Genomic DNA, 72,089 nt, shown 5'->3' with positions numbered 1-72,089 from the left:
CCGGAGGAGACTCCAATCGAGCCAGAAAGGCGGGCGTCCGACAGCTGCAGATCCACGCGGTCGGCTGTAGCCAAGAGCGGGCAAGTGGACCGGAAATCACTTTCGGACCCGGGGACTTGGAAGGAGTAGAAGTGCCCCACGACGACGCGCTGCTCATTAAAGCGGTAATAGCAAATTACACCATTCACCGCATATTTGTTGACACAGGGAGCTCGGTCAACATCATATTCAAGAAGGCGTTCGATCAGCTGCAAATTGATCGAGCCGAGCTGCTGCCCATGACGACCCCGCTCTACGGGTTTACGGGCAACGAAGTTCAGCCGGTCGGACAGATCCGGCTAGCCACCTCGCTGGGAGAGGAGCCGCTCAGGAGGACCAGGACAATAAACTTCGTGGTGGTCGACTCTCCATCATCCTACAACGTCATTTTGGGATGACCGGCGCTCGGCGAATTTCGAGCGGTTGTCTCAACCTTCCACCAGAAGATAAAGTTCCCCGTGGAGGACAAAGTAGGAGAAGTGAGTGGAGATCAGCTAGCAGCTCGGCGGTGCTATATAGAGATGATCCGAGCAGAAGCTTGCTCTGCTCGGAAGGCGCCCCGAATTGAGGTAAATGCCATAACCGAGAAACCTCCTGCTTTAATTTATGATGAAAAGGAGGAAGTTCAGATCCATCCGACCCAACCGGAGGCCACGACTTTTATCGCCTCGGATCTGGAGGAAGAGCAGAAGGAGAAGCTGATCCAATGCCTCCAGCGAAATCATGATGTCTTTGTCTGGTCGACACATGAGTTGCCCGGAATTTCGCCAAGCCTGACGCAGCATGAGTTGCATGTCCGACCGGACGCTCGGCCAGTGAAGCAAAGAAAAAGGGACTTCAGTGCCGAACAAAATGCCATCATCCGAGCGGAAGTAGAAAAACTCCTGAAGGCCGGCCACATACGCGAGGTGCAGTTCCCGAGCTGGCTGTCCAACATAGTATTGGTCTCCAAGCCGGGCGGCAAGTGGAGGGTCTGCATCGACTTTCGAGACCTAAACAAAGCATGCCCCAAGGACTTTTATCCTCTGCCCCGGATAGATCAGCTGGTGGACTCTACGGCCGGCTGCGAATTAATTTGCATGCTAGACGCCTACCAAGATATCGTAACGGCCGACGGCACATATTGCTACAAAGTGATGCCGTTCGGATTGAAGAATGCCGGGGCCACCTATCAACGCTTGATGAACAAGGTGTTCAAGGAACAGATCGGGCGGAACCTGGAAGTTTATGTGGACGACATTCTTATCAAATCCGTCCGAGCGGCCGATCTTTTCAAGGATATGGAAGAAACCTTCCGAACACTGCGCAAATATGGAGTCAAGCTAAATCCCCAGAAGTGCCTGTTCGGAGCTAAAGGAGGGCGTTTCTTGGGGTATATAGTGACCGAGCGGGGAATCGAAGCAAATCCCAGCAAGGTGAAAGCACTGCAAGACATGCCGCCCCCAAGAAATACAAGAGAAGTGCAAAGGTTAACCGGTCGGATAATTGCTTTATCCAGATTCATCTCCAGAACAGCCGACCGGAGCCTGCCATTCTTCAAGATCCTGCGCAAGGCTACTAAGTTCCAGTGGGATGAAGAGTGTGACCGAGCATTTGAAGAGTTGAAGACATATCTAAATTCTCTGCCTGTGCTGGCCAAGCCGATCGTGGGTGAGTCACTGTATATGTATCTGTCGTCAACTGAGCATGCTGTAGGCTCAGCACTTGTGAGGGCGAGCGGCGAGGAGCAGCCGGTGTATTTTCTAAGCCACATTTTAAAAGACACTGAATCTCGTTACACTGGGCTCGAGAAGTTGGCCTTAGCTTTGGTTCTAGCCGCTCGGCGCCTTCGACCGTATTTCTTGGCTCACACCATCATTGTCCGAACGAACAGTCCACTCGGAAGGGTGCTGTTGAATCCAGAAGCGTCCGGACGGCTTATCAAGTGGACGACAGAATTAAGTGAATTTGACATCCAATATCAGCCCCGCTCGGCGATTAAAGCCCAATCCTTGGCTGATTTTGTGACCGAAGTGCAAAGACCAGAGCCGGAAGCTATGTGGAGAATATATGTGGATGGATCCTCCACTCGGCTCGGAAGTGGGATCGGAATATTACTACTCTCACCTCAGGAGGAAAAAATGCACCTATCCGTCCGACTAGATTACAAAGCGACTAACAATGAAGCCGAGTACGAGGCCCTTATAGCCGGATTGCAGGCCGCACGGCATGTGGGGGCCGGTCGGGTGACACTTTATTCGGATTCACAGTTAGCCGCTCAGCAACTTTCCGGCACCTTTGAAATCAACTGTGTTCGGCTTAAGCTCTACGCTGAGGCCTTTGAAAAACTCAAAGCTACTTTCCGAGAGGTGCTTATTCAGAAGATTCCCCGAACGGAGAACCAGGCGGCCGATGAGTTAGCCAAACTCGCGAGTTCAATAACGCCGGTCGCCATTCAGCAACCAATTGAAAAAACGCTGCTGGTGGCGCATGTCGACCGGATGCAAGGCCTCACGTTTCCAAGCGACTGGAGGACACCTATTATAGAATTCCTCCGTTCGGGCACCACACCATCCGATGAATATGCAGCCCGACTCCTCAGAAGAAGAGCCGGTTTACACTCATCGGAGATCCTTTACAAGAAAGCTTTCTCGCGTCCTTGCTGAAATGTGTAAGCTCCGGAGTACATCCTCCGTGAAGTACATCAAGGATCATGCGGAGGTCATCCGGGCGCGCTCGTTAGCCAAGAAGATCCTCTTGGCCGGATACTTTTGGCCAACTTTACAAACAGATGCCGCTCGGATAGTATCTACTTGCCTTTCATGCCGAAGTATCACAACTTCTCTCACCGACCGGCAGAGGAGATGAAGGCATCAACCATCTCATGTCCGTTCGATCAATGGGAATGGATATTGTGGGTCCATTTCCGATGGCGCCGGGCAGAGGAAATTCTTACTAGTGGCGGTAGATTACTTCTCCAAGTGGGTGGAGGCCGAGCCGCAAAGATTACTGAACAAATGGTTAAAAATTCATCCGCAACACATCATTTGTCGGTTCGGCATCCCTCGCCGACTAGTGTACGACGTTCACAGGGAAGATGTTAGAGGATTGGTGCAAGAGCTACGGCATTGAGCAACATTTCACATCCGTGGCCTATCCTCAGAGCAACGGTCAAGCTGAAGTCGCCAACCGGGAAATTCTTCGTATTCTGCGCGCTCGGCTCGACCATTTGGGAGGGAGTTGGCCGGATGAAGTGCCGAGCGTCTTGTGGGCCATCCGAACGACGCCAAAAGAAGGGACGGGAGTCACACCGTTCCATTTGGTATATGGCGGTGAGGCTGTCATACCGGTCGAAGTCGGCGTTGAGTCAGCCAGGATCCAGAGCTATGATGATGACAACGCCGAACGAAGAAACATGGAGCTGGACTTGGTAGAAGAGGAGAGGGCAAAGGCGTCCGTTCGGCTGATGGCATACCGTCAGCGGATGAAGCAAAACTACAACCGGCGCGTCATTCCCAGATCGTTCCAAGTTGGCGATCTTGTTTGGAAGAAGGTCAAGCCGGTCGGTGACGTAGGCAAGCTTGAAGCTCCATGGGCGGGTCCTTTCAAAATCATCGAAAAGCTCCGCTCGGGCGCGTATTATCTGGAGGATGAAGATGGGCGGCAACTAGATAGACCGTGGAGCGCGAACCACCTCCAGCCTTACCGGGCGGGGTGAAAGGTGTATCATTGTAAATCACCATGTGTACATTTTTCGACTGATTACTGAAAATGCAGAAATGAAAAGTCAAAGGAGCGAAAATAAGGCATTATCATCGAAAAACGAAGGCCCCGTGCCGCTCGGCCGGAGGTATATGGGTCGAGCCAATCGCTCGAAAATCGAAGGCCCCGTACCGTTTGGACGGAGGTAAATTATCTAAGCCAAAATGCTCAACGAAATAGACCATGAGCCGTTCGGCCAGGAGTACGTTCTCCGCGCTGGGTGACAGGTGCGCTAAATATAAATGTATATACTTTTTCGTCACCTATATGCTTGCGATGCAGGAAGCAAAAAGATAAAAACACATTGAGCATTCTCCGATGAACGGTTCACCGTTCGGCCGTGAGGTTCGTATCCGAGCCGGGAGCTCGAACTCGAAGACCCCAGGCCGCTCGGCCGGGCTGCGTATAGAATATAAGCACCGTTCGAACTTGAAGACCCCGAGCTGTTCGGCCGGGCTGCATACTAGGGTGGCAGAAAGAAAAACCAAAACCCTGCGCTGATCAGGGTGATAGCGGGAGGTTATTGCCTGGAGCGAAGGCCTGAGCCGTTCGGCCAGGTACATTTTAGCCGAGACTACCTCGGGGATGATTATGCACAAGCCAAGCGCTCGACGACGAAGACCGGGCCGTTCGGCCGGGTGTGTAGTCTCACTGGGAGGCCGACGAGCCCCGTCGTTAAAAATCGAGAGCCGCGTCTATAAATAATCCGAGCGGACGTACCGACGAGCCCCGTCGTTAAAAATCGAGAGCCGCGCCGATCGGCTATAAAAACCGCGCCGTCGAGCTCCGACGATAAATATCGAGAGACGAGCCGGCGTCTATAAATAATCCGAGCGGACGCGCCGACGAGCCCCGTCCAAGAGTCGCGCCGATCGGCTATAAAAACCGCGCCGTCGAGCTCCGACGATAAATATCGAGAGACGAGCCGGCGTCTATAAATAATCCGAGCGGACGCGCCGACGAGCCCCGTCGTTAAAAATCGAGAGCCGCGCCGATCGGCTATAAAAACCGCGCCGTCGAGCTCCGACGATAAATATCGAGAGACGAGCCGGCGTCTATAAATAATCCGAGCGGACGCGTCGACGAGCCCCGTCGTTAAAAATCGAGAGCCGCGCCGACCGGCTATAAATATCCGCGCCGTCGAGCTCCGACGATAAAGATCGGAAGACGAGCCGGCGTCTATAAACGTCCGAGCGGGAAGCCAGGCGAAAATCCAGCAAAAACCCCTTTGAGGCGAGGCGCGAAGTAAGAGATGGTTAATCAGAATTAAAAAAGGCGAACAAGTGAACGAGCGTCATCAGTGGTGCCGAGCGGAAGAGTTTTAAGAAACACTTAAAGTTGGGATGAGGGAAAAATTTCTCGCTAAAATAGGAAGGAACCGAAGATTGTCTAATATGCAAGCCAAAAAAGTCATTACACAGATAATCGGGGCCGAACGATGGGAATTCAAAAAGAAGTTAAACAGAAACGCTCCTCACACATCAAAATCAAAAAGAGCGTCGGGGATGGTGTCCATCACGCTCGCCAGGTCAGCTCGGCAGGCAGATGACCTTTGGTCTTCAGATAGCCCACCGCCGCCTTAATGGCCTCCTCGAACGTGAGGGATATCTTGTCGGTAAACTTCTCTCCGAAGTCTTCCGAGCGGAGGAACGCCTTCCTCACTTCGTCCGAGCGGGCCGACTCCCCCTCTTGATATTCCTTGAGCGCGGCATGGGCAGCGTCGCTAGCAGCTTGGAGATCCTTCAAGTCCCCATCGAATCTTTGGAGATCAGCCGAGCGGCTCTCTTTTTCGGTGGCCAGCAGAGCGTCGAGGTCCTTGATGCGTTGCTCCAGCCCCCGGATCTCCACCTTCATGTGGTCCATATCGTTGATGGCCTGTTGCTTCCGAGTGGTCGCCGTCCGGATCTCCTTGTCTCGTTGTTTAATCATTGCTTCGAGCCGAACGACCTTGCTCGCCAGATCAGCAGCTCGTTTTCGCTCGGCTTCTAGTGATTTCTTGGCCTTCTCCAGAGCGGCCGTCGACTGCCTTTTTGTTTCTTCAGTTCCTCCTCCAGCTCGGCCAACCGATCGCTAATGGCGATCTGCTCCATCCAGTTCTGCTAGCAAACACGAGCAGGTTAAAAACTTCAAATATGAGAGAAAGGAAGGGGAGGGGCTATACCCCAGTAGCTGATTGAAGGTTGCTGTCGCCGAGCTGTCCGGGAGTCAACTTGGCTATACGACTCCGAGCATCTATCCAAGCTTGCGCGAGAGGACCCGTCAGGGTGATCATCTGCTCAGGAAACACCGGCCGATCGGCGGCAGCCATGTACGCCTCTGAAGGGAGGCACAGAACGGTTTTAAGTAGATTCTGGCCGCTCGGCCCGCTCTGAGATGGCCCGCCAGCAGAAGAGGTGGGTAGCTCGCCTAAACGCCTGAGACGTCGTCGAGTCATCGAAGGGCCGGACGGCGGCACTTCCAAGCTGGCCCTCGGAGAATCCTGAGGGGTAGGGGTACTCTCGACGGAAACTGTTCCGGACAGCACCGGCGCATCAACACCCTGCTCAGGTTGTGGCTCATCAAGTGTAGAGGCAGGTGCGGATTCCGGTCGCCGGCGTTTCCGAGTGCGCAGCGGCACATCATCGGCCGAACGGCCCTCTACTTCAGCTTCACTCGCAGGTTCTAGATTGCCCATGGCCCTGGGACCGCTGGCGTCCCCTCACCTTCTTCGCCGGCCGGATCAGCCGGAGCAAGACCCCGTTCGGCGGCCTCCTTGCTCGTCACCGCCTCAATCCGAGCGGCCTTCAGTTTGAGCTTCTCGGTGGCTCTGGCCTTCCACATGACCTCAGCTGCAGAAGCAGAGAATAAATCAGTTAGAACAAAATAAAGGGGGAGATAGGGAAGCTTACTCATGCTACAAGGCAGATCGGCTGGTGTAGAAGACAAGCCGAATATATGCATTACTCCTGGGAGAAGCATCTTGTCAATGTGATAGCGCTGACCGACTAGCTGTTCGGCTGCGTGGAGATAGTCTGCGTCACCTCTAAACTTGCCGAGCTCCGGTTGCGCAGGCATAGCCGTCTGCCACTTGGTGCGGAAAGTGGGCCGCTCAGGAAAGCGTATATAGAAAAAATGCTCCTTCCAGTGTTTGTTGGAGCTCGGCATATTATCAAAAAGGACGAAGCCTATCCTAGATTGGAAAACAAAGGTGCCCCACTCGGCTTGCTTGGGATAGTAGAAGTAGTGGAAGATTTTTGGGGTTAAGGGAATGCCGTTCAGTTTGAACAAAACTACCACTCCGCTCAGCAATCTAATAGAATTGGGAACTACTTGGCCGAGCGGAATGCGGAAATAGTTGCAAACTTCTAAGAAAAATTTGTGAGGAGGAAAACGTAGTCCGGCCAGGAATTGATCATGGAAGAAGACAACAGTGCCGGACGGAGGATCATTAGGCCGATCGGAAGGCGTGGCTAACACTATTTCGTGGTCGGTCGGTAGGTCATATGCTCGAGTAAGGCGCATGGCGTCTTCCTCGTCGAACCGACTTTCCATGTTCGAGTACCAAAGACCCGGAACACCGCCGGTTGGCGAGGTACCGGTCATGATCGAAAGGCCGAATGCGGGATAGAAGAAAATGGTTCAAGCGACGGAGAAAACCGGTGACAAGGATGATTAATGAGAAGAGGAATGCGTCCGAGCGAAACGGATCTTACAAACGAGGGAGATGATCGGAAGTTGCCGGTGATCGTCGGAAAAGCCGAGCACGAAGTCGCGAAGGGAGGAGTGGCAGAATGGAAGCGAAGAAGGCGAAATCGCTAAACGGAGTCAAGGGTCTTATATCGCCGCCCGGAAACGATCTCCACCGTCCGATCCAGGTCGGCGATATCGAGGTTGTCATCGGATCGTCCGTTTCAAACGGCGGCTGTCCCCTTGGAAGTGACGCAACCGCCATACTCTGACAAATGCACGGTCGCCACGTGTCAGCCGGTTACTAGCCGCATTTAATGAGCTCCTCTTACCGTGCGCAGAGCACGTGATGGGTAGTGTGGGAGAACAACGGACATCGATTCCAAGAAAATACAAGGCATGGACAAAGTATTGCCGAACGGACAGATATCGCCGCTCGGATGAGCATCCTTATGCATGGCCGAGCGGCCTAAGGCAATGATCATTGTTCGACAGATCGGCGGTCCAGTCAGTCGGACTTTGCCTCCTTCGACTAGACTCGATAGGAAGGCAAGTGATCCGGCAGTAAAAATCCGGAACCCCATAAGGAGTCAACGCTGAGGGGAGGTCAAAGGGTCTAGTGGTTCGCCGGAAAAGGGCGAGCCGACCGGACTCAGAAGAAAGGGAAATCTGATAGTAAAAGGCACCCTGGTAGGGACCAGGGTTCCGACGCTCAAATAAAACAGTGCGTAATGACCGAGCGGAAGGAAGTGCCGCCCGGACGACGCAAAGAATCAAGCTCGTCCGGACGACGTTCATCGCCCGCTCGGCGGGCCGGGCGACAGTCGTCAAGTCGTATGACTATGCCATACTTCTAGTCTGACAACGGGTGGTCCTGCCGTCCCATCAAAGAACATGCTCGACTGTGGCAGCATGGTGTCAGGTAAGCTCTCTGACAAGTGCATACCGTGGTATGGGCTGCTGACACGTACGCACCTCGGTAGGCGTGCATCAGTTCCTTCTCCATCCTATATAAAAAGGCTATTACTTCGCTGAAGGTACGCATAATACAAATTTGGCAGTCACTCTCTCCACCACTTACCTGACTTGAGCGTCGGAGGGTCGTCGCCGGGAACCCTTCCCGGCTAGACTTTTGTGCTGGATCGCTGGAGCTTCGTTCGACCAGCCGAAGGTTCACTCCAACGATTGGGAGCGTGCCGCGTGCCCAGTGTCCCTTGGTTCAGCGATTCGGACAGGATCAGTTACAAAAGAAATTTTTATTATCTGTCAAGACTTTGATCGTTTGTCTATGAGATAAAGTAAGGAATATGAACGTAGCATGGAAAATCATGACTAATTTGAAGGCTGTTTATCACAAAGGTAAAGGGATGTACATTCAGCATTTCTTGAGGTAAAGCTAGGGGTTCCCTTGGCCACTTCCGACCATTGCCTTCTCTTAGAACCGGTGCCTCATCAAGAAACTGTCCAAGAGCTATGAGGATGACTAATTGTGCATGATAAAGTACAATTAAGTTTTGTTGATAATCAATAATAGTAAAGTGAACATGAGAAATCCTAAAAGAAACTAAACAAGAATCAAATATATGAATTATTTAATCCTAGTCATGCAATAATAGGCCTTATATCTCAACTACTAGAGGCCATTATGAAAAATATCGTATCTGTAAAGGATGTACGAAATATCCAGAATCACATTGGGTCTAGTGAATGCAACCTTACCTTACATTTTACAAAAGATTGTTTCCGTAACTCGAACTCATGATCTCAAGGTCAATTTTATTGTTACGCTAAGGCTCCCCTTCTATTTTAAATTGTTAACTAGATTGAAGTAAATTTATTAAACTTTATTTAATTATTAATGGTAGACTATTTGGTTTACAAATAAAATTAAAAATCCAAAATATAGTTATTCTTAGTTATCGAATAAATTGTATTTACTTGAGGTTTGTCTATATGCATGAGCATTGTTGATCTATACTTTTTTTTGATAATATATTTTTTAAAAAATATCAATTGTGAAACAAATAGTGCTGGTAATTTGCAAGTTCTATATATTCTTAAAAAAATTAGGTTTTGGGATGATCATTACATATCATTTGATCCACTTCATCCAAAATATAAATGATCCTATCCGAGAGCTGAGTCGATGGACGCTAGGGACGTGACGCTCCTGTAAGACAAGGTTAGTATGAGGCAATATATATCTTGCAAAACAAAGTGTTAGCACAGTTGATAATTTAACAAAAAGAGTATTAAATAGATTCCGTCTCTCTGCGACCGGAATCTAGTCAAGATCTCGACTTAGAGTTCCGAAATGATTCTAAGTCAGATCGGCGCCTTAGTTCCCTTCCCGGGAATGCATCCTCACAGTCACTCCCCTCCAGTGACTTACCTTTACTTACTTGCCAGACGTCCGGTCAGCCCTTCGACCCGTCTGGACTTTGTGTCAGCTATCCGGTCAGCTCGTCGACCTAGCTAGACTTCGTGCCAAACGTCCTATCAGCCCGTCGACCCGTTTGGACTTCGTGCCAGCTATTCGGTCGACCCGTTGACCTAGCTGAGCTTAGTGCCAGACATCTGGTCAGTCCGTCGACCTGTCTGGACTTCGCCTGCACTCGATCAGAGTGTTAGACAATGATAAACCTAACTTAACCAAATTTGTCATTCATCAAAACTTGAATTAGACCGTTAGTGCTAACCGCACCAACAACCATAACCAATATTCACGTTTAACTCTCGACATCCCAATGTTTCTAGCTAGTGAGAAAACAACTGCTTGCCCGAACCAAGGAGTATAACCTGTGCTATTTTACAAAATTGATGATGTCCGAATACATCAATTTGACGACTAGGAAAATTTTAATATATTCATAATTTCACATGTAGAGATAATCACTAGTTGCGATCCGATTACAAATTCTCTCATGCTATGAATTATATTACGGACATTCAGTAAATGAGTTTAAGACAATCAAATATATAATATGCACTCAAATAGTGAATCTATACTTATCAAATAAATATATAAAAAAAATTGTAAGACGATTGTCTTAGGACATCCCTCAAATTCTAACAGTATATTCTCTGAGCCAAGGGGTTCGGAAGTGCCACGATAATTCATCTTCTAGGACATAGCTCGAGAAAGGTATGCCATGCGGATTCCTCTCTTCAGCAAGTTCAAGTCGTTTACCTCTGGTTAGATTTCGAGGAAGCGTCTCTCCCTCCATCGAACCGTGTGAGTGTTTCTCGAGTGGAATCACTATCCTAGTTTGGTGATTTTCAAATACAGTGGAGGGAGGACCCACGAGATTTAGCGATACTTGGATGGGGATGGAAGGCACCTCAGTTGAGGTGGGGGTACTCCTTTAGGATTCAGATTCATCGACAGGAGCCTCTATAAAATTTCTTGCACAGTGTGATCAACTAGTCACTAGAAATCCTTTCTTGTCATGGTAATAGTCTCCTTACAAGCTCTATCGCTTGTGGCATGTTGGTTCTCGGCAATTCACCCAGTTTTCACAATTTTAGTGTCTCAGGTTAGGCAATTTCTATAGACGACACCAATTTATTCCTATATGAGATTGTTGTCGGGTGAGTCAACGAAGAGCAACTACAGTAGAAAGAAGTCCTACTATTACGGTGATGAAGAGAGCTCCTGAAATCTCTTTAACACTTTAGCAAGAGGTTAGAATGGACACCGAGGTTAGACTCGGTGTGACTACTCTGACACTCAAGTTAGCATAGGAGCTAGTGGAAGAGAAAATAGTGGAGAAGAAGAGTTCAAATGCATATGTCTGTGTACCTGCACCTGTTGTAATGGGCTTCCTTTTATACCTTTTACTAAGGGGAGGCCCGGTTGCATCGCGGGGCTACCATGTAACCCCCACTTCTTTATTTGCACCCCAATCGGTCCATGTTCGCTGCTTATTTTGGCCTCCACATTCTCCACTTGCCTCCCAAGGTATTTGCCAAAAGCCGAACTGAGGGAGCTCAGAGTGACCGAGCTATAGGGTTGAGATAGGCTGAGCAAGAGAGGTTTGGCGGCGTTGGGAGTGATCGATTGATACTGAGCTAAATGGTCGAGTAGGCTAAAGTTGTCAGGTGTAGCCGAACCATGGAAGTCGAGGTCGATCGGATTGGAGTTATCAGGACTAGCTGAGTTAAGGAAGTTGGGCTGACTAGGCTGGAGTAGTCGGGCCTCAGCTCAGGTCTATCGTGACCCAAACTGATCTTTTTTATATACATCTCAACTTGACTTTTGACTAAAAGGCTTGACTTCTTAATTGGGCTGAACCACATGGAGATCCCCCTATCCACCACATTAGTAATGTTAATATGTTATTATCTATTACACATTGATTTGTACTTTAATTTCTTGATTCTAATAATGTATGACATTGTTTCATGAGATACATAAGGAAGGAGTTTTTCACTTTTCCCCAAGCCATGACATATTTCACTTAGAAACTAGTGCAGTTACCATTCTAAACATGCAAGATAATGCTAAAAGTTTGATATGAGATTGAATAATTGGTAACAGATTCGTACTCGAGCAAAAAGGTGATTACACATTAATAGAAAGATAAATTATAAAATCGAGTATATTATATGGGAGAGTATTTTTTTTCTCCGACTTTGTCAGGAATTGACCTCCGCCAAACAATGAGAGTAAAATTTTATTACTTGAGAGGAAATTGAAGAGTAAAATCTCAATCAACCTTTTTCTTTCCTTTCTTGCTTACTTAAAATTCTCAATACGCGAGGTGTCTTTTTGATTTTTGAACCAACAATTTTCATGTCACAAGAATGTTACATTAGGATGATCATATACATAGTCATTTGCTATGTGGGATACTCTATTTAACATGAAATATGGAAATCTTGCCTAGAAGATATTGCTTGTTTTTTTCTTATCATAACTTTTGTGTCTCGTTTCAATTTTAATCAGATATATTTAATTTAATTGGAGATTTTTTTCAAAAAAAATCATGCATAATTACGTGAAATATCAATTAATTATCTAGAAAGACAATAATAATGTGTTTATGCAGATGAAAATAGGAGAAAATGTAAATAAATAACTAAACAAATAAAGTTGCAAGCCCTTTCAATATTTATTTGAAAGGAAGCTAGTAAGAACACAAAATTTAATTTTATTCTTGACCTACAACCTAAAAGAAATCTACATTCTTATCCAGACAAAAAGAAAAATACAAATCATATTAATAAAAAATTTGTCTATTATATATCATCCTAATCGTTTTTTTTGTAATTTAATAATGCGACCAATTCTTTATAAAATAAAAACTTTTTCTTATAAAATCCTTAAATATGACCGTTCTTTTTAAAAAATAGAATACCTTTTATAAAAATTTAAATAGATTAAAAAATTTGATGACTTAGTTAACTATTTATTTTCCTCGACCAAAAGATGCTAATTAAAAAATATCTTATATTGATCTTTTCTGTTTTCGTATATTCATTATATATTAATTTTTTTTATTTATTATAAAAAGAGAATCATGTCCTAACCTTATATATTAATCTAAATAAAGAAATAGCATATCCAAAGTTCTCAAGGCTTAGTTTAGAAGTCGAGGTTTAGGGGTTTGTGATTGTGGCAGAGATCAGGACGATGTCTCGAGACAATGACGGCGTGGAGGAGAAGGAAAAAGGAGACAAGGGAACATTGTTGAAGTGGGATGCCATTCTACCGGACGAACTCCTGCAGAAGGTGCTCTCCTTTTTGCCCACCGCCAACATCATCAAATTGGGCATCGTGTGCAAACGGTGGTACGAGGTGGTTCACTCCTATTGGATCTGGACGATCCCTAGAGATAGTGACGGCGAGGAGGAGGAGGAGGAGGAGGAGGAAGAAGAAGAAGAAGAAGAAGACGCCATTTTATTTCTACCGGACGAACTCCTGCAAAAGGTGCTCTCCTTTTTGCCCACCGCCAACATCATCAAATTGGGCATCATGTGCAAACGGTGGTACGAGGTGGTTCACTCCTATTGGATCTGGACGATCCCTAGAGATAGTGACGGCGAGGAAGAGGAAGAGGAAGAGGAAGAGGAAGAGGAGGAGGAGGAGGAGGAGGAGGAGGAGGAGGAGGAAGAAGAAGAAGAAGAAGAAGAAGAAGAAGAAGACGCCATTCTATATCTACCGGACGAACTCCTGCAGAAGGTGCTCTCCTTTTTGCCCACCGCCAACATCATCAAATTGGGCATCATGTGCAAACGGTGGTACGAGGTGGTTCACTCCTATTGGATCTGGACGATCCCTAGAGATAGTGACGGCGAGGAAGAGGAAGAGGAAGAGGAAGAGGAAGAGGAGGAGGAGGAGGAGGAGGAGGAGGAGGAGGAAGAAGAAGAAGAAGAAGAAGAAGAAGAAGAAGAAGAAGACGCCATTCTATATCTACCGGACGAACTCCTGCAGAAGGTGCTCTCCTTTTTGCCCACCGCCAACATCATCAAATTGGGCATCATGTGCAAACGGTGGTACGAGGTGGTTCACTCCTATTGGATCTGGACGATCCCTAGAGATAGTGACGGCGAGGAAGAGGAAGAGGAAGAGGAAGAGGAAGAGGAGGAGGAGGAGGAGGAGGAGGAGGAGGAAGAAGAAGAAGAAGAAGAAGAAGAAGAAGAAGACGCCATTCTATATCTACCGGACGAACTCCTGCAGAAGGTGCTCTCCTTTTTGCCCACCGCCAACATCATCAAATTGGGCATCATGTGCAAACGGTGGTACGAGGTGGTTCACTCCTATTGGATCTGGACGATCCCTAGACATAGTGACGGCGAGGTGGAGGAGGAGGAGGAGGAAGAAGAAGACGACATTCTATTTCTACCGGACGAACTCCTGCAGAAGGTGCTCTCCTTTTTGCCCACCGCCAACATCATCAAATTGGGCATCGTATCCAAACGGTGGTACAAGGTGGTTCACTCCAGCCCCCCGTTGTCGTGGCCGATGATGGCGCCACAGAAGCCGTTGTTCTTCAGGCGCTTCTTTAACGACGCCGGCGACTTTTCGGGCTGCGTATACGACCCTTGCTTCCTCCGGTGGTCCAACTTCGACGACTTCCTCCACTCAGACATCCAGTTCACGTCCTCCTCCTGCGGCCTGGTCTGCTTAATGAACCACGATGACAGGAACCACTTATTGGTCGGCAGTCCCATCAAGAGAGACTGGAAGCTGCTTCAAGTCCCCGGCTGCTCTGACTCCTTCAGAACGATGGCCTTGTCGTTCGACCGCAGCACGCGCGGCTACACCGTGGTCGTCGCCAAGTGCAGCCGCACCCAGCAATTGCAATGGAACTTATCGGTCCACATCTACCAATCGACGACGAAATCGTGGGCCACTCACTACGCCCAAGACCTCGACCTCTGGAAATTCAAACACAAGGCCGTCATATGCGACGGCGTGCTCTACCAATTCATCTACCATCCGTTTCTGACCCCCAACTTAATGGCGTTCGACCTCATCAAGCCGCCCTCTAGCATTCACCCTCTGATTCCTATGCCATTCCCTTGTGCCTGTGCTGGATTGATCAACCTGTCGAACAAATTGGTCATGGTCGCATTGCTCAACTGGGACTGGCCGCACGAGGGAGCGGTGATTTTAGAACTTGAGGATAAGAAATGGCGGGAGGTGGCTCAAATGCCGATCTCCATGTACAAGAAGTTAGGTGGATATTATTTAAACTCCTGCGGCGCCGGGGACTTACTCTTCATGCACTCCCCAATGTGTCCGGAGCTACTGACCTTCGACATGAAGCAGAAGGTGTGGAAATGGGTGAGCCACCCCTACACTGAGAGGTCGCTCTTCTGCTTCAAACAGGGAGCCTCAGTCTTCTGCGACCTCTGCTTCGGCTTTTGCTTCGAACCGAGACTCGACGTCTCTTCTTGATCTCTCTGCTGCTTCGTTTAATTTACAATTCAAAAAAATATTTTTTAGTTCCTTCTTGTTTTGGTTACAAAAGAAATTTTTATTATCTGCCAAGACTTTGATCGTTTGTCTATGAGATAAAGTAAGGAATCTGAACGTAGCATGGAAAATCATGACTAATTTGAAGGCTGTTTATCGCAAAGGTAAAGGGATGTGCATTCAGCATTTCACGAGGTAAAGCTAGGGGTTCCCTTGGCCACTTCCAACCATTGCGTTCTTTTAGAACCGGTGCCTCATCAAGAATCTGTCCAAGAGCTATGAGGATGACTAATTGTGCATGATAAAGTACAATTAAGTTTTGTTGATAATCAATAATAGTAAGGTGAACATAAGAAATCCTAAAAGAAACTAAACAAGAATCAAATATATGAATTGTTTAATCCTATTGATGTAATAATAGGCCTTATATCTCAACTACTAGAGACCATTATAAAAAATATCGTATCTGTAAAGGATGTACAAAAGATCCAGAATCATATTGGGTCTCTTGTATACAACCTTATTTTACATTTTACAAGACATTGTTTCCGCAACTCGAACATATGACCTCAAGGTCAACTTTATTGTTGCGCTAAGGCTCCCCTTCTACTTTAACTTGTTAACTAGATTGAAGTAAATTTATTAAACTTTATTTAATTATTAATGGTAGACTATTTGGTTTACAAATAAAATTAAAAATCCAAAATATAGTTATTCTTAGTTATCGACTAAATTGTATTTACTTGAGGTTTGTCTATATGCATGCGCGTTGTTGATCTATGCTTCTTTTTTTTTTGATAATATATTTTTTAAAAAATATTAATTGTGAAGCAAATAGTATTGGTAATTTGCAAGTTCTATATATTCTTAAAAAAATTAGGTTTTGGGATGATCATTACATATCATTTTATCCACTTCATCTAAAATATAAATGATCCTATCCGAGAGTTGAGTCGATGGACACTGGGGACGTGGTGCTCTTGTTGACTGGTCGAAGACTCCGGAGACGTAGATCCCTCGCCACCGTGAACTTGCAAACATAATGCCGAGCCGGGGAGGGGGTTCCCCGGCGATGGCCCTCCGACGCTCAAGTCAAATCTCCGGAGGAAAGAAGTAAAGCGAAGAAGAAATGAAAGGTGTCCTTATATAGGGCTAGCTACAGTAAAGATGCTAGCATACCTCTGTCGAAGCCTGAGGGTCCTTATATAGGGCTCCCCGAAGGTGCGTGCACGCTTATCAAAGCATACCTGGAATGAGTGTGTCAGGAAAGTGCACCTGTCGTCATACCTTAACAACACAAGCATATCTATGACGCGACAGTAGAAGCTTCCACCGTACGATTCTCTGTCTGACCATGCTGCTGACCCTGCCACGGACCATGCCTCCTGTCGACGACACTAGTTCCTAGGAGAATATCATCATCCACTCTTTCTGTCCTTTATCGGTCCGCACGGATGGCCCGCTCGGCTAATGCCTTTCCCGAGCCGAGCGGAAGCCGCATCAGCTACCGCCTTTCAAGCGGACACCCGCTCGGCCGGATGCTGTGTCTACTGTTCATGCTGTGTCTGCTGTTAGCCGAGTGGGATGGCCGCTCGGCTTCTGCTTCTTCCTGTCTGTCTTATGAGCGTCGGAAACTCGGCGTCAGCCGAGCTATCGAAACGTCGGGTCAACCGCTCCTCCTGCTGGTCAGGAAGATAATACGCCCGGTCGAACGTCTGCCGGGTGTTGACCACTTTGATCTCCGACTAGAGGGGCCCTCCCTTTTACCACCGGATCAATAAATAACAAGGTTATTTTATCTGTGATTCAGTTATTAATTTGGTCTCAATTTCCTTCTCGGTTTTGCTAATGATAGATAAATGGTGAAAAAGATTTCAGTTTGCACACAATAAGAACTCACAGATATTCTTGTTTTTTCGCTCCCATTTTTCATTGCAAATAAGCTGTTCTTATCTTTTTCCTTTAAATCTCTATATTTGCATGAATTGAGGGGCGCTGATAGCAAGGAATTTATACTCTTTTTTTTTTTTTCAATTTTGTTTTGTTCCTGTTTCCTATTCTGTTTCTCTTTCTGTCCACCTCGTTTCTGTTTGTTCTGGTTAATATAGAGTTGGCTTTTTCAAACTTTTTGGCCTTGAAAGGTCCAATCTGAAGTGAGATTATTACAGTTTCTTTTGCTTGCTCTTTTTACTTGTCTTGAGTTGTTGAATCCATGTGTGTACAGGTCTAGTGTCTGTGCAGGAGAGAAGAAATTATAGTTATTTATTTTGGATGATAATTTATTTTGTGCACACATCAAATCAATAGTAGTAGTGACTACGTGTTAAAAATCGAAAAGAATTTAGATATCTTCATAATAACATGATATTATCCATTTTGAGCTTAGACCCTCATGATTTTACTCTTGGGCTCTCTCCAAAAGGTCTCATACCAATGGAGATGTTTTTTCTCTTATAAACTCATGATTTTTCCCATGTGTTTCCAATATGGGACTATGTTTGCAACCTTACAACCCCAACAATCCCCTCCTCAAACAAAGGACTTCCTTGCCTAGTCGCAACTAGGACTTCCTGCCTGGTGTCTGGTCCTCTTGATCCGAATATAGGAGTTCTCACTTTCTTTGTTCGAGGTGAATATTGTACCCACATGGCTCAACCAGACCATAGCTCTTGTGCACAGTCGGCAGTTAAACCTTCTGGCAGTCCGGGTTCTGATACCAATTGTAGGATCGAAAAGAATTTAGATATCTCTAAAATAGCATGATATTGTCCACTTTGGGCTTAGACCCTCATGATTTTACTCTTGAGCTCTCCCCAAAAGGTCTCATGCCAATGGAGATATTTTTTCTCTTATAAACTCATGATCTTTCTCATGTGTTTCCAATATGAAATTATATTTGTAACCTTGTAACCCCAACAACATGTTCCTATTAAATCAAAGATTTATACCCAAGCAATCTAGCCTAAGCTATCAAATTCTTTATTGAAGAATTCAATTGTTAATCTGGATTAGAAGCAATAAAGGCTTGGCTAAAAATATCTGCATTTCAGTACCCTATATCTAATTTTATGTTTCTTCTTCTCTTGCTTTCTTATCACAGCTAAAAGATGCATCCTTCTCTTCTATGTTATAATTTGCAAGGTTAAGTAGTTGCTTTTATTGGCATAATAGATTCAGCAATTTTTATTGAATATAGTAGGTGTTCCTGTTCTAATTTATGATAGTATGTGTCCAATTGGAAGAAACTTGCATACTCTTTTTAGGTCAACTTTGATTTTCTGCTTTTATCAGCAGTTTGCTTGTATGAGTAATTGTTATACTATACCTTTAGAAGTATCAGCACTGTTGTTAAAGATCTAAACTTGACTAGAACTAATTTTCAATTGAATAATAAAATTTTAGCTTTTCTGCATGTTATATATACGTTGGAAATTGTATCTTTGCACATTTATTAGTTATTTATATGTTCAACTACACATTCTGTTAACTATATAATTTTAATTGATAAATAAACATTTAAGTAGTATATAATTGTTCAAAGCAAGGAGATATATATTGGTTTTCCCTATGTCATCTCTAACACTCAATAGAGTTATCATGCCCCATCTTGGTTGATCCATCAAAAAGTAGGCATTGCTTGAATCATGATCAAAACTAAACTATGGAGATGATATGAGATTGTTCACATCATGAAAAAGCCATTCCAATCTAGATGCCACCAATCACCAATGATTACTATAAAATACTTAACCAATTTTAAAGAGAAATGATTAGGACCAAGTTTTGAAATAATATTATACTTAACCAATTTTAAAGAGAAATGATTAGGACCAAGTTTTGAAATAATATTCAATGTTATACTTTCTATCCCATTACATTTGTAATGTTATAGTTTTGATACTATATTTTGCAAATAGGAGTTATAAAAATTTGACAAACCGCTATTTGAATTCATTTGATGTGTATTGTAGCATGCCAGAGGTGTCAAATTTTGGCATGATGTATGCTCATTAGCATCAGTATGGCCAATTGAAATAGGGTTCACCCGAATCTAATTTTCGGCCTTCTCCTCGAGTAGACTTCCGACCCGACTTCTCATCCCTCGAACACCGTGCACGTTCTTCTCGTCCACCGGTGTACTTTTCTGCAGCTCTCTCATCCTTCGGACACACCGAGTCCGTCGGCTCCCTTCCCGTGTTGTCCTTCTCACTAGCTGCGTTTTTCGCTCGACTTCCTGCGCTCCTAAGTTCCTGCACACTTAGACACAGGGATCAAATAATAAAGTAAGATCTAACTGTAGGACCATTGTGGTCGGCTAGGAGGGGGTTGTTGGATAGCCCTGTAAAATAAAAAGAAACAACCCTTCTCGAACTCTTTAAGCTAACAGTTGTAAATTAAAGTAAGCAAAGCAGTAAATAAAAACATAAAGAACGAGGCACAGGGATTTACTTGGTTACAACCGATGTAGTTGTTAATCCAAGGAAGATTAAGCATTAAAACTCCTTTAGGCGGAGAAGCCTCTTACAACGTTGAAGCGCAGAAACAGAAACTTAACTACAACTAAAACATACAAGTGTTTAGAAATAAAATACTCGTGATTGTTGAAAAGCTTCTAGACCAAAGCTATATTTATAGCCTTGGTCGGGGCGCCTGGAAGGGTTCCGGGCGCCCTGTGGAGGGGATAAAACTTTATCCCCCAACGTTCAGAACACATTAGACGCGTTCTGGTCAAACATGCTGGTCCGGGCACCCGGAGGGGTTCCGGGCGCCCCGGGTTGGTCCGGGCGCCCTAGACTGTTTCGGGCGCCCCGGACGAGTAAAGTCAACCCATGTTGACTTTTTCATCCGGGATCATTGCTCTGGTTCGGTTCACCTCGGTCCGGGTCTTCAACTCCGGACCCGTTCACATGGGTGATCTCTGCCATCCGGAAAATGGCTCACCCGAACCCAACTTTCGGTCTTCTCGAGCGTGCTTCCCTCCGGCTTCTCGTCCCTCGGAATCACCGCGTGTTTCCTTCTCGTCCGCCAGCGTACTCATCCGCAGTCTTCGTCCCTCAGTCGTCGACCTTCTCGCTAGCTGCGTCTCTTGCTCCCCGAGCAATCTTCCGCTCCGGCTTTCGTCCCTCGGAACTACCGCGCGCTTCCTTCTTGTCCGCCGGTGTACTCTTCCGCAGCGCCTCGTCCCTCGGACGCACCGCGTGTCGTCATTCTCGCTAGCTGTGTCTTCCGCTCGAGTACCTATGCTCCTAAGCTCCTGTACACTTAGACACAAGGTTAAATACACATAACCTAAGTTAACTGGTTGATTACACCAAAACAACCTTGGGGTTCCAACAATCTTTCCCTTTTTGATGTGAGCGACCCAAGTTAAGCTAGGGAAACCAACATAAATTAATAGTAATAAAAATTTACATTTAAGTGCAAAAAGATAGAAAATTTAAATTGTCTACCTCCCCCTAGACTTATACTTTCCTTATCCCCTTTGATCACATAAAAAATTGGGGTTTGTAAGAAGAAATCTAAGGGTTTAAAACTTAGAAAATTTTGAAACTGATTTCAATTTAACAGAATTTCTAAGTAAAAGACTTGTTGTTATTTTCTAAGTAATGCATCAATAAAACTTAAGTAACACAAGTTTAAGTTTTGCAAAAATTTTTCACAGAAACAATCTTAAAAAAATTCTCAGTGAAATTTTAAGAAACTTTTGAAGATTTTTTTAGTAATTTCACAGAAACAGTCTTGCAAAAAAATGATAAAATTTCTAAGTCATTTAAGCAGAAATTTCTAATTCAATAAAAAGCTTTTTAACTTAAGCAAAATGACTTTTTGAGACTTTTTCTAAATTATTTATTTATTTATTTTGTTTTTTGAAGAGCAACTATGGTAGAAAGAAGTCCTACTATTCCGATGACGAAGAGAGCTCTTGAAATCCCTTCAACACTTTAGCAAGAGGTTAGAATGGGCACCAAGGTTAGATTCGGTGTGACTACTCTGACACTCAAGTTAGCATAGGAGCCAGTGGAAGAGAAAATAGTCGCTACAAGAAAATTAGCCTATTGTAACATTATCTTAACGACATTTATTTATAAGTATCATAATAAATATCTTATAATGACATTTATCAAAAATCCAAAAAAAAAATTTAAATAACAAATTAGACCCTTTCTTATGACATTTTAAATAAATGTCATTATTGATATAGGAATAATTAGTTTAATTTATAAGTATATGTTGTGTTAACGTATATTAATTAAAATCCTGTGCCGATCTTTTCTCTATCGTATACTTTCTCCATCGTTTTCCTGTGCCGAACTTTTCTCCCATGCCGCTAGGTTTCTTTTCACACAAAGCTTCTGTTACGTGCACACGGTCAGATCAAGTCGATCGAGCTCTTTCTCACACCGCACACAAAGCTCCTCTTTTCCCTACATCGCACGCCGCAAGTCGCCAATCGCACCGACCTCTTTCTCCTGCGTCGAACTTCTTCCTCACACCGCACATGCCCAGGTTTTGCTTTTCGCACACCACCTCATTGTCCTTAGATTTCCTATTTTCCCTACGCTACACATCTCGGTCACGACGCACAAGATTTCTAGTTTTTGCAGGCAGCCAGATTTCTTTCTCACGCCGCAAGCCACCGCTCACACAAACCTCTACTGCATTTTATAGGAATACGCCGAATCTACCCTTCATCTTCTTAGGTTTGTGTATATGTGCTAATCCTCTGTTGTTTCTAGGTTTTGCAGATTTTTTTTTTATTTTGTTTTGCTTAATGTTACATTTATGTGTAAGTAGAGTAAAGATTTGAATCTTTTAGTTCTCACTTTTGACCAAGCAACAAAGAAAGACTAATTCTTTTTTAATGGACGATTTGCACGGTGGTCAATGATTCTTATATGATTATGGTCTTCAACCACCACTTGCATAGCTAATACTTATTTTTTGTCACGCCCCGAGAGTAAGGTTGTCCGACGAAAATCGGACAACACCTCCCCTATAGCAGTGACAAAAGAACTAGTATACATAGCTAACAGATAAACAGATGCAAAATATAGCTAACACGACTAGAACTAAACACAACCACGCAGATAATAAGCAGCTCACTCGGCTGGTAAATCAAACACAGCGGAAAATGAAATAACAAGTACCAAAATACCAAAAGAACTCACCGCGGGCCGGCCTGGCTTGACTCCTCGACAAAACAAAACCAATCACAGAATAACATCAAGTCCCCAAAAGGGTTATTACAACATCAAGTTCAAAAGTTCAACTCACAACCAGCAAGATAAACAAAATCGGAAATCCGTCCTCGGAAGCGACGTGGGACTGGCAGTCGGGATCCTCCTCCAAGTATACGGGCATCAGCTAACGGCTACCTGGTGAAGTTACCAATGTATAGGGTGGTGAGTATAAGGACTCAGCGGGTAAGGAAATAGACAGTGCATGAGTAAGATAGCGTGCCAGGAATACAATAGGATACAATCTCGGAATGATAAATAGTAGATACTACTGTGTAATCAAAGTACATATCCATACCTGATTCCATAACCTAGGCTAGTATAAGGTCTGAGGTAACATAAACTGCTATAGTACTGCTCACAACTATCCAGATTACATGTAAGGTATACTGTCAAAGTAATCAATGTCCAAGCATATATAACAGGTATGTGATAACAGAACTGCATAAATAAGCAAACCGCAAATATAATAATAACAGCGTATGCACGGATGGTCACCCTGCCCACCTCTCTGCACCACGACCCCTGTATGGTCGAGAGGCCGGATCGATAACATCTGTACCACCCAAAGGCCGCCACTACTCTCGAGTGACCGGATGGACAGTTGCATAGTAGCTGAATAACTACGTCTGCGACGGAGGTCCCTGCTGCCCGCGACTCCAGCTACTACTACCCATGAGTATACGAGTGGGGGCACGACAGGATAAGAGGCACGCTCCAGCTACCACTACCCATGAGTGGCCGAGCGTGCGGCCCAGACCAACGACCGTCTCAACCACAAGGGAGCTCGTGTCGTCAGCAATGCATGCAATAACATGATGCAAACAATGCAACAGTCATCATATACATATGACAAAAATCATGTATGCTTCACGAAGCCAGCATGCTCAATAAGAAACATGAATAGATAGCAGTCAAAACAAGTAAACATGGTATCTGGTATCTATCTATCAGCTATCTAATATACACTATCTGGTGTTCGGTATATGCTAAATATCATGAATAGCAACGAGAGACTGTATAGATACAGAAACGAATATCTCAAAGATTGAGTGGATAAAGTATCAAGCACCAGAAATAAGACGAGTGGAGTCAAGATAAACTCTACTTAATCCGAACTACTCATGCACCAAGAACAATAACTACAGAAATAAGTCAAGAAGTACCCGCCTCTAAATGTAGGCTGAATCTGACGTCAACTTCGTCACGACACTCGCCTCGATCAAAGTCCTGTGTCAACGTATCAATGTTAACTAAATACATATGAAACAGAATAACTGAACTAGTGTACAAGGCAGGCGAATTTAATCCGAGTTCCATTCATTATCCAAATAAAACCCAAAACCTAATTTAAGCCCTTAACTACCACAATTCCTAACAAAACTTACAGCTCCCACTCTTTTGGAAGTCAGTTCAACATATTGCCACCATCAATTCCAAACTTCCTAATTTTCTAACAGGGTCAACATAATTCGTTACCTAAAGATAACATACCTTAACCTTACCTCAGATTGACTGTCCGGAGATGTTATTTCCGGCTCAAGCATAGTGCTCCTTGCTGCCACAGATTCACGAAACAGAGTTATGAACAAACACAATCCCCAATCAACACATGATCAGTATCAAATTCAATCTGAAACCAACATTTAGGTTTACAAACCTATCCTTTGTAGTGGTAGAATCCTTACCTAATGGTTCCCAAACATAGAACAGCTAATGGGAATTGTGGCCGAGCCCCTCACAGCAAGCCACTGCCAAAACCAAACTACAATCCGTTCATCCTCTCATCTAGCCACACATCATAGCTTCCATAGCTAAAAGGAAACCCGAATCAAACAATCCACATCTCATTTACCTTCGCGACAGCCTCCTCTCAAGTGACGAAGAGCATCCAACAGAGGTAGCTTGGCGTTAGGGCTAGGAAACGTCGTGACCACCGTCTGGAATGCACCCTCAGCTGAGATCGAGCTTAGGGTTCTGATGATTCGACCCTCAGCGTCTCCGGTCTTCAGCTCTGCTCCTCCTGCCCAACGGTCCTCGCACGAAGCAACAAATCCGAAGAGAGGGGCCTCCGGTGACGCTGTAGCTAAGGGGTAGAGGACTGGAAGGCTTCGGCGAACTCCGGGTCGCCGTGAGCTCGGGTGCGAAGTGTCGTGGAGGCGTTGGGTCGGCGGAATCTGGCGAAGGGGAGCATAGGAGGGGGAGACGTCGTTTTTAGGGCTTTAAGCACTGTTGCTTCTAAATGTATAGGTAGGATTATTAATTAAGTCGCTTCCAATCAACTCCTCACCTGGCTAATGGTGATTTCCATTACCACCTCATACCTAACCATTATCCCCTTAAACTCCACCATAGGACCTCCAAATAAATCCAGAAAAATATCTAAAAATTCCTGGAAAAATCCTACTAGGTTATTATTCTAATAACCCATATTATTAAATGGTCGGATTTTACATTTTTAGTCAAAAGACGCAAGAATGAACTGCATACCATTAAACAATTGACATAAAAAGAACAAAGTGAAAGACCAACCTGTTAGTCCCTTGGTGGCAGATGAAGTGCACTACTTTAGGATGGATTATGTTTCTTACTACTTCCTTTGTGCATTCTCCTGTTCTGGTAAACATGTTCAATGACTTGGTCTCCTATTTTTCATTTGTTTTAGGAGAATTCTAAATCTACCACCATAATGTTATTATCTTCTGAATTTGGTTCCAACTAACCTACATTCGTGCATATAAACATCTTGATTTAGTTGTATTTTGTTTTTCTTTAATGCACTGATCTGTGTTGGTTTTGACGTTTTGCCTACTATCTCTATGAATGGTATCTTCCTATGTCTATGACAATAATTTCTTTTGTTGTGTTTCAGATATCTTTGTTACCCAATCGGAAGTCAAATTTGTGTTTTTTGTTTGAATCTGTTTGCTATATTTAGATCATTATTCTGTTCTCTTGTTCTTGGCTATTGAGCATTATGTATATCAAGGACAAATTATATGGATCCTTTGATGAAATCATTAATTGATTTATTACTGATCCTCTCTTGTTTCTCCCTCTCTTTCTAACAATTAGGATACGAATTCTTTGATAGAGTTTTAGGTTTTCTATATATTATTTTTTTTGTTTTGCTTATACCATTAAATAGCAAAATATCACTTTAATAATGTGCTTGAGTAATATCAGTGATCAAGTTGGCTTAATATGTTTAATTTTGATTCATTTGGTCGTGGTAATTATATTAGGAAATGTAATATATTTTTTAAAATTTATGGTTCTTTAATTTTACTTCACCTTTCTATTGAGCATCACAGGATATACTATTCCCTAATAATATACTTTTGCTTTATAAAATATTTCCAGAGCACATTTTGAAATAAAGATTATATACATGCATTTCACTTGCATTACCTCTATCATGATAAAATTATTTCAATTTATATATAATGTTAAACTTATTTGAATAATTTTTTTTTAGAATCGTTATGGATAAGAGTTGGATGGTTTTACCGAGACAAACTGAGGAGTATAGAAATGGAGTTGAGTGTTTCTTACAATTTGCATTTTCTAATTCTAACATAAATGGAATGATTTTATGCCCTTGTGTGCGGTGTAAGATTGGTATATTTGTTTCAAGAGAGGTTGCTTATGATCATTTGATGGTTGATGGATTTATCAAAGGATATACTCACTGGGTAGCTCATGGAGAAATAGCATATAGTGCATCTACAAACTCTGATTTTGTCCAATCTCGAAAGGATGCAGATGATATGCAAGGATTAGTTTACGAGGCATTTGGGATTCCAGAGCATAATACTAGTAGCACTACGCAAAACTTTATCTAAATCTGTTCAGATTCCTTTGATTAGATTAAGCAGATGTTTTCAAGAGTTATGTTGTAAAGTAATTTCTCCTACAAATTTGGTTCGTTTAAAGAGAGATATTGCAGTGATCCTATGTGAATTGGAAAAGATTTTTTCTCCATCATTTTTTGACATAATGGTTCATCTAACTATTCATTTGGCAACTGAAGTACAACTTGCTGGGCCAGTTCACTATCGTTGGATGTATCCAATTGAAAGGTATTATACAAATCTTATTGATATTTTTTAAAAAATAGTTTGTTAGATAAATAATACAAATTTTGTGTTTTGACACAAGGTACTTGGGAACATTAAAGTCTTATGTTCGAAATAGAAGTAGACCAGAAGGATCTATTGCTGAAGGGTATTTAGCTGTGGAATGTTTGACATGCTACTCTCTATATTTAGCAGATTATGTAGAGACAAGATTAAATCAATCATCAAGAAATGATGATATAAATATTGACTCTACATTTGCATTAGATGTGTTCAACTACTCAGGTTATGCACTTGGAAAGACCATTGCAACTAAGTTTGTTATTGAGATATTAAAGAATGTACATTAATATGTATTATTCAATCGTCATCACGTCCAATCTTATATAGAGTATGTTTTTATTTTATAAATCATTTGTTTAAATATATAACTATTTAAGAATCTTTATTAATAAATTTATTATTTTTTTTTGTAGTGAACATTAAAGAATTCTGAATCAAAGTCATTCTCATATTCCACCACACCAAAATAAGCATTTACATAGTGAAACATTTTTCTCATGGTTTGCCAGTCATGTAAGTTGTGTTGTAATAATTATTAAAACTATATGTTATAATTATTTTCAATATGATTGATTAAGTACTTATTGTATGATAGATTGAAGATACAAATCTTCCAGCAGATGATCCAGTGTCAAATGATTTGAGATTAATTGCCAAAGGCCCGGATGCCATTGGCATACGATATGAAAAATTTATTTCAAATGGATTTAGGTTTCATACAAAGGAAGTGGAACGTAAGAGAAAAACTCAAAATTGTGGTATAACTGTTAGGGCAACTACTTCAAGTTATTCAAGTATAAGAGATCATAATCCAGTATTAAGTGAATTTGATTACTATGGGATTTTACAAAATGTGATTGAGTTAAACTATGGAGGAGGTCGAAAAGTTGTGTTATTTGAGTGTGAGTGGGTCTCCAAAGGCAAACAGCTAAAATTGGATGAGGATGGTTTTGTGTTAGCAAATTTTAAAAATGTTAGACATCATAATGAACCTTATATTTTAGCATCTCAGGCTATGCAAGTATTTTATGTGGAAGATCCAATTGATTGTGATTGACATGTCATTATCACCACTGATGCACGAGCAAAGCATAAAATGTAGCCTATGACAGATGTTGATACATATATTCAAAGTAATATTCGTAATTCTGAAGACTACAATGAACATGAAGAAGTGGTTTGGATTCGTGATGATGTTGCAGGAGTGGAAATTGATATCGATTTGTGATGAAAATTTATCTGGTTCATGCATTTATATTTATTTCATTATCATTGTAACAACAGTATATATGGATTTTTATATGATGATTGAATGATATATGGTGTTATGCACTTCTTTTTTCATGTTTAACTTTTGTGCACAGATAGTGATGATGTACTTTGTAATACTAATAGGAAAAAAAAGAGGTCCTACATTTATATTTGATATTAGAAGGTTTATGATTCTGTATTATCTATAATTTGTAACTAACTGTTATTTGTAGTAGGAATGACTCCTAAGCGTCGAACTAAAAGGAAATCTCGCTTTAAACTTCAAACTGAGATTGATATGCAACCATCAGCTATGTGTACAAATCACACAAATAAGCATTCAATTGAACAAGGTATTATCTAAAATTATGCATATAAAATTCTTATTTGCATTTTTTTTACTTGAATCAATACTTTTATATATGGTGAAAATATGCAAGGTACCTTGAATAACCAAAGAGATACAACTTCAAATCAATTCCATAATGATATACAAGATCATATCCCATATGTTGAAAATAATTCTGTAGTTCCAGACCAAAATGAAGATACGAACGAAAAAATCTAATGAAGGTAACATATATGACAATTCTAATAATTTATTTTATTATTTATATTCTGTCTTAAATATCTTTTTTATATGTGCACAGATAGTGATGATGTACTTCGGAATACTAATAGGAAAAAAAGAGGTCCTACATTTATATTTGATATTAGAAGGTTTATGATTATGTATTATCTATAATTTGTAGCTAACTGTTATTTGTAGTAGGAATGACTCCTAAGTATCGAACTAAAAGGAAATCTCGCTTTAAACTTCAAACTGAGATTGATATGCAACCATCAGCTATGTGTACAAATCACACAGATCCACATTCAATTGAATAAGGTATTATCTAAAATTATGCATATAAAATTCTTATTTGCATTTTTTTTACTTGAATCAATACTTTTATATATGGTGAAAATATGCAAGGTACCTTAAATAACCAAAGAGATGCATTTTCAAATCAATTCTATGTTGATGTACAAGATCATATCCCACATGTTGAAAATAATTCTTTAGTTCCAGACCAAAATGATGATATGAACGAAAAATCTAATGAAGGTAACATATATGAAAATTATAATAATTTATTTTATTATTTATATTCTGTCTTAAATATCTTTTTTATATGTGCACAGATAGTGATGATGTACTTCATAATAGAAATAGAAAAAAAAGAGGTCCTACGTTTATGAAAGAAATTTGGGGTCGACCTAGCACATTACCACGCATTGAGATTACATGTGATGATATGGGGCGCCCTATAGGAACAAAAAGAAATAAATCTACTGATTTCTTGGGATCTTTGGCAAGAAATGGTAAGTATTGTCCAATTTATATGAAAAATTGGCATAAAATGCCAACGGAAAAAAAGAAAGACATGTTAAATGTTATAAAGGTAATTAAAACACTTTTGCATTATTTTAGTGTTCAAGACTTTTAATTTATGCAATGATAATTTATCTAAATATTTTTGGTTGGAAAAGTATGATCTTCCTCCGGGGATAGAAAATTGGACACTATGCTCAATAGCAAAAAAAATGGAGAAATTGGAAGTCAGAACTTAAAAAGAAGTACTATAATCCTGAATTATCAATTCAAGTCCTTTTAGAATAGAGAGATGAAAGAGCTCATGCCGAATACTATATGGGACGAATTACATTTTGGAACAAAGAAAAATCAAAAGGTAGACAATATTTTTTTTATATAGAATATAATTTGATTCTAATCGTATGTAGTTTTTTATTTTGAGTAACATGTGTGTATTTCAGGAAATGTGTGAAAAAAAATAAAGCTGCCAGAAAGCATAAGATAATGCATCAAACCACTGGAAGGACATCTTTTGCTCAAGTGCAACACAAATTGGTAATTCTTCTTATTCATATTATAATTCTATACGAGTTTTAGTATCACCAAACTTTCTAAATGGTAGTGTTTGCCTTTTGCACATTAACCTGAAGAAAATTTTGAATTTTATTGATTGAGTAGAGTTTATTGTTGTCACCAACCAAAGGAAGTGATGTAGGTTTTTAATAAGAGGCAGATAATGGAAAACATACTCTGCAGCCTTAAGTTACTCTTTGGAAACACTGATAAAGGCCCAGTAATCGGTGTACACCTAGATCTTAAAATTATAAACACTGAGAAAGGTTGTTGAAAAAACTATTTCTCATGTGAGGTCATGCACGAGAAACACATATAGTAGAAGCAGTAGTTTATTCAAGCCACATTCAAACATGATACAGAAGAGTAAACTTTAGTAATAAACAAGTTCCCCAAACTCAATGGATCTTATAAGCCTCAAATAACACCAATTACTTTAATTTGTAACTTTTTCTTCAAGTTTGATTCTCTTTGGAAAACATGCTTATGTTGATTAGTTTTATTAGCTTCTGTTGATTAGTTTTATTGAAGTAACTGAAGGTGGAAAATATGCTTATTAGATTGGGATGAACTTGAATATTTGCAGGAAAAGGAAAAGGGACACCCTCCATCACGAGTTGAATTATTCAAAGCTTGCTTTACTCATGCCAATGGAAGTCCTTCAAGTAATATTGTAGCAGAAAGATTGATAAGCTATTTTATACTCTTCAACTATGTTGTAGCAAAAATGATTTATTTTAATTATCATTATATATTTAATAAGTATCAACATGTTATGTTTTGATAAAGGCTGCAAAGAATGAATTAACAAATCAACTTCCTGAAGATTCTAATGACCCAGTGAATCAGAATGATATATTTGCTCAAATCATGGGACTAGATAGACCTGGTCGAGTACGTATGCTTGGTGAAGGTATTAGTCCATCTAATTTATGGGGAGAAGTTCCTAGTCGTGACACATGCAATCGACTAGTGATGGAACAACAGACAAAATTACAAAAAATGGATGAGCAAATTAAAAAGTAAGGCCAACATATTGCAATGCTTCTGATCAATCAAACCAGAGTCAAATTTCAAATTGTAATAGTAATCAACACACATCGCCAAGTAGTAATCCACAAATGTTTGTTCCTCACCATCCATCTTTACGAGTAAGGTTTATTTAATTTCATTTTTATTATGCATTTCATACATCTTCAAACTCTTCAAAATTTTAACTCTATTTTTCTTTTTTAGATTGGATGTTCTGTTTTGATCAAAAGTTTATTTGATTCAACGAAAATTGTGGCAAAAGGAGTGCTTCATAGCATGGATCCAAATACTATAGTAGGGAGACAAGCACTAGGACCAAATTGATGTGAAATAAGAATACAAGTTGTCCTAGAACTAGAAGAGAGTTTCATTAGACCTTATGATCTTTTACAGAAGTTTGAGGATACACTTGGAGGAATGATATCTTGGCCTTATCATCTAGTATATTTTTTACTTTTCATTGAAATATTAATAATTTTTTATATTTATCATGTAATTATAATTTTAAATAAATATGAAATGCATTTGCAGTTAACAGTAAACGAAGATTACTATTAGGTGAATATGAAATGATACTTTACATTTTCTCGTTTGGTATGATATTTAATCTTTATCATTTTTTCTATTAACTTTTTGTCTTCATTGTTTTATTTCACTAATACAAATTTATTCATTGTATTTGTAGGTGATAGGTACTTGAATTTTTGTGAAGCAATATGACGGTTGAAGATGGTTTGCCTAGTTAGTTTTTATTTTATAAGACTTTGTTCTAAAACTTATTATTTTTAGTGTAGTGTGTTGTTAGTTTTGGATGTAAAGAACTTGTCGTTAGTTTGCATTTGTAACTTTGACTCAAATATTTGTTGGATGAATTTAGATTATCTATTTGCACTTTAAATTGTATTTTATAATTTGTTTCTATTCTAAATGGTGGATGGATTGTGATGATGTTCAAATATTAAATTCATGTTATATATTCTATATAAATATTAATGATCATTTTAAATATATTTATAAATTATTATAATGACATTTGCTACTGTTATAATAGATTAGTTAAGGTGACATTTAAAATGATTTTATAAATTATCTTTACTGACACTTTTTATTGTCCTTATAAAAAATATAAATATCATAATAAATGAGTTTTTGTGACATTTAGCGTTGTCATTGTTATGATGATAACACAACATATATAAATGTCCCTAAAAAAGACTTTTCTTGACATTTTAGAGTGTCGTTATATCTTTAAATTAGGACACTTTTCATGTTAGCATTGATATTGTATAACGACATTATAAAATGTCAAGAAATTGAGGAGGGTCTAAGACGACATCATTTTATAAGACATTTTTGGTAGATGCCACCGAAACGTTAGTGTCACCATAAATATGTAATAAGAACATTTATGTGTGTCATGAAAGACTAATTTTCTTGTAGTGAGTGGAGAAGAAGAGTTCAAATGCATATGTCTGCGTACCTGCACCCGTTGCAATGGGCTTCCTTTTATACCTTTTACTAAGGCGAGACCCGGTTGCATCGCGGGGCTACCACGTAACCCCCACTTCTTTATTTGTACCCCAATCAGTTCACGTTCGCTACTTTTTTTGGCCTCCACATTCTCCACTTGCCTCCCAAGGTATTTGCCAAAAGCTGAACTGAGGGAGCCCAGAGTGATCGAGCTGTAGGGTTGAGATAGGCTGAGCAAGAGAGGTTTGGCATGGTTGGGAGAGATTGGTTGATACTAAGCTAAATGGTCGAGTAGGCTAGAGTTGTCGGGTGTAGCCGAACTAAGGAAGTCAAGGTCGACCAGATTTAGGGATGTAAACGAGCCGTATCGAGTCGAACAGTATTAGTCTCGAGCTCGGCTCGTTTAAGTTATATTTGGGCTCGAGCTCGAATCGAGCTTTTATCACAAGGCTCGAGGTCGGCTCGTTTTAGAATTATCAAGCTCGCAAACAGTTCGAGCTTAGCTCGTTATTAGCTCAATTATCAAAGTTAACGAGCCTAACTCGTTAAGCGAACTTAGATTCATTTTCGGGCTTGTTTAGAGCTCGTTTTTGGCTCGTTTTAGAGCTCATTTTTTGACTCATTTTAAAGCTCATTTTAAGGCTCGTTTTAGAGCTCTTTTTTTTTTGCTCGTTTTAGAGTTCGTTTTTTGGCTCGGTTTAAGGCTCATTTTTTTGGCTCGCGAGCCTATAAACGAACATGTTCGTGAGTTCATGAGTCGAATATCCTTAATCTCGAGCTCGGTTCGATAAAATTTCCAAGCTCGAAATCGAGCTCGAGCTCGGCTCGATAAGATAAACGAACGAACTCGAATGAACTTTTTATTGAATCGAGCTCCGAATAGCTCGTGAACCGTTTGGTTCATTTACATCCCTAACCGGATTGGAGTTGTCAGGACTAACTGAGTTAAGGAAGTTGGGCTCAACTAGGCTAGAGTTGTCGGGCCTCAGCTCGGGTCTATCGTGACCCAAATTGATCTTTTTTATATACATCTCAACTTGACTTTTGACTAAAAGGCTTGACTTCTTAACTGGGCTGAACCACATGGAGGCCCCCCATCCACCACATTAGTAATGTTAATATGTTATTATCTATTACACATTGATTTGTACTTTAATTTCTTAATTCTAATAATGTATGACATCGTTCCATGAGATACGTAAGGAGTTTTCCACTTTTCCCCATGCCATGACATATTTCACTTTGAAACTAGTGCAATTACCATTCTGCAAGGTAATGCTAAAAGTTTGATATGAGCTTGAATAATTGGTAACAGATTCGTATTTGAGCAAAAAGATAATTACGCATTAATAGAAAGATAAATTATAAAATCGAGTATATCATATGGGAGAGTATATTTTTTCTCCGACTTCGTCAGGAATTGACCTCTGCTAAACAATGAGAGTAAAATTCAATTGCTTAAGAGGAAATTGAAGAGTAAAATCTTAATCCACCTTTTTCTTTCCTTTCCTTTCCTTTCCTGCTTACTTAAAGTTCTCAATATGCGAGGTGTTTTCTTGGTTTTTGAACCAACATTTTTCAGGTCACAAGAATGTTGCATTAGGATGATGATACACAGTCATTTGCTATATATGTGGGATGCTCTATTGGTATGAAATATGGAAATCTTGCTTAGGAGATATTGCTTGTCTTTTTCTTATCATAACTTTTGTGTCTAGTTTCAGTTTTAATTAGATATATTAATTTAATTGGAGATTTTTTTTTTTCTAAAAAATCATGCATAATTACATGAAATATTAATTAATTATCTAGAAAGGAAATAATAATGTGTTTATACAGATCAAAATAGGAGAAAATGCAAATAAATAAATAAACAAATAAAGTTGTAAACTCTTTCAATATTTATTTGAAAGGAAACAAGTAAGAACACAAAATTTAATTTTATTCTTGATCCACAATCGACTAACAATGTTACCATCCTCACTTCACTTAAAAAAAAAAGTCTACATCCTTATCCAGACAAAAAGAAAAGTACAAATTATATTAATAAAAAATTTGTCTATTATATATCATCCTAATCGTTTTTTTTTGTAATTTAATAATGCGACCAATTCTTTATAAAATAAAAACTTTTTCTTATAAAATCCTTAAATACGACCGTTCTTTTTAAAAAATAGAATACCTTTTATAAAAATTTAAATAGATTTAAAAATTTGATGACTTAGTCAACTTTTTATTTTCTTATTTGAATGAATTGATTGTTTAATTTATTTCCTTCATCATTACTTTTTTTTTATTTATATTAATTTTTTTAGAAAGAAATGAATCGCTTTCTAATATAGTTTTTATATTTCAATTATTAAATTTTATTTCTACAGAATAAAAGGAAAAAATAATAATTGAGGTATTAAAAAATATCTTATATTGATCTTTTCTGTTTTCCTATATTAATTATATATTAACTTTTTTATTTATTAAATTTTATAAAAAGAGAATCAGTCCTAAGCTTATAAATTAATCTAAATAAAGACATAGCATATCTAAATTTCTTAAACGAAGCCTCAGGTAGAAACGCCTTATGTTATTTAAAGGTTAAACGAAGCCTCAGGTAGGAACGCCTTATGTTATTTAAAGGGAAAAGAAGAGATTGTTAGGTTTTGAGGTTTAGGGTTTAGTGATTGTGGTAGAGATCAGGACGATGCCTCGAGATAATGACGGCGAGGAAGAGAAGGGAGAAGAAGACAAGGGAACATTGTTGAAGTGGGACACCATTCTACCGGACGAACTCCCGCAGAAGGTGCTTTCCTTTTTGCCCACCGCCAACATCATCAAATTGGGCATCATCGTGTGCAAACGGTGGCACGAGGTGCTTCACTCCTATTGGATCAGGATGTTCCCTAGACATAGTGACGGCGAGGAGGAGGAGGAGGATGAAGAAGACAAGGGAGCGTTGGTGTCGTGGGACGCCATTCTACCGGACGAACTTCTGCAGAAGGTGCTCTCCTTTTTGCCCACCGCCAACGTCATCAAATTGGGCATCGTGTGCAAACGGTGGTACGAGGTGGTTCACTCCAGCCCCCCGTTGTCGTGGCCGATGATGGCGCCACAGAAGCCGTTGTTCTTCAGGCGCTTCTTTAACGACGCCAGCGGCTTTTCGGGCCGCGTATACGACCCTTGCTTCCTCCGGTGGTCCAACTTCGACGACTTCCTCCACTCAGACATCCAGGTCACGTCCTCCTCCTGCGGCCTGGTCTGCTTAATGAACCACGATGACAGGAACCACTTATTGGTCGGCAATCCCATCAAGAGAGATTGGAAGCTGCTTCAAGTTCTCGGCTGCCGTGACACCTTCTGCAGGACGATGGCCTTGTCGTTCGACCGCAGCACGCGTGGCTACACCGTGGTCGTTGCCGAGTGCTGCCAGAAGTTCGAGGAATGGCACTTAATCGTCCACATCTACCAATCGACCACGGAATCGTGGGACATTCACTACGCCCCAGACCTCATCCTCTGGAAAGCCAATCACCAGGCCGTCATATGCGACGGTGTGCTCTACCAATTCATGTGCCATCCATATCGGAACCCCAGCTTAATGGCGTTCGACCTCATCAAGCCGCCCTCTAGCATTTACCCTCTGATTCCTATGCCATTCCCTTGTGACTGTGCTGGATTGATCAACCTGTCGAACAAATTGGTCATGGTCGCATTGCTCAATTGGGTCCGGCCGCACAACGGAGCGGTGATTTTAGAACTTGAGGATAAGAAATGGCGGGAGGTGGCTCAAATGCCGATCTCCATGTACAAGAAGTTAGGCAGATATAATTTAATCTCCTGCGGCGCCGGGGACTTACTCTTCATGCACTCCCCAATGTGTCCGGAGCTACTGACCTTCGACATGAAGAAGAAGGTGTGGAAATGGGCGAGCCATCCCTACACCGAGGGGTCGCTCTTCTGCTTCAAACAGGGGGCCTCAGTCTTTCGCGACCTCTGCTTCGGCTTCTGCTTCGAACCGAGACTTGATGTTTTTTCTTGATCTCTTTGCTGCTTCATTTAATTTACAACTCAAAAACATATTTTTTAGTTCCTTCTTGTTTTGGTTACAAAAGAAATTTTTATTATCTGACAAGACTTTGATCGTTTGTCTATGAGATAGAGTAAGGAATCTGAACGTAGCATTGCATCTTTGCCATCTCATGGAAAATCATGACTAATTTGAAGGTTGTTTATTGCAAAGGTAAAGGGATGTACATTTAGCATTTCACGAGGTAAAGCTAGGGGTTCCCTTGGCCACTTCCGACCATTGCCTTCTCTTAGAACCGGTGCCTCATCAAGAAACTGTCCAAGAGCTATGAGGATGACTAATTGTGCATGATAAAGTACAATTAAGTTTTGTTGATAATCAATAATAGTAAGGTGAACATGAGAAATCCTAAAAGAAACTAAACAAGAATCAATATGAATTGTTTAATCCTAGTCATGCAATAATAGGCCTTATATCTCAACTACTAGAGGTCACTCCTGTAAAGGAGGTATATAAGATCTAGAATCATATTGGGTCTATTATATACAATCTTACCTTATATTTTGCAAGAGATTGTTTTCGCAACTTGAACTCATGACCTCAAGGTCAACTTTATTATTGCGTTAAGGCTTCCCTTCTACTTTAACTTGTTAACTGGATTGAAGTAAATTTATTAAACTTTATTTAATTATTAATGGTAGACTATTTGGTTTACAAATAAAATTAAAAATCTAAAATATAGTTATTCTTAGTTATCGAATAAATTGTATTTACTTGAGGTTTGTCTATATGCATGCGCGTTGTTGATCTATGCTTTTTTTTGATAATGCATTTTTTAAAGAATATCAATTATGAAACAAATAGTGCTGGTAATTTGCAAGTTCTATATATTCTTAAAAAAATTAGGTTTTGGGATGATCATTACATATCATTTGATCCACTTCATCCAAAATATAAATGATTCTATCCGAGAGCTGAGTCGATGGACGTTGGGATGTGACGCTCCTGTTGACTGGTCGAAGACTCCAAAGACGTAGATCCCTCGCCGCCGTGAACTTGCAAACACAATGTCAAGCCAGGGAGGGGTTTTCGACGATGACCCTCCGACGCTCAAGTCAAATCTCCGGAGGAAAGAAGTAAAGCGAAGAAGAAATGAAAGTTGTAGCTACAGTAAAAATGCTAGCATACCTCCGTCGAAGCCTGGGGGTCCTTATATAGGGCTCCCCGAAGGTGTGTGCACGCTTATCAAAGCATACCTGGAATGGGTGTGTCAGGAAAGTGCACCTGTCGCCATACCTTAACAACACGAGCATATCTCTGACACGACAGTAGAAGCTTCCACCGTACAATTCTCTGTCTGACCATGCTGCTGACCTTGCCATGGACCATGCCTCCTGTCGGCGACACTAGTTCCTAGGAGGATATCGTCATCCACTATTTCTGTCCTTTATCGGTCCGCACGGATGGCCCGCTCGGCTAATGCCTTTCCAGAGCCGAGCGCAGGCCACATCAGCTACTGCCTTTCAAGCGGACGCCCGCTCGGCCGGATGCTGTGTCTACTGTTCATGCTGTGTCTGCTGTTAGCCGAGCGGGATGACCGCTTGACTTCCGCTTCTTCTTGCCTGTCTATTGAGCGTCGAAAACTCGGCGTTAGGCCGAGCTGTCGAAATGCCGGGTCGGCCGCTCCTCTTGCTGGTCAGGAAGATAATCCGCCCGGTCGAACGTCTGTCGGGTGTTGACCACTTTGACTTCCGGCCGGGGGCCCTCCCTTTTACTACCGGATCACATGTCTTCCCTTCAAGTCTAATCGAAGGAGGCTGAAAGTCCGACTGGACCAATATTCTGGTGAGAGGTTGGTCGGTCGGCTAGTGGGCGAGCCAAATCCCATTCGATTCTTGCCGAACGGACCTTTCTCCCCTGGTCGGTGCTTCGTGCCTTTGTACCTTGGATACTTTCCCTCCCCGCTGTCGAGGGGGCACGGGTCGGTCAGCTACTGCTGACGCCGTCCGAATCTCCTTGTGATGCGCACGGATCACTCCCACTAAGGCCGAGCACGCGCCCATTGCCCTGTGGGGGGACGCCACGTGTCGCCGGCGCTGTCGCCGTACGTCCGAAGTGACAACTGCTGATGTGACGTTTGGCGGTTCGAATTCAACAGTCAGATGTACACTCCGATTCCTGTGCCCTAGATCGGACAACTCGGCTTGGCCAGGCCCTATCTTTATAAAGTCGCCTCGCCGACTTCTGCTTCACCTTTGCTTCTCGCGTGCTCGTGTGCTTCGGCGGTTGCTTGCATCCAGTGTCCGGCGACCCCCTACTCTCCTCTCTAGCGTCCCCTTTTCCTGTAAGCTTCGTCTCCTGTTTCTTTGTCTTCCTTTCTTGCCCTATACCCTTTTCCTGCGTCCTACTTTCTTGCCCGGCGAACTTCCGTGGGTTTTCCGACGATCTTTTGAACAAACTCCTCTGTTTCTTCGTTTTTCGCCCATGGCCAGTTCTTCCCAACTAGCCGACCTCGCCCCCGGTCCATGGTACACCACCATGGAGACTCGGTTCGACGAGGGTGACACGGCAAGCTTGATAAACGCCTTTGACCTCCCGGTTAACTATGAAATAGTTCTGGCCTCACCTTTCGACCGGCCACATGACCCGCCGCGCGGTGCGATTTGCTTTTTTCGTGATCAATTTGTGTGCTGGCCTGCGATTCCCTCTCCACCCATTTTTTTGTGAAGTCTGGAACTATTTTCGCATCCCGCTCACCCAGTTAGTCCCCAACTCCTTCCGCCTTCTGTGCGGCATAGTTGTACTGTTCACAACCCACAACATTCCCCTAAAACTGCAAATATTCCATTACTTCTACTACCCCAAGCAGTCCAAGCTGGGCACCTACCTTTTCCAGTCCCGGATCGGTTTGGTCTTCTTTGATAAGATGCCCACTTCCAATAAACATTGGAAAGACTTCTTCTTTTTCGTGAGACTCCCTGAGCGGCCTCCTATCCGGATCCAATGGCAGACCGCACTGCCACCTCCGCCCGAGTTGAAGAGGTATAAGATCCTGCCGGACTACCTTCATGCGGCCAACTTGCTCGCCGGCCTGAAGCTCAACATTCACAAGTTCTTACCAGAAGGCGTCCTGTATATGTTCGGACTGAGCCCGATCCGAACGCCTCTCCTGGGCGGTATAGGTAAGGAATTCCACTTGACTTCTTCCTTTGGGTCTAACTGATTTTCCATTTTTCTCTTGCAGCTAACACAATGATGAAATCGGTCATGCTCGGCTTGCTAAAGGCTAAGGCTGCCGAGGCCGAGGCAACTGCCGCTAAGGAAATGGAGAGGCTTGGGCTCAAGCCGGTCGGCTCTCACGAGGGCGAGGGCGAAGAAGCTCCAACTGTTGCCGAAGAATCTGCCGCGCGGACAGTCACTACTGAAGCTGCGGGAGAGACTGCTCCAATTGGCGTGCCGCTCGGATTCTGCTTCTTCCTGCCTGTCTTATGAGCGTCGGAAACTCGGCGTCAGGCCGAGCTGTCGAAACGCCGGGTCGGCCGCTCCTCCTGCTAGTCAGGAAGATAATCCGCCCGATCGAACGTCTGCAGGATGTTGACCACTTTGACCTCCGGTCGAGACCCCCCTCCCTTTTACCACCGGATCAATAAATAAAAGAGTTATTTTATCTGTGATTCAGTTATTAATTTGGTCTCAATTTCCTCCTCAGTTTTGCTAATGATAGATAAATGGTGAAAAAGATTTCAGTTTGCACACAATAAGAACTCACAGATATCCTTGTTTTTTCGCTCATATTTTTCATTGCAAATAAGCTATTCTTATCTTTTTCCTTTAAATCTCTATATTTGCGTGAATTGAGGAGCGCTGACAGCAAGGAATCTATATATTTTATTTTAAAATTTTGTTTTGTTCCTGATTCCTTTTCTGTTTCTCTTTCTGTCCACCTGGTTTCTGTTTGTTCTGGTTAATATAGAGTTGGTTTTTTAAAACTTTTTGGCCTTGAAAGGTCCAATCTGAAGTGAGGATTATTACAGTTTCTTTTGCTTGTTCTTTTTACTTGTTTTGAGTTGTTGAATCCAAGTGTTTACAGGTCTAGTGTCTGGTGGGATGACAAGTCAGGGTGTTGAGCCTGTTGCTACAGTTGTCTCATAAACCACTGAGGTTTTTTTTTTTTTTGCTTCATATTACACATCTTTGTTTATTTTTAACTGTGCAGGAGAGAAGAAATTATAGTTATTTATTTTGGATGATAATTAATTTTGTGCACACATCAAATCAATAGTAGTGACCACATGTTCCTGTTAAATCAAAGATTTATACACAAGCAATCTAGCCTAAGCTATCAAATTCTTTATCGAAGAATTCAATTGTTAATCTGGATTAGAAGCAATAAAGGCTTGGCTAAAAATATCTGCATTTCCGTACCCTATATCGAATTTTATGTTTCTTCTTCTCTTGCTTTCTTATCACAGCTAAAAGATGTATCCTTCTCTTCTATGGTATAATTTGCAAGGTTAAGTAGTCGCTTTTATTGGCATAATAGATTCAGCAATTTTTTATTGAATATAGTAGGTGTTCCTGTTCTAATTTATGACAGTATGTCATCGTAAATTTCATGTCCAATTGGAAGAAACTTGCATACTCTTTTTAGTCAACTTTGATTTTCTGCTTTTATCAGCAGTTTGCTTGTATGAGTAATTGTTATACTATACCTTTAGAAGTATCAACACTGTTGTTAAAGATCTAAACTTGACTAGAACTAATTGTTAGGACCAAAAGTAGCTAGAGGGGGAGGGGAGGAGGAGGGGGGGGGAGTGAATAGCTCGTCGCGCTTCGCGGTGTTCGGCGGTGCTTGTTTCTTCGAAGATGTGCAGCGGAAAATACAGAAACAAATCACACAACGCTAACACGGCTGGTTTACTTGGTATCCACCTCACAAGAGGTGACTAGTCTAAGGATCCACACCAACACACACACCCTCCACTAATGAAACTCTCCTTTATGGTAACTACCAAGGGCGGAGAAGCCCTACAAGACTCAATACAAGAAGAAGAAAGGGTAGTAAAGAAATACAAGCTTACAAGCTTACAATGAGTACACAAACCCTAACCCTAGTTTCTTCTTCTTGCTTTGATCCGCCTCTTGACTTGGAAGAGCCTCCAAGAACCTTCAAGAACTGGCGATCTCGAGCTTGAGAAGAGCTGTGGAGGAGTTGGTGAAGATCTGAAATGAATCGGTGAAGAAGTGCCGAAGACAACGCTCGCCTGCGGCTCAAATACGACGCAACGGTCGGATCCCAATCGATTCGATTATTCTCAATCGATCGGGGAGGCTTTGGATCGATCCACGGATCGATCCAGAGCGCCTCTGTGCTCTGGAGAAATGCCTGGATCGATCCACGGATCGATCCAGCGCTTATCGCGCGAAGCAGCAGCGTCCCAATCGATCCACTGATCGATTGGGACCTCTGGATCGATCCACTGATCGATCCAGAGGCTTTCTGTTCGTTGGGAAAGGTCTGGATCGATCCACTGATCGATCCAGAGCTTGGTTTTTGCCCAAAACCAAGTCCCAAACCTCCCAACATCCGGTCAACCTTAACCTGTTGGTACGTCACGCCTAGCATCTAGTCACTCCCTTGACCTGCTAGGACTCCCTCACCAAGTGTCCGGTCAATCTCTTTGACCCACTTGGACTTTTCTTTCATGCCAAGTATCCGGTCACTCACTTGACCTACTTGGACTTTCACCTAGCTTCACTCACTAGGGTCTTCAATCTGCCTAGCTTCACTCACTAGGTCTTTCACCTGCCTTCACTCACCAGGATTTTCCTTCTGCCTGGCTTCACTCACCAGGACTTCCAATCTGCCTAGCTTCACTCACTAGGTCTTTCACCTGGCTTCACTCACCAGGATTTCCATACTGCCTAGCTTCACTCACTAGGACTTTCACCTGGCTTCACTCACCAGAATTTCCATCCAGTCAGATTTACCTACTTGACTCTTCTTCATTCACACTGATCAGTCCCTGATCAGAATCTCCCCATATGAACAACTGTACCTGCATTGTCCATGTGTCTACATGTATTGTCAAACATCGAAACTATGACCAAGACTCAAGCTTGGTTAAATCAGTCAACCTTGACCTAAGGGATATTGCACCAACATTAATTTTCAATTGAATAATAAAATTTTAGCTTTTCTGCATGTTATATATACGTTGGAAGTTGTGTCTTTGCACATTTATAAGTTATTTATATGTTCAACTACACATATTCTGTTAACTATATAGTTTTAATTGATAAATAAACATTTAAGTAGTATATAATTGTTCAAAGCAAGGAGATAAATATTGGTTTTCCCTATGTCATCTCTAACACTCAAGAGGGTTATCATGCCCCATCTTGGTTGATCCATCAAAAAGTAGGCATTGCTTGAATCATGATCAAAACTAAACTATGGAGATGATATGAGATTGTTCACATCATGAAAAAGTCATTCCAATCTAGATGTCACCAATCACCAATGATTACTATAAAATACTTAACCAATATTAAAGAGAAATGATTAGGACCAAGTTTTGAAATAATATTCAATGTTATACTTTCTATCCCATTTGTAATGTTATAGTTTTGATACTATATTTTGCAAATACGAGTTATAAAAAATTGACAAACCGCTATTTGAATTCATTTGATGTGTATTGTAGCATGTCAGAGGTGTCAAATTTTGGTATGATGTATGCTCATTAGCATCAGTATGGCCAATCAAAAGAGGGTTCATCCGAATCTAATTTTCGATCTTCTCCTCGAGCAGGCTTCCGACCCGACTTCTCATCCCTCGAACGTCATGCACGTTCTTCTCATCCATCGGTGTAATTTTTTGCAGCTCTCTCATCCTTCGGACACACCGAGTCCGTCGGCTCCCTTTCCGTGTTGTCCTTCTCACTAGCTGCGTTTTTCGCTCGACTTCCTGCGCTCCTAAGTTCCTGCACACTTAGACACAGAGATCAAATAATAAAGTAGGATCTAACTGTAGGACCGTTGGGGTCGGCTAGGAGGGGGTTGTTGGATAGCCCTGTAAAATAAAAAGAAACAATCATTCTCGAACTCTTTAAGCTAACAGTTGTAAATTAAAGCAAGCAAAGCAGCAAATAAAAACATAAAAACGAGGCACAGGGATTTACTTGGTTACAACCGATGTGGTTGTTAATCCAAGGAAGATTAAGCATTAAAACTCCTTTAGGCGGAGAAGCCTCTTACAACATTGAAGCGCAGAAACAGAAACTTAACTACAACTAAAGCGTACAAGTGTTTGGAAATGAAATGTTCGTGATTGTTGAAAAGCTTCTGGACCAAGGTTATATTTATAGCCTTAGTCGGAGCGCCTGGAAGGGTTCCGGGCACCTGGAAGGGTTCCGGACACCCTGGGGGGATAAAACTTTATCCCCCAACGTTCAGAACGCATTAGACGCGTTCTGGTCAAACATGCTGGTCCGGGCACCCGGGGTTCCGCCCCGGGCTGGTCTGGGGGCCCCGGACTGTTCCGGGCGCCCCGGACCAGTAAAGTCAACCCGTGTTGACTTTTTCATCCGGGACCATTGCTCTGGTTCGGTTCACCTCGGTCCGGGTCTTTAACTCCGGATCCGTTCACATGGGTGATCTCTGCCATCTGGAAAAGGGCTCACCCGAACCCAACTTTCGGTCTTCTCGAGTGTGCTTCCCTCCGGCTTCTCGTCCCCCGGAATCACCACGTGTTTCCTTCTCGTCCGCTAGCGTACTCATCCGCAGTCTTCGTCTCTCAACCTTTTCGCTAGCTGCGTCTCTTGCTCCTTGAGCAATCTTCCACTCTAGCTTTCGTCCCTCGGAATCATCGCGCGCTTCCTTCTTGTCCGCCGGTGTACTCTTCCGCAGCGCCTCGTCTCTCGGACGCACCGCGTGGCGTCCTTCACGCTAGCTGCGTCTTCCGCTCGAGTACCTGTGCTCCTAAGCTCCTGCACACTTAGACATAAGGTTAAATACACATGACCTAACTTAACTTGTTGATCACACCAAAACAACTTTGGGGTCCCAACAATCTTTCCCTTTTTGATGTGAACAACCCAAGTTAAGCTAGGGAAACCAACATAAATTAATAGTAATAAAAATTTACATTTAAGTGCAAAAAGATAGAAAATTTAAATTGTCTACCTCCCCCTAGACTTATATTTTCCTTCTCCCCCTTTGATCACATAAATAATTGGGGTTTGTAAGAAGAAATCTAAGGGTTTGAAACTTAGAAAATTTTGAAACTAATTTCAATTTAACAGAATTTCTAAGTAAAAGACTTGTTAAATTTCTAAGTAATGCATCAATAAAACTTAAGTAACAAAAGTTTAAGTTTTGCAAAAAAATTTCACAGAAACAATCTTAAAAAAATTCTCAGTGAAATTTTAAAAAACTTTTGAAGATTTTTTTAGTAATTTAAACCGAAATGACTTAAGTAAAAAAACTGATAACATTTCTAAGTCATTTAAGCAGAAATTTTTAATTCCAGAAAAAGCTTTTTAACTTAAGCAAAATAACTTTTTGAGACTTTTTCTAAATTATTTATTTATTTATTTTATTTTTTGAAGAGCAACTACGGTAGAAAGAAGTCCTAATATTCCGATGACGAAGAGAGCTCTTGAAATCCCTTCAACACTTTAGCAAGAGGTTAGAATGGGCACCGAGGTTAGACTCGGTGTGACTACTCTGACACTCAAGTTAGCATAGGAGCTAGTGGAAGAGAAAATAGTCACTACAAGAAAATTAGCCTATTGTAATATTATTTTAACAACATTTATTTATAAGTATCATAATAAATATCTTATAATGACATTTATCAAAAACCCAAAAAAAAAATTTTAATAACAAATTAGACCCGTTCTTATGACATTTTAAATAAATGCCATTATTGATATAGGAATAATTAGTTTAATTTATAAGTATATGTTGTGTTAACGTATATTAATTAAAACCCTGTGTCGATCTTTTCTCTATCGTATACTTTCTCCATCGTTTTCCTATGCCGAACTTTTCTCCCATGCCGCTAGGTTTCTTTTCACACAAAGCTTCTGTTACGTGCACACAGTCAGATCAAGTCGATCGAGCTCTCCTTTAATCGATCTCCTCTTTTCCCTACATCGCACGCCGCAAGCCGCCAATCGCACAAACCTCTTTCTCTTGCGTCGAACTTCTTCCTCGCACCGCACACGACCAGGTTTTGCTTTTCGCACACCACTTCATTGTCCTTAGATTTCCTCTTTTCCCTACGCTACACATCTCGGTCACGACGCACAAGATTTCTAGTTTTTGCAGGCAGTCGGATTTCTTTCTCACACCGCAAGCCGCTGCTCACACAAACCTCTACTGCATTTTCTAGGAATGCGCCGAATCTACCCTTCATCTTCTTAGGTTTGTGTATATGTGCTAATCCTCTGTTGTTTCTAGGTTTTGCAGTTTTTTTTTATTTTGTTTTGCTTAATGTTACATTTATGTGTAAGTAGAGTAAATATTTGAATCTTTCAGTTCTCACTTTTGACCAAGCAACAAAGAAAGACTAATTCTTTTTTAATGGACGATTTGCACGGTGGTCAATTATTCTTATATGATTATGGTCTTCAACCACCACTTGCATAGCTAATACTTATTTTTAGTCAAAAGACGCAAGAATGAACTGCATACCATTAAACAATTGACATAGAAAGAACAAAGTGAAAGACCAACCTGTTAGTCCCTCGGTGGCAAATGAAGTGCACTACTTTAGGATGGATTATGTTTCTAACTACTTCCTTTGTGCATTCTCTTGTTCTGGTAAACATGTTCAATGACTTGGTCTCCTATTTTTCATTTGTTTTAGGAGAATTCTAAATCTACCACCATAATGTTATTATCTTCTGAATTTGGTTCCAACTAACCTACATTCGTGCATATAAACATCTTGATTTAGTTGTATTTTGTTTTTCTTTAATACACTGATTTGTGTTGGTTTTGACCTTTTGCCTACTATCTCTATGAATGGTATCTTCCTGTGTCTATGACAATAATTTCTTTTGTTGTGTTTCGGATATCTTTGTTACCCAATTGGAAGTCAAATTTGTGTTTTTTTTTTGAATCTGTTTGCTATATTTAGATCATTATTCTGTTCTCTTGTTCTTGGCTATTGTGCATTATGGATATCAAGGACAAATTATATGGATCATTTGATGAAATCATTAATTGATTTATTACTAATCCTCTCTTGTTTCTCCCTCTCTTTCTAACAATTAGGATAAGAATTCTTTGATAGAGTTTTAGGTTTTCTATATATTATTTTTTTTTGTTTTGCTATACCATTAAAAAGCAAAATATCACTTTAATAATGTGCTTGAGTAATATCAGTGATCAAGTTGGCTTAATATGTTTTAATTTTGATTCATTTGGTCGTGGTAATTATATTAGGAAATGTAATATATTTTTTAAAATTTATGGTTCTTCAATTTTACTTCACCTTTCTATTGAGCATCACAGGATATACTATTCCCTAATAATATACTTTGCTTTATAAAATATTTCCATATCACATTTTGAAATAAAGATTATATATACTATCTAGACATGCATTTCACTTGCATTACCTCTATCATGTTAAAATTATTTCAATTTATATATAATGTTAAACTTATTTGAATAATTTTTTTTTAGAATCGTTATGGATAAGAGTTGGATGGTTTTACTGAGACAAACTGAGGAGTATAGAAAGTGGAGTTGAGTGTTTCTTACAATTTGCATTTTCTAATGCTAACATAAATGGAATGACTTTATGCCCTTGTGTGCGGTGTAAGATTGGTATATTTGTTTCAAGAGAGGTTGCTTATGATCATTTGACGGTTGATGGATTTATCAAAGGATATACTCACTGGGTAGCTCATGGAGAAATAGCATATAGTGCATCTACAAACTCTGATTTTGTCCAATCTCGAAAGGATGCAGATGATATGCAAGGATTAGTTTACGAGGCATTTGGGATTCCAGAGCATAATGATAGTATTATCAGCACATCAGCATTTGAAAATGATAAGGAGATTCCAACTAGAGAGGCAGAGAAATTCTATAAATTAATTGATGATTCACAAAAAGAATTATATCCAGGTTGTAAGAAATTCTCAAAACTTACATTTATTATTCGTTTACTTCACTTGAAGTGTATAGGGAAAATGACCAACAAGATTTTTGATATGCTTTTAAATTTATTGAGAGAAGCATTTCCAAATGCAATGGATGATTTTCCTAAGTCGTACTATAAAGCAAAAAAATTGATGAAGCAATTAGGACTTGGTTACGAAAAGTTTGATGCTTGTCCTAATGATTGCACTTTGTTTTGGAGGTTGGATAAAGACAGAATTCAATGCAAAATATGTAGTGAGCTTAGATGAGAAATATCTAAAAATGATCCTACTGGTGAGAAGAGAAAAATTACACGTAAGGTTTTATGGTATTTTCCAATAAAGCCTAGATTACAACGTTTGTTCATGTCATCCAAAACAACATCTCATATGAGATGACATTTTGAATCCCGTACAAAGGATGGTTACATGCGGCATCTGGATGACTCTCCATCTTGGCAAACAATTGACCATAAGCACCCAGAATTTGCAAAGGATCCTAGGAACATAAGGCTTGGTTTAGCATAAGATGGATTTAATCCATTCAAAAATATGACTGTGACACATAGTACATGACCAGTTATTTTAATGTCATATAATCTTCCACCATGGATGTGTATGAAACAACCATACTTTATGTTGTCACTATTGATACCTGACCCATCCGCTCTAGGTAATAACATCGACATCTACATGCAACCTCTTATTGCATATTTGAATGATTTATGGGAGATAGGAGTTCAAACATATAATGCATCAACTAAACAGAATTTTCAATTGTATGCTGCATTACTATGGAAAATAAGTGATTTCCCTGGATATGCAAACTTATCTGGATGGAGAACTAAAGGAAAACTTGCATGTCCAGTTTGTCATCAATTTACACATTCACAATGGTTAAAACATGGTGGAAAATATTGTTATATGGGTCATCGGAGGTTTTTAAATAGTGATCATGTATTTTGAAAAAATGCTCAATTTTTTGATGGCACAGAAGAGTATGGAAGACCACCACCTATACTATCAGGAGACATGGTGATAAATGAGTTGAAAATTTTGAAATTTACTTTTGAAAAAACAGTTAATGATAATTCAGCTCTGTCATTCAATTAGAAAAAATGAGTATATTTTTTGATTTACCATATTGGAAAGATAACGTAATACGTCACAATCTTGACCTTATGCATATTGAAAAGAATGTAAGTGAATCTATTTGTGGGGTATTGCTGAATATAGAAGAAAATCGAAAGATAATCTCAAATCACGACTTGATTTGCAAGAAATGGGATAAGATCATCACTTCATCCTATTAAGAAAGGATCAAATAAAGTTTATTTACCTCCCACATCTTTTTTTTCGATGGGGAAAAAAGAGCAGGATATATTTTGCAAAGTCTTAAAAAAAAAAATCAAAGTTCCAGATGGCTATGCATCCAATATATCACGATGTGTTCAAATGAAATCGGCAAAATTAAGTGGTCTAAAAAGTCATGACAATCACATCTTGATGCAGCAATTATTGCTAGTAGCACTACGCAAAACTTTATCTAAAACTGTTTGGATTCCTTTGATTAGATTAAGCAGATATTTTCAAGAATTATGTTGTAAAGTAATTTCTCCTACAGATTTGGTTCGTTTAAAGAGAGATATTGCAGTGATCCTATGTGAATTGAAAAAGATTTTTCCTCCATTATTTTTTGACATAATGGTTCATCTAACTATTCATTTGGCAACTGAAGTACAACTTGCTCGGCCAATTCACTATCGTTGGATGTATCCAATTGAAAGGTATTATACAAATCTTATTGATATTTTTTAAAAAATAGTTTGTTAGATAAATAATACAAATTTTGTGTTTTGACACAAGGTACTTGGGAACATTAAAGTCTTATGTTCGAAATAGAAGTAGACCAGAAGGATCTATTGCTGAAGGGTATTTAGCTGAGGAATGTTTGACATTCTACTCTTTATATTCAGCAGATTATGTAGAGACAAGATTTAATCAATCATCAAGAAATGATGATATAAATATTGACTCTACATTTGCATTAGATGTGTTCAACTACTCAGGTTATGCACTTGGAAAGGCCATTGCAACTAAGTTTGATATTGAGATATTAAAGAAGGTACATCAATATGTATTATTCAATTATCATCACGTCCAATCTTATATAGAGTATGTTTTTATTATATAAATCATCTGTTTAAATATATAACTATTTAAGAATCTTTATTAATAAATTTATTATTATTTTTTGTAGTGAACATCAAAGAATTATGAATCAAAATCATTCTCATATTCCACCACACCAAATTAAGCATTTACATAGTGAAACATTTTCCTCATGGTTTGCCAGTCATGTAAGTTGTGTTGTAATAGTTATTAAAACTATATGTTATAATTATTTTCAAATATGATTGATTAAGTACTTATTGTATGATAGATTGAAGATACAAATCTTCCAGCAGATGATCCAGTGTCAAATGATTTGAGATTAATTGCCAGAGGCCCGGATGCCATTGGCATACGATATGAAAAATTTATTTCAAATGGATTTAGGTTTCATACAAAGGAAGTGGAACGTAAGAGAAAGACTCAAAATTGTGGTATAACTGTTAGGGCAACTACTTCAAGTTATTCAAGTATAAGAGATCATAATCCAGTATTAAGTGAATTTGATTACTATGGGATTTTACAAAATGTGATTGAGTTAAACTATGGAGGAGGTCGAAAAGTTGTGTTATTTGAGTGTGAGTGGGTCTCCAAAGGCAAACGGTTAAAATTGTATGAGGATGGTTTTGTGTTAGCAAATTTTAAAAATGTTAGGCATCATAATGAACCTTATATTTTAGCATCTCAGGCTATGCAAGTATTTTATGTGGAAGATCCAATTGATTGTGATTGACATGTCATTATCACCACTGATGCACGAGCAAAGCATAAAATGTAGCCTATGACAGATGTTGATACATATCTTCAAAGTAATATTCGTAATTCTGAAGACTACAATGAACATGAAGAAGTGGTTTGGATTCGTGATGATGTTGCAAGAGTGGAAATTGATACCGATTTGTGATGAAAATTTATCTGGTTCATGCATTTATATTTATTTCATTATCATTGTAACAACAGTATAATATGGATTTTTATATGATGATTGAATGATATATGGTGTTATGCACTTCTTTTTTCATGTTTAACTTTTGTGCACAGATAGTGATGATGTACTTTGTAATACTAATAGGAAAAAAAAGAGTTCCTACATTTATATTTGATATTAGAAGGTTTATGATTCTGTATTATCTATAATTTGTAACTAACTGTTATTTGTAGTAGGAATTGTTGATACAGTCTGACCTGGATGTTGTTTTGATGTTGACACTGATTTAAGTTTGAATCAGATATTAAATTAACTCAGACTAATTACTAATCAAGGTTGACTTGGTTAACCTGATTGACCTGATTGGGAAAAGTCCAAGCGAGGAGCTTGGCACGGGAAAGTCCTGGTGAGTGAAGCCAGGCAGTGGGAAAGTCCTAACTGGGATGTTAGGCATTTGGAAAGTCCTGGTGAGTGAAACCAGGCAATTGGGAAGTCCAAGTGTGGAAGCTTGGCATGTATGGTCGGAGAGGGTTCGGTAGCACGCAGGGGTGAGGACAGCAAGCTTGGAAGCTTGACTCGAGACTCACGGTTTTGGATCGGTGCGCCGATCCGATGCTAATAGCGCGGTGATCGGTGCGGGCCGATCCGGTTCTGATCGATGCGGGGACCGATCGAGCGATCTTGTCGTCGGGACCGATCGGACAACACTCGATAACTGCTGTATCTTGTCGATCGGGGGACCGATCGACAACACTCGATAGCACTGCGAGTGTATCTTGTCGATCGGGGCCGATCGGACAACACTCGAGGTGTATCTTGATCGATCGGGGACCGATCAGATAACACTTCGATAACTGCGGTGTATCTTGTCGGTCGGGGACCGATCGGATGATCCTCGATGGCGGTGGATCTTGTCGGTCTTACGGACCGATCCGGTGAGTTCTGATCGGTCCTGGACCGATCAGAGTCGATACCAGATTTGCGTGAAGGGTGGATCGGTCTTGGGACCGATCGACACGCACTGATCGGTCCCAGACCGATCGGTGACGATAAATAAGCGTGGATCGGTCTGCGGCCGATCCACGATATCTTGTTTTGCATCGCTTTCTCTTATTGTTTCGATTCGCAATTGCTTTTACCTATTTCGTTTCTAACCATCTGCTGCAAGTTTTCTCGAAGTTTCAGGTTACAGATTACGATGTTGGGTGAATTCAAATTAAGGATCATTAGTAGAAGGCAACAAAAAGCTTTTGCTGTGTCTCGCTGCAGACAAACCAGTTTTGGTAGCAACGTCTCGTTTGCGATCTGCTGGTAGCCGTTTGGTCGAAATCAGCTTGACTTGTGCTGATAGGTTCAAGCTCAGAGGTACCAGTGGAAACGAGGATGCCATTGGTGGGAGCTGAGACAATCAGACAAGGAAGAAGTGTGATTGGCGACGTCGTGGACGGTTGCAGGGATTTGCAGGGATTTGCTGCAGGTTTGGCAGAGATCCGTTACAGAGCAGAGAGGCATATGAAGGTGGAGAGGAGAGGCTCTCGTGACAAGTAATTTGAGTGCTCTTGCTGTGAAAAACTGTGGAGAAAAACTCTCTGGAAGATTGAAGCAGTGTGCTTGTTCTTCGCTGATTGTGGCTGTGAGCTTCCTTTGATCATTTCATTTGAGCCACTACTGTAAGTCTTGTGCTTAAATTTCTTACTGCTCTTAAAGACTTTGTGGAGAGGTTACTCCACCGAGAAGGAGAATCCTTTAGCCGGATAGCTTCCGGGTGTGATCTATCGAAGATCAAGAGGATCGTCCACCTTACGGACACGCCGAGGAGTAGGGGCAAGTTATCCCGAACCTCGTAAATCTCTAGTTAGTGTGCTGTGCTTTCTTGTTTTAGTTTTCTATTTCCGTTGTGCTAACAAAGTTCTTGAAGAAATTTGTGTTTAGTATTTTTCAAAGAGGCTATTCACCCCCCTCTAGCCATCTAAGGTCCCAACAAGTGGTATCAGAGCCTGGTGCTCTTCATTTCGGCTTAACAACCCGAAGAGCAAAACAATGGCCATGAAGGAGGGATTTAGCACCAACCGTCCACCTTACTTCGAAGGAGCAGATTTTCAATATTGGAAGGGCCGCATGGAGTACTACCTCAAAACCGACATAGCCATGTGGTTCTCAGTCAAGGAAGGTTTCACACCACCAAAGGATGAAGAAGGTAAGGAACTCGAGTCGTCAAAGTGGTCTACCGAACAACTCCGCAAAGCACAAGCCGATGCCAAGGCTATGGTCACCTTGCAATGTGGAATCGCCAAGGATCAACTCGTCAAGGTAGGTCCGTTCTCAAGTGCAAGAGACCTATGGAACAAACTCATCGAGCTCCAAGAGGGAACTCGAGATTCTCGGATTGCCAAGAGGGACCTATTCTTGAATCAGCTCCAAAATCTAACCATGAAGGACAATGAAACGGTGAGTGAACTTCATGGGAGATTCAAGGAGATCATCAATGGTCTCCACTCCGTGGATGAACGGGTAGAAAACCGTGACCTAGTAAGGTACGCTCTTAAATCTTTTCCTAGGAATGCCTTGTGGTCATCCATGGTAGATGCCTACAAGGTATCCAAGGATCTTTCCATTGTTAAACTAGATGAATTTTTCTGTGAAATGGAACTTCATGAGCTTGCTAACAAAGGTCAAAAAGAGAAGGGTATTGCTTTATTTGCAGGACCAAAGAGCAAGGATGGAAGAAGGAAGAAGGAAAAGAAGAAGGAAAAGGAGATTTCCTCATCCACCTCTTCTTCTGAATCTGATGATGAAAGTGGGTCATCGTCAAGTGAGATGGCAAACTTCGTAAGAAGGATTATGAGAAGAAGCCGAAGATACAAAGGAAAAGGTAAAACTAATGATCAAAATTTTGATAAATCTAATATTACATGTTATGAGTGTAGCAAGAAAGGACACATTCGGAGCGAGTGTCCGAAACTAAAGAGGAAGGAGGAACGAGCCAAAAGGAAGGAGGAAAGAGCCAAGAAGAAGAAGGCTCTCAAGGCCACTTGGGATGAGTCCTCATCAAGCTCATCGGAGGAAGAAGAGAAGATGGAAAAGAGCACTCGGCAATTGGCACTCATGGCAAGGGAAGAGTCAGAATCCGAGAGTGATGACTCAAGCGCTTCAACCACGGCTTCATCATCTTCGGATGATGAAGAGGTAACCTCTTCTCATATAGAAAAGTGTTATAAAACTATCACTCACTTATCTACATTGCTTAAAAAGTCAAAAACAGAAAATAAATTGTTAAAAGAAGAAGTAAAAACCTTAAGGACCCTTAGGAAGATGAGGTCGATGACCTACATCTAGAAGTCCTTGAGGATGAGAACAAGGCCTTAAAGGGTGAGGTTGAGAAACTCAAGAAAATGCTTGAGAAATTCTCAACTAGCTCTAAGACTCTAGACATGATTCTAAATGCCCAAAGGGCAGTTTACAACAAAGCCGGGTTAGGGTATCAACCCAAGGAGTCGAGTTTCATTTCTCTAATGTCTAGAACTCAAAATAGTAGATCACATGTTTCTAGAGTTCATGGAACTAGGAAAGGTATGACCAAGGCATGGGTTCCTAGGTCTTTCGTTGTAGAAGCATTAGGTCCCAAGATTTGGGTACCTAAAACCTCTATTTTTCGTGTATTGTAGGCATTGGTCGAGGGGGAGCATCTATCAACTTGGTTTGTTGATAGTGGATGCTCCAAGCACATGACTGGGAACAAATCACTGTTTACTACCATTCAAAACAAAAGTAGAGGTAATGTGTCTTTTGGTAATAATGGTAGCCTTAAGGTTGTAGGAATTGGAGACATTCAAATATCCGAATGTCTTCATATCAAGAATGTCCTTCTAGTCAAGGGGATGACCTTTAATCTCCTAAGTGTCAGTCAATTGTGTGATACGGGTTACACAATTGAATTTCATTCAAGTCAATGTTTGGTTAAACACATTGACACACTTGACTGTACTAGTAGGCACAAGGGTTGACAATATTTATCAAGTATCATTTAAAAGTGCTACTAATGCTTTGATTAAGTGTTTCATGTCGAAAGAAGAAGAGTCTTGGTTATGGCATAGAAGATTGGCACATGTAAACATGAAGAACATCTGGAAGTTGGCCAACCAAGGATTAGTGCGAGGCTTACCAAGCATCAAGTTCCACAAGACCAAACTATGTGATGCATGTCAAAAGGGTAAGCAAACAAAAGCTGTCCATAAAGGTAAAAGCAATGTAAGTACATCTACTGCTTTAGATTTATTGCACATGGACCTATTTGATTGCAGTAGTGTAATATCATTGAATGGAAGTAGATATTGTTTGGTAATCGTTGATGATTTTACTAGATACACATGGACTTTCTTCTTGAAACATAAGGACCAAACTATAGATATTTTTATTTCCTTTTGTAGAAGAACTGAAAATGAAAAATCGACAACAATTAAAACCATTAGAAGTGATCATGGTGGGGAATTTCAAAATCATAGGTTTTTAGAGTTTTGTCAAGAAAAGGGATATAGGCATGAGTTCTCTACTCCAAGGACCCCACAGCAAAATGGGGTTGTGGAGAGAAAGAACCGAGTCCTACAAGAGGCTGCACGAAGCATGCTTCATGAGTACTCACTACCGAGCTACTTATGGGCTGAAGCTGTGAATACAGCTTGCTATGTGCAAAACCGAATTCTGATACATAGGTTTTTAGGAAAGACTCCCCATGAACTTTGGTTTGGGAAACCGCCTACAATTAAACATCTTAGGGTGTTTGGTTGTAAGGTGTTCATTTTAAATACCAAGGACCATCTTGGAAAATTTTCGGCCAAGGCTGATGAGGGGATACTGGTTGGGTACTCGCTCACCAGCAAAGCCTATCGAGTCTACAACAATAGGACTAAATTGATTGAAGAGTCCTCTGATGTAGCTTTTGAAGAAATCCCTAACTCAAATGATCAATCAAGGGCTATAGGAGAAATTCAATTTGAACTTAGAAATCTAAGTTTGAATGATCAAAATGAAGAACGAGTCGAAGTTGACTCTGATGTTGATGAGCAAAGACAACAAAGAACTCAATCTGATCCTTTGCCAGATATTGAGTCCTTGCCTGTGCCTAGTGAGACCACTCATGAGGCACCATCAACACCAAGACAATCTAGGATAGCCTCTAGTCATCCCCAAGACCAAATTGTGGGAGACATTCAACAAGGGGTTAGGACTAGGTCATTCTTCAGAAATGAGTCTAATGAAGTCGCTTTGATTTCAGAGATTGAACCAAAATTAATTGATGAGGCATTGCACGATCCTGATTGGATCATAGCTATGCAAGACGAGTTAGGTCAATTTGAAAGAAGCCAAGTGTGGGACTTGGTTCCTAGACCTAAGAAGACCACCATTATTGGAACTAAATGGGTCTTCAAAAATAAGTTAAACCAAAAGGGAGAGGTAGTAAGAAACAAGGCAAGACTAGTAGCCAAGGGCTATAGTCAAGTTGAAGGCCTCGATTATGATGAGACCTATGCTCCTGTGGCACGATTGGAGTCCATTCGTTCAATGCTAGCTTTTGCTGCACATAGAGGTATCAAGCTCTATCAAATGGACGTTAAATCGGCCTTCTTAAATGGTTTCATTAAAGAAGAAGTCTACGTTGAACAACCACCGGGGTTTGTGAATACCGAAGCTCCAAACCACGTGTTCAAGCTCAAGAAAGCTCTTTATGGGCTAAAACAAGCACCTCGAGCTTGGTACGAAAGGTTGTCGACTTATCTATTAGAAAAGGGTTTTGTAAGGGGTCAAATAGACCCAACACTATTTCTTCGTCGAGATGGTGAAAATATTTTTGTAGCCCAAGTATATGTCGATGACATAATTTGTGGCTCAAATAACAAGGGCTATTTAAATGAATTTATCACTCACATGGAAAGTGAGTTTGAAATGAGTCTTGTGGGAGAATTGACATTCTTCCTTGGACTAGAAATCAAACAAACTAGAGATGACATTTATGTCCATCAAGCAAAATACACTCAAGAGATGCTTAAGAAATTCAAAATGAGTGATTCTAAGGAAGTATCCACTCCTATGGCGACGAGCACTCGTCTTGACAATGATGAGAGTGGAAAATCAGTTGATCTAACGCAATATAGAAGCATGATCGGTAGTCTTCTATATCTCACAGCTAGTCGACCGGACATACTCTTTGCTGTGGGCATGTGCGCTAGGTATCAAGTCTGTGCCAAGGAATCTCACTTAATTGCAGTTAAGAGAATTCTGAGATACCTTAAAGGCACAATTAGAGTAGGTCTTTGGTACCCTCGTACTGAATCATTTGACTTGATAGGTTATACCGACTCCGATTATGCTGGGTGCAAATTGGATCGGAAAATGCAGTGGGGGTTGCCAATTTTTAGGTTCATGTTTAGTTAGTTGGTCAAGTCGGAAGCAACATTGTGTTGCTCTCTCCACGACCGAGGCTGAATATATTGCCATGGGAGAGAGTGTATCACAGTTGTTGTGGATGATACACACCCTAGAGGATTATGGACTTTCTTATAAGGGTGTACAAGTGCTATGTGACAACATTAGCACGATCAACCTAACTAAAAATCCAGTCCATCATTCTAGGACCAAGCACATTGAAGTGCGTCATCACTTCATTAGAGATCACGTAGCTAGGGGTGACATTGTGCTCACATATGTGGAGTCAAAGTCAAACCTAGCCGATATCTTCACAAAACCCCTTCCGGAGAATGAATTTAGTCATTTAAGGAGGGAGTTGGGAATGTGTTTGGCTCCTTAGGTCATTAGAACTTCACCATGATCAATGAGGACTATTAAAATGACAAGAGTAATTGGGAAACTGATTTGGGCAATTTGGGGACATCTCACACAAACGATAAGGTTTAACAAATTGTTTTTGTTTGCTAGAAATGGGGTGAGATGCTAGGAACAACCAATTTATTCAAAATGTACTATGCATCCCTTGAATAAGTAGGTTGGAGAGACATAAATTGAGTATGGGGAAGGTCATTACATAATTCATGTGTATTTGACTCCTAGATCTTACTCATATATTCCAACCAAGGAATCTTGGTTGGACTTTTGTCTAGAAATTATCTAATCATGATTGATGTGTTGATTGATACTTTGGATTGGTATCTTTAATGATAAGATGAGTTGATAATGTAAGAATAGTAATTTAGGATATATTTTGACAAATTTGAAACTAAACATGACAGGGTTGGATATTTCAGGTTTTGAAACTCTGAAATGTCTGAAACTAACTTGTAACTTAATAAAAAAAAACTAGAATGTTAGGACTTTCAGAGCTTGCAATTAGGAAATGTTCTTGTTCGTAGATGTTTAGGTTCTGTATTCTGAATTTGAGAAGTTCTGAATTTTCAGAATTCTCGAGAGAAACGACTGCGAAATCAGTTGCTCGAATTCAGATATCAGAAATCTAAATTATCAGACACTGATCGGTCTCACGACCGATCACTCTGATCGGTCCAGGGACCGATCAGGAGAGTCTCAACCGATTCAACCTCTCTGTTCGATCTCTGATCGGTCCAAGGACCGATCAGCTCTCTATGGTTCGCAGGAAGGCCCCTGATCGATCCGAGCACCGATCAGAGGGTTTCATGATCGGTCAAGGGGACCGATCAGACCCTTCTTGTGTGCGTTAAAATCGATCCTGATCGGACAGCCGTCCGATCAGATTACACTGTGCGCTACCCCTCATTAAATCCTCCTGATCTCCTCTCTTCCCGATCTACTTCTTTCTCACAACCCTAGCCGACCGACGCCCCGACGCCCCCTTCTTCCTCCCGTATTCTCGACCCATCGTCTTCTAAAAGCCGAAGGTCAAAATGGCACCGAGGTAATCTCTCGATCTCTACCTGTCTTTGGCAGCTCACGTTATCATGTTTCTTACGGTGACTGTGATTTGTGTTTGGTGGTTTGCCCATGGCCGGTGCTCTCTCCTTGTTTCTCATTGTCCAAATGGTTAGGAAGAAACCCACTAGTGGTGAGGGTACCTCTAAGGAACCAACCGAGAAATCCAAATCCAAGTCCAAAGCTCCTGCTACCTCCCGACCTCAACCAGCTAGTTCGGGGAGATTCCCCAACCAACAATTTGAAAAATCATTTAAGGAGAGGACTTTCAAATTACTCCCTTGTCGATCTGTTGATAAGAAGTTCATGCAGGAATCTTGTCCCTCTATTTTAGAAACCATTGCCTACTACAAGCTCGATTCTTTGGTTTTTCTAGAAAGGGACATCAACTTTGATCTAGTATCTGAATTCTATAACAACCTTCATCAGACTCCTGATGGTAGTCATAGAACAAGAGTGGCTAAGCAAAACATTGATCTCGACATAATTGCCTTCTTTGGGTATTTAGGTTGTCGTTTGTGTTCGGGGACGGTGTTCTCCATCTATCCTGTTTTGCCTGAACCCGTACCTCATCCTCTTAATGTCTCTTCTGACTCAATCTATGAGTACTTCTTTGGTCATCCGAGACTGGATGGTTTAGATGAGTTAGATGACGACTTTCCTACATTTGCAGCCCTTAGACTCTCTGCTCCTGACTACATTCTTTTCAAAATTGTCACACAATGTCTTCTACCTATCACCTCTAAACCGTTGGCAGAAATTCGACCATATCACTGTCTGATGCTTTATGGGTTACGTCGACGTCTAGATTTTGATATTATGTCGAGTGTCTATATGTCTATCATTTCCCATAGCGAACCGAGCGGCGACAACATCTATATGCCTTTTGGGCATATAATTACTGATTGGCTCGAGTCCATGGGTATTGACGTCTCTAGGGGGAGGATAGTGAAGATGGTCAGGCAGGATTGTCGACTTGGGAAACGTGCGTTTTCCAAGTCCGGAATCCTAAGTCAGGATGGGCAGGTTAGGTGGAAGGATGGGAGGGCACTGGGTGAGCTACCACTTCCACGACAGGTTGCTCGTCCTCCTGCTGCTGCTGCATATGGCGAGGAGGATCCAGATCTGCGCTGGCAGATCGCTGAGCTGGAGAGCCGGTTTGACCGCCACGAGGAGATGGTGGCTGCAGAGTTCGATGGCCTGCGCCTCCAGATTGATCAGCGCTTCGATACTCTACAGAGACAGCAGTTGGCGACACATCAGGCATTTCTAGGATGGATGGCCGGCCATCCACCTCCTCAGCACTCTGCGGGCGAGCTACCCTCAGGCAGCAGCATGCCTCTTCAGGATTCCACTCTTCCAGCTGATGCTGCGGATGATCCTCTTGATGAGGATGTTGGCTGACATTCTCTATGTTTTGATTGTTTTGTTGATACTATGTCTTTGATACATTTATCTGAACTAGATGTTAGCTGTGTTTCTTATATTCATGCTATTTATGATGCTTCACTATTCATGATACACTTATGATGTTTCATATGCCATTGTTTTTCATATACCGTTTTTTTTGTGTGGATTAAGATTGAGGCGTTATTGGTTAAAAGGGGGAGGTGCTTGTCAGTCTTATTCATTATTTTACACCTTTTCGGTGTTTGACAAAGGGGGAGAAAATAATTAAGTTTAGAGACGATTTGACCTCTTTGAATCAATAAAGAAAAAAAGAGAAAGTAACTGAGTTATATCCATCTTAGGGGGAGATCTTAATTTCCCTGAAATTATGGATATGAGAATTTTTCTGATCTAAACTTAAATTGTGTTGTCAAACAACAAAAAGGGGGAGATTGTTGATACAGTCTGACCTGGATGTTGTTTTGATGTTGACACTGATTTAAGTTTGAATCAGATATTAAATTAACTCAGACTAATTACTAATCAAGGTTGACTTGGTTAACCTGATTGACCTGATTGGGAAAAGTCCAAGCGAGGAGCTTGGCACGGGAAAGTCCTGGTGAGTGAAGCCAGGCAGTGGGAAAGTCCTAACTGGGATGTTAGGCATTTGGAAAGTCCTGGTGAGTGAAACCAGGCAATTGGGAAGTCCAAGTGTGGAAGCTTGGCATGTATGGTCGGAGAGGGTTCGGTAGCACGCTCTCTGGACCGTCAGGGGTGAGGACAGCAAGCTTGGAAGCTTGACTCGAGACTCACGTTTTGGATCGGTCTGCAGACCGATCCGACAATGGCACGGCCGATCGGTGCAGACCGATCCGGTTCTGATCGATGCGGGGACCGATCGCAACCGTCGAGGCAACACTCGAGCACGGTGTATCTTGTCGGTCGACGAGATAACACTCGAGTACATCGAGTGTATACTTGTCGATCCGGGAAACCGATCGAGACAACACTCGATGCACGAGTGTATCGTCGGTCCGGGACCGATCGAGATAACACTCGATGCTGTATCTTGTCGATCGGGGGACCGATCGATGATCCTCGATGGCGAGTGGATATTGATCGGTCTTACGGACCGATCCGCTGAGTTCGATCGGTCCACCGATCAGGCTCGTTACCGATTTGCGTGAAGGGTGGATCGGTCTTGGGACCGATCGGACAAGCTGATCGGTCCCCGGACCGATCGGTGACGATAAATAGAAGCGTGGATCGGTGACCGATCCACAGTATGACTTGTTTTGCATGCGCTTTCTCTTATTGTTTCTGATTCGCAATTGCTTTTACCTATTTCGTTTCTAACCATCTGCTGCAAGTTTTCTCGAAGTTTCAGGTTACAGATTACGATGTTGGGTGAATTCAAATTAAGGATCATTAGTAGAAGGCAACAAAAAGCTTTTGCTGTGTCTCGCTGCAGACAAACCAGTTTTGGTAGCAACGTCTCGTTTGCGATCTGCTGGCAGCCGTTTGGTCGAAATCAGCTTGACTTGTGCTGATAAGTGGAAACGAGGATGCCATTGGTGGGAGCTGAGACAATCAGACAAGGAAGAAGTGTGATTGGCGACGTCGTGGACGGTTGCAGGGATTTGCAGGGATTTGCTGCAGGTTTGGCAGAGATCCGTTACAGAGCAGAGAGGCATATGAAGGTGGAGAGGAGAGGCTCTCGTGACAAGTAATTTGAGTGCTCTTGCTGTGAAAAACTGTGGAGAAAAACTCTCTGGAAGATTGAAGCAGTGTGCTTGTTCTTCGCTGATTGTGGCTGTGAGCTTCCTTTGATCATTTCATTTGAGCCACTACTGTAAGTCTTGTGCTTAATTTCTTACTGCTCTTAAAGACTTTGTGGAGAGGTTACTCCACCGAGAAGGAGAATCCTTTAGCCGGATAGCTTCCGGGGTGTGATCTACCGAAAGATCAAGAGGATTCGTCCACCTTACGGACACGCCGAGGAGTAGGGGCAAGTTATCCCCGAACCTCGTAAATCTCTGAGTTAGTGTGCTGTGCTTTCTTGTTTTAGTTTTCTATTTCCGCTGTGCTAACAAAGTTCTTGAAGAAATTTGTGTTTAGTGTTTTTCAAAGAGGCTATTCACCCCCCTCTAGCCATCTAAGGTCCCAACAGGAATGACTCCTAAGCATCGAACTAAAAGGAAATCTTGCTTTAAACTTCAAACTGAGATTGATATGCAACCATTAGCTATGTGTACAAATCACACAAATCAGCATTCAATTGAACAAGGTATTATCTAAAATTATGCATATAAAATTCTTATTTGCATTTTTTTACTTGAATCAATACTTTTATATATGGTGAAAATATGCAAGGTACCTTGAATAACCAAAGAGATACAACTTCAAATCAATTCCATATTGATATACAAGATCATATCCCATATGTTGAAAATAATTCTGTAGTTCCAGACCAAAATGAAGATACGAACGAAAATATCTAATGAAGGTAACATATATGACAATTCTAATAATTTATTTTATTATTTATATTCTGTCTTAAATATCTTTTTTATATGTGCACAGATAGTGATGATGTACTTCGGAATACTAATAAGAAAAAAAGAGGTCCTACATTTATATTTGATATTAGAAGGTTTATGATTCTGTATTATCTATAATTTGTAACTAACTGTTATTTGTAGTAGAAATGACTCCTAAGCATCGAACTAAAAGGAAATCTCGCTTTAAACTTCAAACTGAGATTGATATGCAACCATCAGCTATGTGTACAAATCACACAGATCGACATTCAATTGAACAAGGTATTATCTAAAATTATGCATATAAAATTCTTATTTGCATTTTTTTTTACTTGAATCAATACTTTTATATATGGTGAAAATATGCAAGGTACCTTGAATAACCAAAGAGATGCAGTTTCAAATCAATTCTATGTTGATGTACAAGATCATATCCCATATGTTGAAAATAATTCTTTAGTTCCAAACCAAAATGATGATATGAACGAAAAATCTAATGAAGGTAACATCTATGAAAATTATAATAATTTATTTTATTATTTATATTCTGTCTTAAATATCTTTTTTATATGTGCACAGATAGTGATGATGTACTTCATAATAGAAATAGAAAAAAAAGAGGTCCTACGTTTATGAAAGAAATTTGGGGTCGACCTAGCACATTACCACGCATTGAGATTACATGTGATGATATGGGGCGTCCTATAGGAACAAAAAGAAATAAATCTACTGATTTCTTGGGATCTTTGGCAAGAAATGGTAAGTATTGTCCAATTGATGTGGAAAATTGGCATAAAATGCCAACGGAAAAAAAGAAAGACATGTTAAATGTTATAAAAGTAATTAAAACACTTTTGTATTATTTTAGTGTTCAAGACTTTTAATTTATGCAATGATAATTTATCTAAATATTTTTGGTTGGAAAAGTATGATCTTCCTCCGGGGACAGAAAATTGGACACTATGCTCAATAGCAAAAAAATGGAGAAACTGGAAGTCAGAACTTAAAAAGAAGTACTATAATCATGAATTATCAATTCAAGTCCTTTTAGAATAGAGAGATGAAAGAGCTCATGCCGAATAGTATATGAGACTAATTACATTTTGGAACAAAGAAAAATCAAAAGGTAGATAATATTTTTTTATGTAGAATATAATTTGATTCTAATCGTATGTAGTTTTTTATTTTGAGTAACATGTGTGTATTTCAATATATTAGAAAATGTGTGAAAAAAATAAAGTTGCCAGAAAGCATAAGATAATGCATCAAACCATTGGAAGGACATCTTTTGCTCAAGTGCAACACAAATTGGTAATTCTTCTTATTCATATTATAATTCTATACGAGTTTTAGTATCACCAAACTTTCTAAATGGTAGAGTTTGCCGTTTGCACATTAACCTCAAGAAAATTTTGAATTTTATTGATTGAGTAGAGTTTATTGTTGTCACCAACCAAAGGAAGTGATGCAGGTTTTTAATAAGAGGCAGATAATGGAAAACATACTCTGCAGCCTTAAGTTACTCTTTGGAAACATTGATAAAGGCCCAGTAATCAGTGTACACCTAGATCTTAAAATTACAAACACTGAGAAAGGCTGTTGAAAAATCTATTTCTCATGTGAGGTCATGCACGAGAAACACATACAGTAGAAGCAGTAGTTTATTGAAGCCACATTCAAACATGATACAGAAGAGTAAACTTTAGTAATAAACAAGTTCCCCAAACTCAATGGATCTTATAAGCCTCAAATAACACCAATTACTTTAATTTGTAACTTTTTCTTCAAGTTTGATTCTCTTTGGAAAACATGCTTATGTTGATTAGCTTTATTAGCTTCTGTTGATTAGTTTTATTGAAGTAACTGAAGGTGGAAAACATGCTCATTAGATTGGGATGAACTTGAATATTTGCAGGAAAAGGAAAAGGGACACCCTCCATCACGAGTTGAATTATTCAAAGCTTGCTTTACTCATGCCAATGGAAGTCCTTCAAGTAATATTGTAGCAGAAAGATTGGTAGGCTATTTTATACTCTTCAACTATGTTGTAGCAAAAATGATTTATTTTAATTATCATTATATATTTAATAAGTATCAACAAGTTATGTTTTGATAAAGGCTGCAAAGAATGAATTAACTAATCAACTTCCTGAATATTCTAATGACCCAGTGAATCAGAATGATATATTTGCTCAAATCATGGGACTAGATAGACCTGGTCGAGTACGTATGCTTGGTGATGGTATTAGTCCATCTAATTTATGGGGAGAAGTTCCTAGTCGTGGCACATGCAATCGACTAGTGATGGAACAACAGACAAAATTACAAAAAATGGATGAGCAAATTAAAAAGCAAGGCCAACATATTGCAATGCTAGAAGCTAAAATTTCTGATCAATCAAACCAGAGTCATTTTTCAAATTGTAATACTAATCAACACACATCACCAAGTAGTAATCCACAAATGTCTGTTCCTCATCATCCATCTTTACGAGTAAGGTTTATTTAATTTCATTTTTATTATGCGTTTCACACATCTCCAAACTCTTCAAAATTTTAACTCTATTTTTCTTTTTTAGATTGGATGTTCTGTTTTGATCAAAAGTTTATTTGATTCAACGAAAATTGTGGCAAAAGGAGTGCTCCATAGCATGGATCCAAATACTATAGTAGGGAAACAAGCACTAGGACCAAATTGGTGTGAAATAAGAATACAGGTTGTCCTAGAACTAGAAGAGAGTTTAATTAGACCTTATGATCTTTTACAGAAGTTTGAGGATACACTTAGAGAAATGATATCTTGGCCTTATCAACTGGTATATTTTTTACTTTTCATTGAAATATTATTAATTTTTTATATTTATCATGTAATTATAATTTTAAATAAATATGAAATGCATTTGCAGTTAACAGTAAACGAAGATTACTATTAGGTGAATATGGAATGATACTTTACATTTTCTCGTTTGATATGATATTTAATCTTTATCATTTTTTCTATTAACTTTTTGTCTTCATTGTTTTATTTCACTAATACAAATTTATTCATTGTATTTGTAGGTGATAGGTACTTAGATTTTTGTGAAGCAATATGACGGTTGAAAATGGTCTGCCTAGTTAGTTTTTATTTTATAAGACTTTGTTCTAAAACTTATTATTTTTAGTGTAGTGTGTTGTTAGTTTTGGATGTAAAGAACTTGTCGTTAGTTTGCATTTGTAACTTTAACTCAAATATTTGTTGGATGAATTTAGATTATCTATTTGCACTTTAAATTGTATTTTATAATTTTTTTCTATTCTAAATGGTGGATGGATTGTGATGATGTTCAAATATTGAATTCATGTTATATATTCTATATAAATATTAATGATCATTTTAAATATATTTATAAATTATTATAATGACATTTGCTACTGTTATAATAGATTAGTTAAGGTGACACTTAAAATGATTTTATAAATTATCTTTACTGACACTTTTTATGGTCCTTATAAAAAATATAAATATCATAATAAATGAGTTTTTGTGACATTTAGCGTTGTCATTGTTATGATGATAACACTGTTGGTTGCTACTCGGAAAGCCTAGAGGTTCCACTGTACAAAAATTTTGTACAAAGGTCTGAACTTTTTCCTAGCTACCATGTGTTCTTTTTAATTAAATTTTGGATCGCCTGCGGAACTTAACACGTTTGATCCAAAACTTAATTTATTTATTTTTTAGGTTTTGACTTGGATCTCCTGCGGAACTTAACATGTTCGACCCAAATCACCTTAAGTTATTAATTCCATTAAATATTAATTTCCATAATTGGTTCCCAGTACTGACGTGGCGAGGCACATGGCCTTCTTGGATATGGGAGCAACCACCACCGACTAGACAAAACCTTTTATAGAAATCTAATATTTAATTTCCTAAAATAACTTTAGGTTAACCGAAAAGAACAATCAAATCACAAGGAAAAATTAAACAAAAAAAAACACAACTTCGAAAAACATATTCAAAATACTAGAACGTAAGCCTCTTGTATTTGGTATTATTTCCATAAATAACTAGTATGATGCGGAAAAGGAAAAAACTACTAGTTATACCTTCTAGAAAGACCTCTTGATCTTCTACCGTATTCCTCTTCTAACCTCGGACATTGAGTGGGCAACGATCTTCCGAGATGAGAAACCACCAACCACCTTCTTCTCCTCCTAGCTAGGTTCGGCTACAACAAGGAAGCTTCACCAAGGAAGAAGATCAAAACACCAACCAAGCTCCAAGAGATGCTAGCTTTCTCTCCTTCTTCTTCTTCTTCTCCAAGTAGTATCCGGCCTCCACAAAAACTCCAAGCAATAGGGATGTTTCGGCCACCACAAGAGGAAGAGGATGATGATGGCCGGCCATAACAAGGAACAAAAGAGGGAGAGAAATAATAGAGGTTGTATCTCATGAAGGCACCCCCACCCCTTCTTTTATATTCCTTGGCCTAGGCAAATTAGGAAATTTAATTACAATAAAATTTCCTTAATTTCCTTGACATGATTTAATTGAGAAAAATAAAATAAAATTTCCAATTAAAACAATATTGGCCGGCCACATCAAAAGAAATAAATTAGACAAGTTTTAATCAACAAATTAAAACTTCCTAATTTGTTTTCGGAAATTTTAAAAATAAAATTTCTCTTCAAAAATCTCTTCATGGTTGATAAAAAGAAATTTCTATAATTTTAATTTAATAATATGTGAATAATTTTTAAAGAGAAAATAAAATATCTCGCCAATCTACAAATAAGGAAAGAGATCTAATCTCTTTCTTTAATCTTTTGTAGATCTTTTACAAGAGATATATTTTAATTTTAATTCTCTTTAATAAATTATATCTTCCACATAATAAAAATTAAAATTAAAATCCTTTTTAATTTAATATGGCCGGCCCCTCTAGCTTGGGTTCAAGCTAATGCTTAGGCCGGCCCTAGCTTGGTTCCCAAGCTAGCTTGGCCGGCTCCTATTTGGTGGGTATAGAAAGTGGGTATAGGTGGGTATAGTACTCTATAAATAAGAGGCTACGATAGGGACCGAGAGGAAGAATTGGTTTTGGTCTCCCGATAAAATTAAGCATCCCGTGTTCGCCCCGAACACACAACTTAATTTTATCAATAATAATTCATTCCACTAGAGAACTATTATTGAACTACTGCACCAATCCCAAATTATATTTTTGGGCTCCTTCTTATTATTAGTGTGTCAGTCTCCCTGTGTTTAAGATGTCGAATGTCCACTAATTAAGTGAGTTACTGACAACTCATTTAATTAATATCTTAATCCAAGAATAGTACCACTCAACCTTATCGTCATGTCGGACTAAGTCCACCTGCAGGGTTTAACATGACAATCTTTATGAGCTCATCTTGGGGACATTATCAGCCTAGATTACTAGAACACAGTTTCCTTCTATAATCAACAACACATAATATAAGTGATATCATTTCCCAACTTATCGAGCTTATTGATTCATCGAACTAAATCTCACCCATTGATAAATTAAAGAAATAAATATCAAATATATGTGCTTGTTATTATATTAGGATTAAGAGCACACACTTCCATAATAACTGAGGTATTTGTTCCTTTATAAAAGAAACGACCTCAAATGGTCCTACTCAATACACTCTAAGTGTACTAGTGTAATTATATAGTCAAGATAAACTAATTCCTAATTATACTATGACCTTCCAATGGTTTGTTCCTTTCCATTTTGGTCATGAGCTACTATTTATAATTTATAAAGTATTGATAACATCATTTTCTGTATGTGACACCACATACTATGTTATCTACAATATAAATTAATTGAACAACTACAACAAATGTAGATGATTTGACCAAATGTGATTTTTTATTCAAAATAAATGTTTACAAAAGCTTAGGCTTTCAGTATACACTCTAACAATCTCCCACTTATACTAATGACTAAGCTGCCATTTCTTCTACCATACATCTGATTCCCATTCCCTCCACATGCCGATCAAAAGCTTTCGCCGGAAGGGCCTTAGTGAAAGGATCTGCCAGGTTATCCGCTGATGTAATCTTGGCGATGACAACTTCTCCTCGCTTTACGATATCTCGTATCAGGTGGTACTTGCGCTCTATATGTTTACTTGCCTTACGAGCTTGTGGTTCCTTCGAGTTTGCAATTGCACCACTATTATCACAATAAATTGTGATGATTTTGGGCAAACCAGGAATCACATCTAAGTCCATTAGAAAGTTCCTGAGCCATACTGCTTCTTTAGCTGCCTCAGAGGCTGCTACATACTCAGCTTCCATGGTTGAGTCCAAAACGCATTTCTGCTTAACACTCCTCCATGCAATGGCTCCACCTCCTAAAGTAAACACATAGCCTGATGTAGACTTACTGTTGTCCCTATCTGATTGGAAATCTGAATCCGTGTAACCCACAGGGAGCAAATCGTCTGCTTGGTAAACTAGCATATAATCTCTAGTCCTTCTCAGGTACTTCAATATATGCTTTACCGCAGTCCAATGTCCTTGTCCAGGGTTACTCTGATATCTACTAACCATGCCCACAGCAAAACAGATATCAGGTCTCATACAACCGAAGCATAAGGAACTGCTTTCATGTCCTCTATCTCCTTTGATGTCTTCGGAGACATCTCTTTAGATAGAGCTACTCCATGCCTAAAAGGTAAGAAACCTTTCTTGGAATCCTGCATGCTAAAACGAGCAAGGATTGTATCTATATATGAAGCTTGGGACAGACACAACATTCTTTTCTTACGATCCCTTATAACTTTGATCCCAAGAATGTGTGCACAATCTCCTAAGTCCATCATATCAAATTGTTTGGACAACCATACCCTTACGTCTGATAATACCTTGACATTGTTGCCAATTAACAAAATATCATCTACGTATAGTACAAGAAATACAACCACGTTTTCGTTACACTTCTTGTATACACAAGACTCATCCGGACACTGAATAAATCCATATGACTGGATTACTTCATTAAACCGGATGTTCCACGACCTTGAAGCTTGCTTCAGTCCATAAATAGACCGATTGAGCTTGCACACTAGATGCTCTTTGCCTTTTTCAATAAACCCTTCTGGTTGCTTCATATGGATGTTCTCTTCAAGACTTCCATTAAGGAAAGATGTCTTGACATCCATTTGCCAAATTTCATAATCCATATGAGCAGCAATGGATAAGAGTATCCGGATAGACTTAAGCATGGCTACCGGTGAAAAGGTCTCCTCATAATCGATTCCCTCTTTCTGAGTGTACCCTTTCGCAACAAGCCTAGCCTTGAAGGTTTCTACCTTCCCGTCCGTCCCTCTTTTCCTTTTGTAGATCCACTTGCATCCAACGACTTTTACACCATCAGGTGGTTCTACGAGCTCCCAGACCTTATTAGAGTACATAGGCTCTATTTCATAATTCATTGCCTTTTGCCAAGATGCTGCATCTATATCTTGGAGTGCTTCGTCATATGTTCGGGGATCAGGTTCATGTTTACCCGGGATCAAGTCCGAAGACTCTCCCAAAAACATGAATCTTTCAGGCTGCCTTACAACCCTCCCACTACGACGAGGCACTGTCTGTGGTTGTGTATCATGTGTGACACGTGTTGCAGTCTCTTGTGGTACTTCATCTTGTACTGTTGGTACTGAAGTAGACGTGTCCTCTCTAAGTTCTTCTAAAACAACTTTGCTACTGGGCTTGTGATCCATTATATAGTCTTCTTCTAAAAACTGGGCATTGGTGCTAACAATGACCTTCTGGTCTTTAGGACTATAAAATAAATCACCTTTCGTTCCTTTGGGATACCCCACAAACACGCGAACTTCTGTACGAGATTCTAACTTATCAGTATCTGGTTTTAGCACATGTGTTGGACTACCCTAAATCCGAATATGTCTTAGACTGGGCTTTCGCCCATTCCACAATTCTGTGGGAGTAGAAGAAACTGATTTAGAAGGTACTAAGTTCAGAATGTACACTGCTGTTTCCAGTGCATATCCCCAAAACGAATTTGGTAATTCTGAATATATAACTCATCATCGATCTAACCATCTCCATAAGAGTCTTATTCCTTCGTTCTGCCACACCATTCTGTTGGGGTGTACCAGGTGCGGACAGTTGGGATTGAATCCCGGCCTCTGATAAGTAATTCCTAAACTCTCCTAAGAGGTATTCGCCACCATGATCAGATCGTAGTGTCTTGATACTTTTACCTAGTCGTTTCTCCACATCAGCCTTGTACTCTTTGAACTTATCAAAGCACTCGGACTTGCGGCGCATTAGGTAAATATATCCGTATCTTGAATAATCGTCTATGAAAGAGACAAAATATTCAAAACCTCCTCTTGCCTGGACAGACATAGGACCACACAAATCAGAGTGAACCAATTCTAACACTTCTTTGGCTCTATACCCCTTGGCCTTAAAAGGCCTCTTGGTCATTTTACCTTCTAAGCAAGATTCACAAGTTGGAAAATTTTCCAACTCTAATGAACCCAAAAGTCCATCGGCCATAAGCCTCTGAATCCTACTTAAGTTAATATGACCAAGTCTTAGATGCCAAAGATATGCTTGGTTCATTTCTGAAAGTTCTTTTCTTTTATTAGAGTTAGAAGATGAGTTATAAATTTCCATGTTTTGCTTTGTGGGAGAATTTGGATTTAAAATATACAAATTGCCAACTAATGTACAAGAACAGATAATCACTTTATTTCTCTTAATAATTACATCATTACTAAAAGAAACTGAATATCCATCCAAAAACAGTTTAGAAACTGAAATTAAATTCTTTCTAAAACTGGGTACATAAAGACAATTTCTTAAAACCAAATTTCTATTTCTATTAAAAGATAAGTAGACGTCTCCCACTGCAACAGCCGCAACCTTAGTAGCATTGCCCATGTAGACGGTAATCTCTCCTTCAGATAGTCGTTGGGTTTCTTGGAACCCCTGCAAGGAATTGCATACATGATCAGTGGCTCCCGTATCTACACACCAGGTGCTGGTAGATAACACCGCTAAACATGTTTCAACAACTAGAGCATGAGATATACCTTTGTTATTCTGATTCCTACGAGGACAGTCCGCCTTCCAATGCCCTGACTGCTTGCAGATGAAGCACTTGCCCTTTGGCTTCTTCATTCCAACTTTAGGTCCCGTACTCTGAGATTTATTCCCTTTCTTTGCTGAACCAACTTGTTTCTTCTTCTTCTTTCCTTTCGGTTTAGAAGTAGAACCATTTTCAGTATAGTGAATATGAGAATTGTGATGTGCCTGAAGTTCTGTCAGTAGTTCCGCCAATGAATATACCCTTTTGTTCATATTGTAATTCAGGCGGAATTGCTCAAAACTTCTAGGTAGTGTTTGGAGGATCATATCGATCTGGGTTTCCTCATCAATTTCTCCTCCAAGGATCTGTATTTCGTTCAGATAAGCCATCATCTTTAGGATATGATCCCTTACAGGAGTACCCTCTTGCATGGTGGCTGTCATTATCTTTCTCATGGCTTCTTGCC

General features: G+C 40.3%; 2 protein-coding genes and 1 long non-coding RNA gene across 4 annotated transcripts; 2 read left to right on the top strand and 1 right to left on the bottom strand.

The window, feature by feature from the left end:
• The first annotated feature begins 13,081 nt into the window (after nt 1-13,081).
• On the top strand, nt 13,082-15,352 carry LOC121986462 (F-box/kelch-repeat protein At3g61590-like). The gene is made up of 2 exons (XM_042540432.1): nt 13,082-13,246; nt 14,129-15,352. The coding sequence occupies exons 1-2, from the start codon at nt 13,082-13,084 to the stop codon at nt 15,350-15,352; spliced, it is 1,389 nt and encodes a 462-aa protein (XP_042396366.1).
• An 8,423-nt stretch (nt 15,353-23,775) lies between these two features.
• Nucleotides 23,776-24,845, bottom strand: LOC121984040. Of its 2 annotated transcripts, none has more exons than XR_006112755.1 (4): nt 24,464-24,845; nt 24,297-24,359; nt 24,114-24,166; nt 23,776-23,838 (listed from the first exon to the last, which is right to left on the bottom strand). It is a non-coding gene; the product is annotated as an uncharacterized LOC121984040 (long non-coding RNA). The 2 variants fall into 2 exon arrangements; XR_006112756.1 differs by having other exon boundaries at nt 23,777-23,838; nt 24,103-24,166.
• A 10,286-nt stretch (nt 24,846-35,131) lies between these two features.
• Nucleotides 35,132-36,466, top strand: LOC121986461 (F-box/kelch-repeat protein At3g61590-like). Its single transcript, XM_042540431.1, has one exon. It carries the CDS (start codon nt 35,132-35,134, stop codon nt 36,464-36,466), a length of 1,335 nt encoding a protein of 444 aa, XP_042396365.1.
• The last annotated feature ends 35,623 nt before the right edge of the window (nt 36,467-72,089 follow it).

The sequence above is a fragment of the Zingiber officinale genome, chromosome 5B, assembly GCF_018446385.1.
Source record: "Zingiber officinale cultivar Zhangliang chromosome 5B, Zo_v1.1, whole genome shotgun sequence".
NCBI lineage: Eukaryota > Viridiplantae > Streptophyta > Magnoliopsida > Zingiberales > Zingiberaceae > Zingiber > Zingiber officinale.
The sequence above is the reverse complement of the archived record's forward strand: the minus strand, read 5'-3'. Positions and strand labels throughout refer to the sequence as shown.

Bases quoted from the DNA above. Each gene is read 5' to 3' on its own strand.
- LOC121986462 (XM_042540432.1), top strand. From the start codon at position 13,082: ATGTCTCGAGACAATGACGGCGTGGAGGAGAAGGAAAAAGGAGACAAG. The intron at 13,247-14,128 runs GTGGTTCACTCC...GAACTCCTGCAG, and splicing joins TGTGCAAACGGTGGTACGAG to AAGGTGCTCTCCTTTTTGCC.
- LOC121986461 (XM_042540431.1), top strand. From the start codon at position 35,132: ATGCCTCGAGATAATGACGGCGAGGAAGAGAAGGGAGAAGAAGACAAG.